The sequence below is a fragment of the Pristiophorus japonicus genome, unplaced genomic scaffold (genome assembly GCF_044704955.1).
Source record: "Pristiophorus japonicus isolate sPriJap1 unplaced genomic scaffold, sPriJap1.hap1 HAP1_SCAFFOLD_30, whole genome shotgun sequence".
In the NCBI taxonomy this organism is placed as follows: domain Eukaryota; kingdom Metazoa; phylum Chordata; class Chondrichthyes; family Pristiophoridae; genus Pristiophorus; species Pristiophorus japonicus.
Window position 1 is genome coordinate 4,620,233 of NW_027252779.1, and position 72,089 is coordinate 4,692,321.

Here is a 72,089-nt window from a genome sequence, read left to right on the forward strand (position 1 = left end):
GTTCAGAGAGATAGTGGTGTGAGAGAGAGAGAGACTGAGAGAAACAGTGTCAGAGGCACAGACAGTCATACAGTGACAGAGAGAGAGGGACAGAGAGATAATGGTGTGAGTGAGAGAGAGACTGAGAGAAGCAGTGTCAGAGACATAGACATAGATACAGTGACAGAGAGATAACGGGGGACAGAGAGAAAATGGTGTGAGTGAGAGAGAGACTGAGAGAAACTGAGACAGAGACACAGACAGACATACAATGACAGAGAGATAGCGGGGGACAGAGAGAAAATGGTGTGAGTGAGAGAGAGACTGAGAGAAACTGAGACAGAGACACAGACAGATATACAGACAGAGAGAGAGAGAGTGAAAGAGAGATAGTGGTGTGTTTGACAGAGAGACTGATAGAAACAGTGTCAGAGGCACAGACATCGATACAGTAACAGAGAGATAGCGGGGAACAGAGAGATAGTCATGTGAGTGAGAGAGAGAGAGACTGAGAGAAACAGTGAGAGAGGCACAGACATAGATACAGTGACAGAGAGATAGCGGGGGACAGAGAGAAAATGGTGTGAGAGAGAGAGAGACTGAAAGAAACAGTGACAGAGACACAGACAGACATACAGTGAGACTGAGATAGCGGAGGAGAGAGCGATAGTGGTGTGAGTGAGAGAGACAGAGAGAAACTTTGACAGAGACACAGACAGACATACAGAGAGAGTGAGGGATTGGGACAGGAAGATAGTGGTGTGAGTGAGAGAGAGACTGAGAGAAACAGTGACAGAGACACAGACAGACATACAATGATATAGAGAGAGTGAGTGGGACAAAGAGCGAGAGAGAGAGAGACTGAGAGAAACAGTGACAGAGACACAGACAGACCTACACTGACAGAGAGAGAGGGGGGTGACAGAGAGATTGTGGCGAGTGAGAGAGCGATTGATAGAAACAGAGACAGAGACACAGACAGACAGACAGTGAGAGAAAGAGAGAGGGAGAGATTAATAGTGGTGTGAGTGAGAGAGAGACTGAGTGAAACAGAGACAGAAACACAGACAGACATTCGGAGACTGAGAGAGAGAGGTAGAGAATAATAGTGGTGTGTGTGAGAGAGTGACTGAGAGAAACAGAGACAGAGACACAGGCAGACATACAGTGAGAGAAAGAGAGAGGGAGAGATTAATAGTGGTGTGAGTGAGAGAGAGAATGAGAGAAACTGAGACAGAGACACAGACAGACATACAATGACAGAGAGAGTGAGGGACAGAGAGATAGTGGTGTGAGTGAGAGTAAGACTGAGAGAAACAGAACAGAGTCACAGACAGACATACAGTGACAGAGAGAGTGAGAGGGAGAGGGACTCAAAGATAGTGGTGCGAGTGAGAGAGAGACTGAGAGAAACAGTGACAGAGACACAGACAGACATACGGTGATAGAGAGAGAGAGGGACAGAGAGATAGTGGTGTGTGTGAGAGGGAGACTGAGAGAAACATTGACAGAGACACAGACAGACATACAGTGACATTTAGAGTGCAGGGGTCAGAGAGATAGTGATGTGGTTGAGAGAGAGACTGAGTGAAACAGTGAAAGAGTAACAGACAGACATACAGTGACAGAGAGAGAGGGAGGGAGAGAGCGACAGAGATATAGTGGTGCGAGTGAGAGAGAGACTGAGAGAAACAGAGACAGAGACATAGAGAGACATACAATGACATAGAGAGAGAGGGACAGAGAGATCGTGGTGTGTGTGAGAGAGAGACTGATAGAAACAGTGACAGAGACACAGATAGACATACAGTGACAGAGAGAGGGGGACAGAGAGATAGTGGTGTGAGTGAGAGAGAGACTGAGAGAAACAGTGTTAGAGACATAGACATAGATACAGTAACAGAGATGTAGCGGTGGACAGAGAGATAGTCATGTGAGTGAGAGAGAGAGACTGAATGAAACAGTAACAGAGACACAGATAGGCATACAGTGACAGAGAGAGAGGGATAGGGACAAAGAGATTGTGGTGTGAGTTAGAGAGAGAATGAGAGAAACATTGACAGAGACACAGACAGACATACAGTGACAGAGAGAGAGAGGGACATAGAGATAGTGGCGAGTGATAGAGAGACTGAAAGACACAGAAGCAGAGACACAGACAGACATGCATTGACAGAGAGAGAGTGGGGTGACAGAGAGATAGTGGCGAGTGAGAAAGAGATTGAGAGAGACAGAGACAGAGACACATAGAGACATACAGTGACAGAGAGAGAGAGGGAGAGAGTAATAATGGTTTGAGTGAGAGAGAGAATGATAGAAACAGAGACAGAGACACAGACAGACATACAATGACAGAGAGAGAGAGGGACAGAGAGATAGTGGTGTGAGTGAGAGTGAGATTGAGAGAAACAGAACAGAGTCACAGACAGATATACAGTGACAGAGAGAGAGAGAGGGAGAGGGACTCAAAGATAGTGGTGCGAGTGAGAGAGAGACTGAGCGAAACAGAGACAGAGACACAGACAGACATACAGTGACAGAGAGAGAGAGGGACAGAGAGATAGTGGTGTGTGTGAGAGAGAGACTGAGAAAAACAGTGAAAGAGAAACAGACAGACATACAGTGACAGAGAGAGAGAGAGAGAGAGAGGGAGAGCGACAGAAATATAGTGGTGCCAGTGAGAGAGAGACTGAGAGAAACAGAGACAGAGACACAGAGAGACATACAGTGACAGAGAGAGAGAGGGACAGAAAGATAGTGTTGAGTGTGAGAAACAGACTGATAGAAACAGTGACAGAGACACAGACAGATATAAAGTGACAGAGAGAGAGGTACAGAGAGATAGTGGTGTGAGTGAGAGAGAGACTGAGAGAAACAGTGTCAGAGACACAGACATAGATACTGGGACAGCGAGATAGCGGGGGAGAGAGCGATAGTGGTGTGAGTGAGAGAGAGACTGAGAGAAACAGCGACAGAGACACAGACAGACTTACAGTGACAGAGAGATAGTGCGGGACAGAGGGATAGTGGTGTGAGTGAGAGAGAGACTGAGAAAAACAGAGACAGAGACACAGACAGACATACATGACAGAGGGAGAGTGGGACAGAGTAATAGTGGTGTGATTGAGAGAGAGACTGAGAGAAACAGAGACAGAGACACAGACAGAAATACAGTGAAAGGGAGAGAAGGGGAGAGGGACAGAGAGATTTTTGTGTGATTGAGAGAGAGACGGAGAGAAACAGTGACTGAGACACAGACTGACATACAGTGACAGAGATAGAGAGCGAAAGAGAGATAGTGTTATGAGTGAGAGAGAGACAGCGAGAAACAGTGACAGAGATACAGACAGACATACAGGTACAGAGAGAGAGAGGGACAGAGAGATAGTGGTGTGTTTGTGAGAGAGACTGAGAAAAACAGTGAAAGAGAAACGGACAGACATACAGTGACAGAGAGAGAGAGAGAGAGAGGGAGAGCGACAGAAATATAGTGGTGCGAGTGAGAGAGAGACTGAGAGAAACAGAGACAGAGACACAGAGAGACATACAGTGACAGAGAGAGAGGGACAGAAAGATAGTGTTGAGTGTGAGAAACAGACTGATAGAAACAGTGTCAGAGACACAGACAGATATACAGTGACAGAGAGAGAGGGACAGAGAGATAGTCATGTAATTGAGAGAGAGAGACTGAGAGAAACAGTGACAGAGGCACAGATAGGCATACAGTGAAAGAGAGAGAGAGGGACAGAGAGATAGTGGTGTGAGTGATAGAGAGACTGAGAGAAAAAGAGACAGAGACACAGACAGATATACAGTAACAGAGAGAGAGAGAGAGAGAGGGACAGAGAGAAAGTGGTGTGAGTGAGAGAGAGAGTGAGAGAAACAGTGACAGAGACACAGACAGACATACAGTGACAGTGAGATAGAGGGGGTGAGAGCGATAGTGGTGTGAGTGAGAGAGAGACTGAGAGAAACAGTGACAGAGACACAGACTTACATACAGTGAAAGAGAGAGAGAGCGACAGAGAGATAGTGTTGTGAGTGCGGGAGTGACTAAGAGAAACAGAGACAGAGACACAGACAGACTTACAATAACAGCGAGATAGTGAGGGACAGATGGATAGTGGTGTGAGTGAGAGAGAGAATTAGAGAAACTGAGACAGAGACACAGACAGAGATACCGTGACAGAGATAGAGAGAGAAAGAGAGAGCGAGAGGGACAGAGTAATAGCGCTATGAGTGAGAGTGAGACTGAGAGAAACAGCGACAGAGACACAGACAGACATACATGACGGAGGGAGATTGGGACAGAGTAGTAATGGTGTGATTGAAAGAGAGACTGAGAGAAACAGAGACAGAGACACAGACAGAAATGCAGTGAAAGAGAGAGAAGGGGAGAGGGACAGAGAGACGTTTGTCTGATTGAGAAAGAGACTGAGAGAAACAGTGACAGAGACACAGACTGACATACAGTGACAGAGAGAGAGAGAGAGGGAGAGCGACAGAGATATAGTGGTGCGAGTGAGAGAGAGACTGAGAGAAACAGTGACAGAGACACAGACTGACAAACAGTGACAGAGAGAGAGAGAGAGGGAGAGCGACAGAGATATAGTGGTGCGAGTGAGAGAGAGACTGAGAGAAACAGTGACAGAGACACAGACAGACATACAGTGACAGAGAGAGAGGGACATAGAGATAGTGGTGTGAGTGAGAGAGAGACTGAGAGAAACAGTGACAGAGACACAGAGAGACATAGAGTGACAGAGAGACAGAGGGACAGAGAGATAGTGGTGTGATGAGAGAGAGACTGAGAGAAAGAGTGTCAGAGACACAGACAGAGATACATTGACAGAGAGATAGCGGGGGACAGAGAGATAGTCATGTGAGTGAGAGAGAGAGACTGAGAGAAACAGTGACAGAGACACAGATATGCATACAGTGACAGAGGGAGAGGGACAGGGACAAAGAGATTGTGGTGTGAGTGAGAGGGAGACTGCGAGAAACAGAACAGAGACACAGACATACATACAGTGACAGAGAGAGAGGGGCAGAGAGATAGTGGTGTGTGTGTGACGGAGACTTAGAGAATCATTGACAGAGACACAGACAGATATACAGTGACATTTAGAGAGCACGGATCAGAGAGATAGTGGTGTGGTTGAGAGAGAGACTGAGAGAAACAGTGAAAGAGAAACAGACAGACATACAGTGACAGAGAGAGAGAGGGAGGGAGGTAGAGCGACAGAGATATAGTGGTGCGAGTGAGAGAGAGACAGAGAGGTAGAGAGAAACAGAGACAGAGACACAAAGAGACATACACTGACAGAGAGAGAGAGGGACAGAGAGATAGTGTTGTGTGTGAGAGAGAGACTGATAGAAACTGTGACAGAGACACAGGCAGACATAAAGTGACAGAGAGAGAGGGACAGAGAGATGGTGTGAGTGAGAGAGAGACTGAGAGAAACAGTGTCAGAGACACAGACATAGATACAGTGACAGAGAGAGAGAGGGACAGAGAGATAGTGGTGTGAGTGAGAGAGAGACTGAGAGAAACATTGACAGAGACACAGACAGACATACAGTGACAGAGAGAGAGAGGGACATAGAGATAGTGGCGAGTGAGAGAGAGACTGAGAGGAACAAAACAGAGACACAGACAGAGATACATTGACAGAGAGAGAGGGGGGTGACAGAGAGAAAGTGGCGTGAGTGAGAGAGAGAAATTGTGACAGAGACACAGACAGACATACAGTGACAGTGAGATAGTGGGGGAGAGAGCGATAGTGGTGTGAGTGAGAGAGAGACTGAGAGAAACAGTGACAGAGACACAGAGAGACATACAGTGATAGAGAGAGAGAGGGACATAGAGATAGTGGCGAGTGATAGAGAGACTGAAAGAAACAGAAGCAGAGACACAGACAGACATACATTGACAGAGAGAGAGTGGGGTGACAGAGAGATAGTGGCGAGTGAGAAAGAGATTGAGAGAGACAGAGACAGAGACACATAGAGACATACAGTGACAGAGAGAGAGAGGGAGAGATTAATAGTGGTGTGAGTGAGAGAGATGGTGCGAGAAACAGAGACAGAGACACAGACATACATTCAGTGACAAAGAGAGAGAGAGGGAGAGAGTAATAGTGGTTTGAGTGAGAGAGAGAATGAGAGAAACAGAGACAGAGAAACAGACAGACATACAATGACAGAGAGAGAGAGGGACAGAGAGATAGTGGTGTGAGTGAGAGTGAGACTGAGAGAAACAGAACAGAATCACAGACAGATATACAGTGACAGAGAGAGAGAGGGAGAGAGGGAGAGCGACAGAAATATTGTGGTGCGAGTGAGAGAGAGATTGAGAGAAACAGAGACAGAGACACAGAGAGACATACAGTGACAGAGAGAGAGAGGGACAGAAAGTTAGTGTTAAGTGTGAGAAACAGACTGATAGAAACAGTGACAGAGACACAGACAGATATACAGTGACAGAGAGGGAGGGACAGAGAGATAGTGGTGTGAGTGAGAGAGAGACTGAGAGAAACAGTGTCAGAGACACAGACATAGATACTGTGACAGCGAGATAGCGGGGGACAGAGAGATAGTCATGTGAGTGAGAGAGAGAGACTGAGAGAAACAGTGACAGAGACACAGATAGGCATACAGTGACAGAGAGAGAGGGAGAGGGACAAAGGAGAGTGTGGTGTCAGTGAGAGAGAGACTGAGAGAAACAATGACAGAGACACAGACAGTCATACCGTGACAGAGAGAGAGAGGGACAGAGAGATAGTGGTGTGAGTGAGAGAGAGACTGAGAGAAACGGAGACAGCGACACAGACAGTCAAACTATGACAGAGATAGCGAGGGACAGAGAGATAGTGGTGTGAGTGAGAGAGAGACTGAGAGAAAGAGAGACAGAGACACAGACAGATATACAGTAACAGAGAGAGAGAGAGAGAGGGACAGAGAGAAAGTGGTGTGAGTGAGAGAGAGACTGAGAGAAACAGTGACAGAGACACAGACTGACATACAGTGACAGAGAGAGAGGGACATAGAAATAGTGGTGTGAGTGAGAGAGAGACTGAGAGATACAGTGACAGAGACACAGAGAGACATACAGTGACAGAGAGAGAGAGGGACAGAGAGATAGTGGTGTGTGTGAGAGAGTGACCTACAGAAAATGTGACAGAGACACAGACAGACATACCGTGACAAAGAGAGAGGGACAGAGAGATAGTGGTGTGAGTGAGAGAGAGACTGAGAGAAACAGTGTCAGAGACACAGACATAGATACATTGACAGAGAGATAGCGGGGGACAGAGAGATAGTCATGTGAGTGAGAGAGAGAGACTGAGAGAAACAGTGACAGAGACACAGACAGACATACAGTGACAGTGAGATAGCGGGGGAGAGAGCGATAGTGGTGTGAGTGAGAGAGAGACTAAGAGAAACAGTGACAGAGACACAGACTGACATACAGTGACAGAGAGAGAGAGCGACAGAGAGATAGTGTTGTGAGTACGGGAGTGACTGAGAGAAACAGAGACAGAGACACAGACAGACATACAGTGACTGAGAGAGAGAGGGAGAGGGACAGAGAGATAGAGGTGTGAGTGAGAGAGAGAATTAGAGAAACAGAGGCAGAGACACAGAGAGACTTACAGTAACAGCGAGATAGTGAGGGACAGAGGGATAGTGGTGAGAGTGAGAGAGAGACTGAGAGAAACAGTGAAAGAGACACAGACAGACATACAGTGACAGAGAGAGAGAGGGACAGAGAGATAGTGGTGTGTGTGAGAGGGAGTCTGAGAGAAACATTGACAGAGACACATCCAGACAGACAGTGACATTTAGAGAGCAGGGGTCAGAGAGATAATGGTGTGGTTGAGAGAGAGACTGAGAGAAACAGTGAAAGAGACAAAGACAGACATACAGTGACAGAGAGAGAGGGAGAGGGAGAGCGACAGAGATATAGTGGTGCGAGTGAGAGAGAGACAGAGAGAAACAGAGACAGAGACACAAAGAAACATACACTGACAGAGAGAGAGAGGGACAAAGAGATAGTGGTGTGAGTGAGAGAGAGACTGAGAGAAACAGAGACAGAGACACAGACAGACATACAGTGACAGAGAGATAGTAGTGTGAGTGTGAGAGAGAATGAGAGAAACATTGCCAGAGACACAGACAGACATACAGTGACAAAGAGAGAGAGGGACATAGAGATAGTGGCGAGTGAGAGAGAGACTGAGAGGAACAAAAACAGAGACACAGACAGAGATACATTGACAGAGAGAGAGGGGGGTGACAGAGAGAAAGTGGTGTGAGTGAGAGAGAGAAACTCTGACAGAGACACAGACAGACATACAGTGACAGTGAGATACCGGGGGAGAGAGCGATAGTGGTGTGAGTGAAAGAGAGACTGAGAGAAACAGACAGAGACACAGACAGACATACATTGACAGAGAGAGAGAGTGGGGTGACAGAGAGATAGTAGCGAGTGAGAAAGTGATTGAGAGAGACAGAGACAGAGACACATAGAGAGATACAGTGACAGAGAGAGAGAGGGAGAGATTAATAGTGGTGTGAGTGAGAGAGATAGTGCGAGAAACAGAGACAGAGACACAGACATACATTCAGTGACAAAGAGAGAGAGAGGGAGAGAGTAATAGTGGTTTGAGTGAGAGAGAGAATGAGAGAAACAGAGACAGAGAAACAGACAGACATACAATGACAGAGAGAGAGAGGGACAGAGAGATAGTGGTGTGAGTGAGAGAGAGACTGAGAGAAACAGAACAGAGTCACAGACAGATATACAGTGACAGAGAGAGAGAGAGAGAGGGAGAGCGACAGAAATATAGTGGTGCGAGTGAGAGAGAGACTGAGAGAAACAGAGACATAGACACAGAGAGACATACAGTGACAGAGAGAGAGAGAGGGACAGAAAGATAGTGTTGAGTGTGAGAAACAGACTGATAGAAACAGTGACAGAGACACAGACAGATATACAGTGACAGAGAGAGAGGGACAGAGAGATAGTGGTGTGAGTGAGAGAGAGACTGAGAGAAACAGTGTCAGAGACACAGACATAGATACTGTGACAGCGAGATAGCGGGGGACAGAGAGATCGTCATGTGAGTGAGAGAGAGAGACTGAGAGAAACAGTTACAGAGACACAGATAGGCATACAGTGACAGAGAGAGAGGGAGAGGGACAAAGGAGAGTGTGGTGTGAGTGAGAGAGAGACTGAGAGAAACAATGACAGAGACACAGATAGTCATACAGTGACAGACAGAGAGAGGGACAGAGAGATAGTGGTGTGAGTGAGAGAGAGACTGAGAGAAATGGAGACAGCGACACAGAGAGTCAAACTATGACAGAGATAGCGAGGGACAGAGAGATAGTGGTGTGAGTGTGAGAGAGACTGAGAGAAAGAGAGACAGAGACACAGACAGATATACAGTAACAGAGAGAGAGAGAGAGAGGGACAGAGAGAAAGTGGTGTGAGTGAGAGAGAGACTGAGAGAAACAGTGACAGAGACACAGACAGACATACAGTGACAGTGAGATAGCGGGGGAGAGAGCGATAGTGGTGTGAGTGAGAGAGAGACTGAAAGAAACATTGACAGAGACACATACTGACATACAGTGACAGAGAGAGTGCGACAGAGCGATAGTGTTGTGAGTGCGGGAGTGACTGAGAGAAACAGAGACAGAGATACAGACAGACATACAATGACTGGGAGAGAGAGGGAGAGGGAAAGAGAGATAGAGTTGTGAGTGAGAGAGAGAATTAGAGAAACAGAGACAGAGACACAGAGAGACTTACAGTAACAGCGAGATAGTGAGGGCCAGAGGGATAGTGGTGAGATTGAGAGAGAGACTGAGAAAAACAGTGAAAGAGACACAGACAGACATACAGTGACAGAGAGAGAGAGAGACAGAGAGATAGTGGTGTGTGTGAGAGGGAGTCTGAGAGAAACATTGACAGAGACACATACAGACATACAGTGACATTTAGAGAGCAGGGGTCAGAGAGATAGTGGTGTGGTTGAGAGAGAGACTGAGAGAAACAGTGAAAGAGACATAGACAGACATACAGTGACAGAGAGAGAGAGAGAGGGAGAGCGACAGAGATAATGGTGCGAGTGAGAGAGAGACTGAGAGAAACAGTGACAGAGACACAGACAGACATACAGTGACAGAGAGAGAGGGACATAGAGATAGTGGTGTGAGTGAGAGAGAGACTGAGAGAAACAGTGACAGAGACACAGAGAGACATACAGTGACAGAGAGAGAGAGGGACAGAGAGATAGTGGTGTGTGTGAGAGAGTGACCTACAGAAAATGTGACAGAGACACAGACAGACATACCGTGACAAAGAGAGAGGGACAGAGAGATAGTGGTGTGAGTGAGAGAGAGACTGAGAGAAACAGTGTCAGACACACAGACACAGATACATTGACAGAGAGATAGCGGGGGACAGAGAGATAGTTAAGTGAGTGAGAGAGAGACTGAGAGAAACAGTGACAGAGACACAGAGAGACATACAATGACAGAGAGAGAGAGGGACAGAGAGATAGTGGTGTGAGTGAGAGAGAGACTGAGAAAAACAGAACAGAGACACAGACAGACATACAGTGACAGAGAGAGAGGGACAGGGAGATAGTGGTGTTTGTGTGAGGGAGACTTAGAGAAACATTGACAGAGACACAGACAGACATACAGTGACATTTAGAGAGCATGGGTCAGAGAGATAGTGGTGTGGTTGAGAGAGAGACTGAGAGAAACAGTGAAAGAGAAACAGACAGACATACAGTGACAGAGAGAGAGAGAGAGAGGGAGAGCGACAGAGATATAGTGGTGCGAGTGAGAGAGAGAGAGAGAGAGAAACAGAGACAGAGACACAGAGAGCCATACAGTGACAGAGAGAGAGAGGGACAGAGAGATAGTGTTCTGTGTGAGAGAGAGACTGATAGAAACTGTGACAGAGACACAGACAAACTTACAATGACAGAGCGAGAGGGACAGAGAGATGGTGTGAGTGAGAGAGAGACTGAGAGAAACAGTGTCAGAGACACAGACATAGATACAGTGACAGAGAGAGAGAGGGACAGAGAGATAGTGGTGTGAGTGAGAGAGAGACTGAGAGAAACAGAGACAGCAACACAGACAGACATACAGTGACAGAGATAGCGGGGGACAGAGAGATAGTGGTGTGAGTCAGAGAGAGACTGAGTGAAACAGTGACAGAAACACAGACAGATATACAGTGACAGTGAGATAGCGGGGGAGAGAGCGATAGTGGTGTGAGTGAGAGAGAGACTGAGAGAAACAGAGATAGAGACACAGACAGACTTACAGTGACAGCGAGATAGTGCGGGACAGAGGGATAGTGGTGTGAGTGAGAGAGAGGCTGAGAGAAACAGAGACAGAGACGCAGACAGAGATATAGTGACAGAGATAGAGAGAGAGAGAGAGAGAGAGAGAGAGGGAGAGAGTAATAGTGCTATGAGTGAGAGAGAGACTGAGAGAAACATAGACTGAGACACAGACAGACATACATGACAGAGGGAGAGTGGGACAGAGTAATAGTGGTGTGATTGAGAGAGAGACTGATAGAAACAGAGACAGAGACACAGACAGAAATGCAGTGAAAGGGAGAGAAGGGGAGAGGGATAGAGAGATTTTTGTGTGATTGAGAGAGAGACGGAGAGAAACAGTGACCGAGACACAGACTGACATACAGTGACAGAGATAGAGAGCGACATAGATATAGTGTTGTGAGTGAGAGAGCGACTGCGAGTAACAGTGACAAGGGCACAGACAGACAGACAGTGACAGAGAGAGAGGGACAGTGCGATAGTGGTGTGAGTGAGAGAGTGACATAGAGAAACAGAGACAGAGACACCGACAGACATACAGTGACTGGGAGAGAGTGGGAGAGGGATAGATAATAAGGATGTGAGTGGGAGAGAGAGACTGAGATAAACAGTGACAGAGACACAGACAGAAATACAGTGACAGATTGAGAGAGAGGGAGAGGGACAGAGGTATAGAGGTGTGAGTGAGAGAGAGATTGAGAGAAACAGAGACAGTGACACAGACAGACATACAGTGAAAGAGAGAGGGAGGGAGAGGGACAGAGAGATAGTGGTGTGAGCGAGAGAGAGACTGTGAGAAACAGAGAGAGAGAGAAACAGACTGATATACAGTGACAGGGAGAGAGAGAGAGAGGGACAGAGAGAGAGATAGTGGTGTGAGTGAGAGAGAGACTGAGAGAAACAGTGACAGAAACGCAGACATACATACAGAGGGAGAGAGGGAGAGGGACAGAGAGTTTGTGGTGTGAGTGAGAGAGAGACTGAGAGAAACAGTGACAGAGAGACCGACAGACATACAATGACAGAGTGAGAGAGGGACAGAGAGATAGTGGTTTGACTGAGAGAGAGATTGAGAGAAACAGTGACAGAGTCACAGACAGACATACAGTGACAGAGAGAGAGGGACAGAGAGATGGTGTGAGTGAGAGAGAGACTTAGAGAAACAGTGTCAGAGACAGAGACATAGATACAATGACAGAGAGAGAGAGGGACAGAGAGATAGTGGTGTGAGTGAGAGATAGACTGAGAGAAAAAGAGACAGCAACACAGACAGACATACAATGACAGAGATAGCGGGGGACAGAGAGATAGTGGTGTGAGTGAGAGAGAGACTGAGAGAAAGAGAGACAGAGACACAGAGAGATATACAGTAACAGAGAGAGAGGGAGAGGGACAGAGAGAAAGTGGTGTGAGTGAGAGAGAGACTGAGTGAAACAGTGGCAGAGACACAGACAGATATACAGTTACAGTGAGATAGCGGGGGAGAGAGCGATAGTGGTGTGAGTGAGAGAGAGACTGAGATAAACAGAGACAGAGACACAGACAGACTTACAGTGACAGCGAGATAGTGCGGGACAGAGGGATAGTGGTGTGAGTGAGAGAGAGACTGAGAGAAACAGAGACAGAGACACAGAATGAGATATAGTGACAGAGATAGAGAGAGAGAGAGAGAGAGAGAGAGAGGGACAGAGTAATAGTGCTATGAGTGAGAGAGAGACTGAGAGAAACAGAGACAGAGACAGAGACAGACATACATGACAGAGGGAGAGTGGGACAGAGTAATAGTGGTGTGATTGAGAGAGAGACTGAGAGAAACAGTGACAGAGACACAGACAGAAAAACAGTGAAAGGGAGAGAAGGGGAGAGGGACAGAGAGATTTTTGTGTGATTGAGAGAGAGACGGTGAGAAACAGTGACAGAGACACAGACTGACATACACTGACAGAGATAGAGAGCGATAGAGAGATAGTGGTGTGTGTGTAAGAGAGACTGAGAAAAACAGTGAAAGAGAAATGGACAGACATACAGTGACAGAGAGAGAGAGAGAGAGAGGGAGAGCGACAGAAATATAGTGGTGCGAGTGAGCGAGAGACTGAGAGAAACAGAGACAGAGACAGAGAGAGACATACTGTGACAGAGATAGAGAGAGAGAGAGAGAGAGAGCGAGAGGGACAGAGTAATAGTGCTATGAGTGAGAGTGAGACTGAGAGAAACAGAGACAGAGACACAGACAGACATACATGACGGAGGGAGATTGGGACAGAGTAATAGTGGTGTGATTGAAAGAGAGACTGAGAGAAACAGAGACAGAGACACAGACAGAAATACAGTAAAAGAGAGAGATGGGAAGAGAGACAGAGAGATGTTTGTGTGATTGAGAGAGAGACTGAGAGAAACAGTGACAGAGACACAGACTGACATACAGTGACAGAGAGTTGGAGAGAGGGAGATCGACAGAGATATAGTGGTGCGAGTGAGAGAGAGACTGAGAGAAACAGTGACAGAGACACAGACAGACATACAGTGACAGAGAGAGAGGGACATAGAGATAGTGGTGTGAGTGAGAGAGAGACTGAGAGAAACAGTGACAGAGACACAGAGAGACATACAGTGACAGAGAGAGAGAGGGACAGAGAGATAGCGGTGTGAATGAGAGAGAGACTGAGAGAAAGAGTGTCAGAGTAACAGACAGAGATACATTGACAGAGAGATAGCGGGGGACAGAGAGATAGTCATGTGAGTGAGAGAGAGAGACTGAGAGAAACAGTGACCGAGACACAGATAGGCATACAGTGACAGAGGGAGAGGGACAGGGACAAAGAGATTGTGGTGTGAGTGAGAGAGAGAATGAGAGAAACAATGACAGAGACACAGACAGACATACAATGAGAGAGAGAGAGAGGGACAGAGAGATAGTGGTGTGAGTGAGAGAGAGACTGCGAGAAACAGAACAGAGACACAGACATACATACAGTGACAGAGAGAGAGGGACAGAGAGATAGTGGTGTGTGTGTGATGGAGACTTAGAGAAACATTGACAGAGAAACAGACAGACATACAGTGACATTTAGAGAGCGGGGTCAGAGAGATAGTGGTGTGGTTGAGAGAGAGACTGAGAGAAACAGTGAAAGAGACACAGACAGACATACAGTGACAGAGAGAGAGAGAGAGAGGGAGGGAGAGCGACAGAGATATAGTGGTGCGAGTGAGAGAGAGACAGAGAGAAACAGAGACAGAGACACAAAGAGACATACAGACAGAGAGAGAGTGGGACAGAGAGATAGTGTTGTGTGTGAGAGAGAGACTGATAGAAACTGTGACAGAGACAGAGACAGAAATACAGTGACAGAGAGAGAGGGACAGAGAGATGGTGTGAGTGAGAGAGAGACTGAGAGAAACATTGTCAGAGACACAGACATAGATACAGTAACAGAGAGAGAGGGAGAGGGACAGAGAGAAAGTGGTGTGAGTGAGAGAGAGACTGAGTGAAACAGTGACAGAGACACAGACAGATATACAGTGACAGTGACATAGCGGGGGAGAGAGCGATAGTGGTGTGAGTGAGAGAGAGACTGAGATAAACAGAGACAGAGACACAGACAGCCTTACAGGGACAGCGAGATAGTGCGGGACAGAGGGATAGTGGTGTGAGTGAGAGAGAGACTGAGAGAAACAGAGACAGAGACACAGACAGAGATATAGTGACAGAGAAAGAGAAAGAGAGAGAGAGAGAGGGACAGAGTAACAGTGCTATGAGTGAGAGAGAGACTGAGAGAAACAGAGACAGAGACACAGACAGACATACATGACAGAGGGAGAGTGGGACAGAGTAATAGTGGTGTGATTGAGAGAGAGACTGAGAGAAACAGAGACAGAAACACAGACAGAAATACAGTGAAAGGGAGAGAAGGGGAGAGGGACAGAGAAATGTTTGTGTGATTGAGAGAGAGACGGAGAGAAACAGTGACAGAGACACAGACTGACATACAGTGACAGAGATAGAGAGCGACAGAGAGATAGTGTTGTGAGTGAGAGAGAGACTGCGAGAAACAGTGACAGAGACACAGACAGACAGAAAGTGACAGAGAGAGAGGGACAGAGCGATAGTGGTGTGAGTGAGAGAGTGACTGAGAGAAACAGAGACAGAGACACCGACAGACATACAGTGACTGGGAGAGAGTGGGAGAGGGACAGAGAGATAATGATGTGAGTGGGAGAGAGAGACTGAGAGCAACAGTGACAGAGACACATACAGAAATACAGTGAGAGAGAGAGAGAGAGGGAGAGGGACAGAGATATCGAGGTGTGAGTGAGAGAGAGACTGAGAGAAACAGAGACAGAGACACAGACAGACTTACATTGACAGCGCGATAGTGGGGGAAAGAGGGATAGTGGTGTGAGTGAGAGAGAGACTGAGAGAAACAGAGACAGTGACACAGACAGACATGCAGTGAAAGAGAGAGGGAGGGAGAGGGACAGAGAGATAGTGGTGTGAGCGAGAGAGACTGAGAGAAACAGAGAGAGAGGCACAGACTGATATACAGTGACAGGGAGAGAGAGAGAGAGGGGCAGAGAGAGAGGTAGTGGTGTGAGTGAGAGAGAGACTGAGAGAAATAGTGACAGAGAGTCCGACAGACATACAATGACAGAGTGAGAGAGGGACAGAGAGATAGTGGTTTGACTGAGAGAGAGACTGAGAGAAACAGTGACAGTCACAGACAGACATACAGTGACAGAGAGAAAGGGACAAAGAGATGGTGTGAGTGAGAGAGAGACTGAGAGAAACAGAACAGAGTCACAGACAGACATACAGTGAGAGAGAGATAACGGGACAGAGAGATAATGGTGTGAGTGAGAGAGAGACTGAGAGAAACAGAGACAGAGACACACGGAGACATACAGTGACAGAGTGAGAGAGGGACAGAGATATCGTGGTGTGAGTGAGAGAGTGACTGAGGAAACAGAGTCAGAGACACAGACAGACATACAGTGACAGAGGGAGAGTGGGACAGAGTAATAGTGGTGTGATTGAGAGAGAGACTGAGAGAAACAGAGACAGAGACACAGACAGAAATACAGTGAAAGAGAGAGAAGGGGAGAGGGACAGAGAGATTTTGGTGTGATTGAGAGAGAGACTGAGAGAAACAGTGACAGAGACACAGACTGACATACAGTGACTGAGATAGAGAGCGACAGAGAGATAGTGTTGTCAGTGAGAGAGAGACTGAGAGAAACAGTGACAGACACACAGACAGACATACAGTGACTGGGAGAGAGAGGGAGAGAGACAGAGAGATAGTGATGTGAGTGCGAGAGAGAGACAGAGAGAAACAGTGACAGAGACGCAGACAGACATACAGTGACAGAGAGATGAGGGAGAGGGACAGAAATATCGATGTGTGAGTGAGAGAGAGAGTGAGAGAAACAGAGAGAGTCACACAGTCTGATATACAGTTACAGGGAGAGAGAGAGAGAGAGGGACAGAGAGAGAGATAGTGGTGTGAGTGAGAGAGAGAGACTGAGAGAAACAGTGACAGAAACATAGACAGATATACAGAGAGAGAGAGGGAGAGGGACAGAGAGTTTGTGGTGTGAATGAGAGTGAGACTGAGAGAAACAGTGACAGAGAGACAGACAGACATACAATGACAGAGTGAGAGAGGGACAGAGAGATAATGGTGTGAGTGAGAGAGAGACTGAGAGAAAAAGCGACAGAGACACAGACAGAGATATAGTGACAGAGATAGAGAGAGAGAGAGAGAGGGACAGAGTAATAGTGCTATGAGTGAGGGATAGACTGAGAGAAACAGATACAGAGACACAGACAGACATATATGACAGAGGGAGAGTGGGACAGAGTAATAGTGGTGTGATTGAGAGAGACACTGAGAGAAACAGAGACAGAGACACAGACAGAAATACAGTGAAAGGGAGAGAAGGGGAGAGGGACAGAGAGATTTTTGTGTGATTGAGAGAGAGACGGAGAGAAACAGTGACAGAGACACAGACTGACATACAGTGACAGAGATAGAGAGCGACAGAGAGATAGTGTTGTGAGTGAGAGAGAGACTGCGAGAAACAGTGACAGAGACACAGACAGACAGACAGTGACAGAGAGAGAGGGACAGAGCGATAGTGATGTGTGTGAGAGAGTGACTGAGAGAAACAGAGACAGAGACAGCGACAGACATACAGTGACTGGGAGAGAGTGGGAGAGGGACAGAGAGATAATGATGTGAGTGGGAGAGAGAGACTGAGAGAAACAGTGACAGATACACAGACATAAATACAGTGACAGATTGAGAGAGAGGGAGAGGGACAGAGATATAGAGGTGTGAGTGAGAGAGAGACTGAGAGAAACAGAGACAGAGACACAGACAGACTTACATTGACAGCGAGATTGTGGGGGACAGAGGGATAGTGGTGTGAGTGAGAGAGAGAGACTGAGAGAAACAGAGACAGTGACACAGACAGACATACAGTGAAAGAGAGAGGGAGGGAGAGGGACAGAGAGATAGTGGTGTGAGCGAGAGAGAGACTGAGAGAAACAGAGAGAGAGACACAGACTGATATACAGTGACAGGGAGAGACAGAGAGAGGGACAGAGAGAGAGATAGTGGTGTGAGTGGGAGAGAGACTGAGAGAAATAGTGACAGAAATGCAGACAGACATACAGAGGGAGAGAGGGAGAGGGACAGAGAGTTTGTGGTGTGAGTGAGAGAGAGACTGAGATAAACAGTGACAGAGAGACCGACAGACATACAATGACAGAGTGAGAGAGGGACAGAGAGATATTGGTTTGACTGAGAGAGAGACTGAGTGAAACAGTGACAGAGTCACAGACAGACATACAGTGACAGAGAGAGAGGGACAGAGAGATGATGTGAGTGAGAGAGAGACTGAGAGAAACAGTGTCAGAGACACAGACATAGATACAGTGACAGAGAGAAAGATGGACAGAGCGATAGTGGTGTGAGTGAGAGAGTGACTGAGAGAAACAGAGACAGAGACACCGACAGACATACAGTGACTGGGAGAGAGTGGGAGAGGGACAGAGAAATAATGATGTGAATGGGAGAGAGAGACTAAGAGAAACAGTGACAGACACAGACAGAAATACAGTGACAGATTGAGAGAGAGGGAGAGGGACAGAGATATAGAGGTGTGAGTGAGAGAGAGATTGAGAGAAACAGAGACAGTGACACAGACAGACATACAGTGAAAGAGAGAGGGAGGGAGAGGGACAGAGAGATAGTGGTGTGAGCGAGAGAGAGACTGAGAGAAACAGAGAGAGAGACACAGACTGATATACAGTGACAGGGAGAGACAGAGAGAGGGACAGAGAGAGAAATAGTGGTGTGAGTGAGAGAGAGACTGAGAGAAACAGTGACAGAAACACAGACAGACATACAGAGAGGAGAGAGGGAGAGGGACAGAGAGTTTGTGGTGTGAGTGAGAGAGAGAGACTGAGATAAACAGTGACAGAGAGACCGACAGACATACAGTGACTGGGAGAGAGTGGGAGAGGGACAGAGAAATAATGATGTGAATGGGAGAGAGAGACTGAGAGAAACAGTGACAGACACAGACAGAAATACAGTGACAGATTGAGAGAGAGGGAGAGGGACAGAGATATAGAGGTGTGAGTGAGAGAGAGATTGAGAGAAACAGAGACAGTGACACAGACAGACATACAGTGAAAGAGAGAGGGAGGGAGAGGGACAGAGAGATAGTGGTGTGAGCGAGAGAGAGACTGAGAGAAACAGAGAGAGAGACACAGACTGATATACAGTGACAGGGAGAGACAGAGAGAGGGACAGAGAGAGAGATAGTGGTGTGAGTGAGAGAGAGACTGAGAGAAACAGTGACAGAAACGCAGACAGACATACAGAGGGAGAGAGGGAGAGGGACAGAGAGTTTGTGGTGTGAGTGAGAGAGAGACTGAGATAAACAGTGACAGAGAGACCGACAGACATACAATGACAGAGTGAGAGAGGGACAGAGAGATAGTGGTTTGACTGAGAGAGAGATTGAGAGAAACAGTGACAGAGTCTCAGACAGACATACAGTGACAGAGAGAGAGGGATAGAGAGACGTGTGAGTGAGAGAGAGACTGAGAGAAACAGTGTCAGAGACAGAGACATAGATACAGTGACAGAGAGAGAGAGGGAGAGAGAGATAGTCGTGTGAGTGAGAGAGAGACTGAGAGAAACAGAGACAGCAACACAGACAGACATACAATGACAGAGATAGCGGGGGACAGAGAGATAGTGGTGTGAGTGAGAGAGAGACTGAGAGAAACAGAGACAGAGACACAGACAGATATACAGTAACAGAGAGAGAGGGAGAGGGACAGAGAGAAAGTGGTGTGAGTGAGAGAGAGACTGAGTGAAACAGTGACAGAGACACAGACAGATATACAGTGACAGTGAGATAGCGGGGGAGAGAGCGATAGTGTTATGAGTGAGAGAGAGACAGCGAGAAACAGTGACAGAGATACAGACAGACATACAGTTACAGAGAGAGAGAGGGACAGAGAGATAGTGGTGTGTGTGTGAGAGAGACTGAGAAAAGCAATGAAAGAGAAACAGACAGACTTACAGTGACAGAGAGAGAGAGAGAGAGAGAGAGAGAGAGCGACAGAAATATAGTGGTGCGAGTGAGAGAGAGACTGAGAGAAACAGAGACAGAGACACAGAGAGACATACAGTGACAGAGAGAGAGAGGGACAGAAAGATAGTGTTGAGTGTGAGAAACAGACTGATAGAAAAAGGGACAGAGACACAGACAGATATAAAGTGACAGAGAGAGAGGGACAGAGAGATAGTGGTGTGAGTGAGAGAGAGACTGAGAGAAACAGTGTCAGAGACACAGACATAGATACTGTGACAGCGAGATAGCGGGGGGCAGAGAGATAGTCATGTGAGTGAGAGAGAGAGACTGAGAGAAACAGTGACAGAGACACAGATAGGCATACAGTGACAGAGAGAGAGGGAGAGGGACAAAGGAGATTGTGGTGTGAGTCAGAGAGAGACTGAGAGAAACAATGACAGAGACACAGACAGTCATACAGTGACAGAGAGAGAGAGGGACAGAGAGATAGTGGTGTGATTGAGAGAGAGACTGAGAGAAAAAGAGACAGAGACACAGACAGATATACAGTAACAGAGAGAGAGAGAGAGGGACAGAGAGAAAGTGGTGTGAGTGAGAGAGAGACTGAGAGAAACAGTGACAGAGACACAGACAGACATACAGTGACAGTGAGATAGCGGGGGAGAGAGCGATAGTGGTGTGAGTGAGAGAGAGACTGAGAGAAACAGTGACAGAGACCCAGACTGACATACAGTGACAGAGAGAGAGAGAGAGGGAGAGCGACAGAGATATAGTGGTGCGAGTGAGAGAGAGACTGAGAGAAACAGTGACAGAGACACAGACTGACATACAGTGACAGAAAGAGAGAGCGGACAGAGAGATAGTGTTGTGAGTGCGGGAGTGACTGAGAGAAAGAAACAGAGACACAGACAGACATACAGTGACTGGGAGAGAGAGGGAGAGGGACAGAGAGATAGAGGTGTGAGTGTGAGAGAGAATTAGAGAAACAGAGACAGAGACGCAGACAGACTGACAGTAACAGCGAGATAGTGAGGGACAGAGGGATAGTGGTGTGAGTGAGAGAGAGACTGAGAGAAACAGAGACTGAGACACAGACAGAGATACAGTGACAGAGATAGAGAGAGAAAGAGAGAGCGAGAGGGACAGAGTAATAGTGCTATGAGTGAGAGTGAGACTGAGAGAAACAGAGGCAGAGACGCAGAAAGAAATACAGAGAAAGAGAGAGAAGGGGAGAGGGACAGAGAGATGTTTGTGTGATTGAGAGAGAGACTGAGAGAAACAGTGACAGAGACACAGAGTGACATACAGTGACAGAGAGAGAGAGAGAGGGAGAGCGACAGAGATATAGTGGTGCGTGTGAGAGAGAGACTGAGAGAAACAGTGACAGAGACACAGACAGACATACAGTGACAGAGAGAGAGGGACATAGAGATAGTGGTGTGAGTGAGAGAGAGACTGAGAGAAACAGTGACAGAGACACAGACAGACAGACAGTGACAGAGAGAAAGGGACATAGAGATAGTGGTGTGAGTGAGAGTGAGACTGAGAGAAACAGTGACAGAGACACAGAGAGACATACAGTGACAGAGAGAGAGAGGGACAGAGAGATAGTGGTGTGAATGAGAGAGAGACTGAGAGAAAGAGTGTCAGAGACACAGACATAGATACATTGACTGAGAGATAGCGGGGGACAGAGAGATAGTCATGTGAGTGAGAGAGAGAGACTGAGAGAAACAGAGACAGAGACACAGATAGGCATACAGTGACAGAGGGAGAGGCAAAGGGACAAAGAGATTGTGGTGTGAGTGAGAGAGAAAATGAGGGAAACAATGACAGAGGCACAGACAGACATACAATGACAGAGAGAGAGAGGGACAGAGAGATAGTGGTGTGACTGAGAGAGAGACTGAGAGAAACAGTGACAGAGACACAGACAGACATACAGTGACAGAGAGAGAGGGACATAGAGATAGTGGTGTGAGTGAGAGAGAGACTGAGAGAAACAGTGACAGAGTCACAGACAGACAGACAGTGACAGAGAGAAAGGGACATAGAGATTGTGCTGTGAGTAAGAGTGAGACTGAGAGAAACAGTGACAGAGACACAGAGAGACATGCAGTGACAGAGAGAGAGAGGGACAGAGAGATATGGTGTGAATGAGAGAGAGACTGAGAGAAAGAGTGTCAGAGACACAGACATAGATACATTGACTGAGAGATAGCGGGGGACAGAGAGATAGTCATGTGAGTGAGAGAGAGAGACTGAGAGAAACAGTGCCAGAGACACAGATAGGCATACAGTGACAGAGGGAGAGGGAGAGGGACAAAGAGATTGTGGTGTGAGTGAGAGAGAGAATGAGAGAAACAATAACAGAGACACAGACAGACATACAATGACAGAGAGAGAGAGGGACAGAGAGATAGTGGTGTGAGTGAGAGAGAGACTGAGAGAAACAGAACAGAGACACAGACATACATACAGTGACAGAGAGAGAGGGACAGAGAGATAGTGGTGTGTGTGTGACGGAGACTTAGAGAAACATTGACAGAGACACAGACAGACATACAGTGACATTTAGAGAGCAGGGGTCAGAGAGATAGTGGTGTGGTTGAGAGAGAGACTGAGAGAAACAGTGAAAGAGAAACAGACAGACATACAGTGACAGAGAGAGAGAGAGAGGGAGGAAGAGCGACAGAGATATAGTGTTGCGAGTGAGAGAGAGACAGAGAGAAACAGAGACAGAGACACAAAGAGACATACAGTGACAGAGCGAGAGAGGGACAGAGAGATAGTGTTGTGTGTGAGAGAGAGACTGATAGAAACTGTGACAGAGACACAGACATAGATACAGTGACAGAGAGAGAGAGGGACAGAGAGATAGTGGTGTGAGTGAGAGAGAGACTGAGAAAAACAGAGACAGCAAAACAGACAGACATACAATGACAGAGATAGCGGGGGACAGAGAGATAGTGGTGTGAGTGAGAGAGAGACTGAGAGAAACAGAGACAGAGACACAGACAGATATACAGTAACAGAGAGAGAGGGAGAGGGACAGAGAGAAAGTGGTGTGAGTGAAAGAGAGACTGAGTGAAACAGTGACAAAGACACAGACAGATATACAGTGACAGTGAGATAGCGGGGGAGAGAGCGATAGTGATGTGAGTGAGAGAGAGACTGAGAGAAACAGTGACGGAGACACAGACAGAAATACAGTGACAGATTGAGAGAGAGGGAGAGGGACAGAGATATAGAGGTGTGAGTGAGAGAGAGACTGAGAGAAATAGAGACAGAGACACAGAGAGACTTACATTGACAGCGAGATAGTGTGGGACAGACGGATAGTGGTGTGAGTGAGAGAGAGACAGAGAGAAACAGAGACAGTGACACAGACAGACATACAGTGAAAGAGAGAGGGAGGGAGAGGGACAGAGAGATAGTGGTGTGAGCGAGAGGGAGACTGAGAGAAACAGAGAGAGAGACACAGACTGATATACAGTGACAGGGAGAGAGAGAGAGAGAGGGACAGAGAGAAAGATAGTGGTGTGAGTGAGAGAGAGACTGAGAGAAACAGAGACAGAGACACACGGAGACATACAGTGACAGAGAGAGAGAGGGACAGAAATATAGTGGTGTGAGTGAGAGAGAGACTGAGAGAAACAGAACAGAGTCACAGACAGACATACAGTGAGAGAGAGATAACAGGACAGAGAGATAATGGTGTGAGTGAGAGATAGACTGAGAGAAACAGAGACAGAGACACACGGAGACATACAATGACAGGGATAGAGAGAGAGAGAGGGACAGAGAGAGAGATAGTGGTGTGAGTGAGAGAGAGACTGAGAGAAAGAGTGTCAGAGACACAGACATAGATACATTGACTGAGAGATAGCGGGGGACAGAGAGATAGTCATGTGAGTGAGAGAGAGAGACTGAGAGAAACAGAGACAGAGACACAGATAGGCATACAGTGACAGAGGGAGAGGCAAAGGGACAAAGAGATTGTGGTGTGAGTGAGAGAGAAAATGAGGGAAACAATGACAGAGGCACAGACAGACATACAATGACAGAGAGAGAGAGGGACAGAGAGATAGTGGTGTGACTGAGAGAGAGACTGAGAGAAACAGTGACAGAGACACAGACAGACATACAGTGACAGAGAGAGAGGGACATAGAGATAGTGGTGTGAGTGAGAGAGAGACTGAGAGAAACAGTGACAGAGTCACAGACAGACAGACAGTGACAGAGAGAAAGGGACATAGAGATTGTGCTGTGAGTAAGAGTGAGACTGAGAGAAACAGTGACAGAGACACAGAGAGACATGCAGTGACAGAGAGAGAGAGGGACAGAGAGATATGGTGTGAATGAGAGAGAGACTGAGAGAAAGAGTGTCAGAGACACAGACATAGATACATTGACTGAGAGATAGCGGGGGACAGAGAGATAGTCATGTGAGTGAGAGAGAGAGACTGAGAGAAACAGTGCCAGAGACACAGATAGGCATACAGTGACAGAGGGAGAGGGAGAGGGACAAAGAGATTGTGGTGTGAGTGAGAGAGAGAATGAGAGAAACAATAACAGAGACACAGACAGACATACAATGACAGAGAGAGAGAGGGACAGAGAGATAGTGGTGTGAGTGAGAGAGAGACTGAGAGAAACAGAACAGAGACACAGACATACATACAGTGACAGAGAGAGAGGGACAGAGAGATAGTGGTGTGTGTGTGACGGAGACTTAGAGAAACATTGACAGAGACACAGACAGACATACAGTGACATTTAGAGAGCAGGGGTCAGAGAGATAGTGGTGTGGTTGAGAGAGAGACTGAGAGAAACAGTGAAAGAGAAACAGACAGACATACAGTGACAGAGAGAGAGAGAGAGGGAGGAAGAGCGACAGAGATATAGTGTTGCGAGTGAGAGAGAGACAGAGAGAAACAGAGACAGAGACACAAAGAGACATACAGTGACAGAGCGAGAGAGGGACAGAGAGATAGTGTTGTGTGTGAGAGAGAGACTGATAGAAACTGTGACAGAGACACAGACATAGATACAGTGACAGAGAGAGAGAGGGACAGAGAGATAGTGGTGTGAGTGAGAGAGAGACTGAGAAAAACAGAGACAGCAAAACAGACAGACATACAATGACAGAGATAGCGGGGGACAGAGAGATAGTGGTGTGAGTGAGAGAGAGACTGAGAGAAACAGAGACAGAGACACAGACAGATATACAGTAACAGAGAGAGAGGGAGAGGGACAGAGAGAAAGTGGTGTGAGTGAAAGAGAGACTGAGTGAAACAGTGACAAAGACACAGACAGATATACAGTGACAGTGAGATAGCGGGGGAGAGAGCGATAGTGATGTGAGTGAGAGAGAGACTGAGAGAAACAGTGACGGAGACACAGACAGAAATACAGTGACAGATTGAGAGAGAGGGAGAGGGACAGAGATATAGAGGTGTGAGTGAGAGAGAGACTGAGAGAAATAGAGACAGAGACACAGAGAGACTTACATTGACAGCGAGATAGTGTGGGACAGACGGATAGTGGTGTGAGTGAGAGAGAGACAGAGAGAAACAGAGACAGTGACACAGACAGACATACAGTGAAAGAGAGAGGGAGGGAGAGGGACAGAGAGATAGTGGTGTGAGCGAGAGGGAGACTGAGAGAAACAGAGAGAGAGACACAGACTGATATACAGTGACAGGGAGAGAGAGAGAGAGAGGGACAGAGAGAAAGATAGTGGTGTGAGTGAGAGAGAGACTGAGAGAAACAGAGACAGAGACACACGGAGACATACAGTGACAGAGAGAGAGAGGGACAGAAATATAGTGGTGTGAGTGAGAGAGAGACTGAGAGAAACAGAACAGAGTCACAGACAGACATACAGTGAGAGAGAGATAACAGGACAGAGAGATAATGGTGTGAGTGAGAGATAGACTGAGAGAAACAGAGACAGAGACACACGGAGACATACAATGACAGGGATAGAGAGAGAGAGAGGGACAGAGAGAGAGATAGTGGTGTGAGTGAGAGAGAGACTGAGAGAAACAGTGACAGAAACATAGACAGACATACAGAGAGAGAGAGGGAGAGGTACAGAGAGTTTGTGGTGTGAGTCAGAGTGAAAATGAGAGAAGCAGTGACAGAGAGACAGACAGAAATACAATGACAGAGTGAGAGAGGGACAGAGAGATAGTGGTGTGAGTGAGAGAGAGACTGAGAGAAACAGATCAGAGTCACAGACTGACATACAGTGAGAGAGAGATAACGGTACAGAGAGATAGTGGTGTGAGTGAGAGTGAGACTGAGAAAAACAGAGACAGAGACATACGGAGACATACAGTGACAGAGAGAGGGACAGAGATATAGTGGTGTGAGTGAGAGACAGACTGAGATAAACAGTGGCAGAGACACAGACAGACATACAGATAGATAGAGGGAGAGGGACAGAGTGATCATGGTGTGATTGAGAGAGAAACTGAGAGTAACAGAGACAGTGACACAGACAGACATACAGAGACAGAGAGGAAGAGATGGACAGAGAGATTGTGGTGTGAGAGAGAGAGACTGAGAGAAACAGAGACAGAGACACAGATAGGCATACAGTGACAGAGGGAGAGGCAAAGGGACAAAGAGATTGTGGTGTGAGTGAGAGAGAAAATGAGGGAAACAATGACAGAGGCACAGACAGACATACAATGACAGAGAGAGAGAGGGACAGAGAGATAGTGGTGTGACTGAGAGAGAGACTGAGAGAAACAGTGACAGAGACACAGACAGACATACAGTGACAGAGAGAGAGGGACATAGAGATAGTGGTGTGAGTGAGAGAGAGACTGAGAGAAACAGTGACAGAGTCACAGACAGACAGACAGTGACAGAGAGAAAGGGACATAGAGATTGTGCTGTGAGTAAGAGTGAGACTGAGAGAAACAGTGACAGAGACACAGAGAGACATGCAGTGACAGAGAGAGAGAGGGACAGAGAGATAGTGGTGTGAATGAGAGAGAGACTGAGAGAAAGAGTGTCAGAGACACAGACATAGATACATTGACTGAGAGATAGCGGGGGACAGAGAGATAGTCATGTGAGTGAGAGAGAGAGACTGAGAGAAACAGTGCCAGAGACACAGATAGGCATACAGTGACAGAGGGAGAGGGAGAGGGACAAAGAGATTGTGGTGTGAGTGAGAGAGAGAATGAGAGAAACAATAACAGAGACACAGACAGACATACAATGACAGAGAGAGAGAGGGACAGAGAGATAGTGGTGTGAGTGAGAGAGAGACTGAGAGAAACAGAACAGAGACACAGACATACATACAGTGACAGAGAGAGAGGGACAGAGAGATAGTGGTGTGTGTGTGACGGAGACTTAGAGAAACATTGACAGAGACACAGACAGACATACAGTGACATTTAGAGAGCAGGGGTCAGAGAGATAGTGGTGTGGTTGAGAGAGAGACTGAGAGAAACAGTGAAAGAGAAACAGACAGACATACAGTGACAGAGAGAGAGAGAGAGGGAGGAAGAGCGACAGAGATATAGTGTTGCGAGTGAGAGAGAGACAGAGAGAAACAGAGACAGAGACACAAAGAGACATACAGTGACAGAGCGAGAGAGGGACAGAGAGATAGTGTTGTGTGTGAGAGAGAGACTGATAGAAACTGTGACAGAGACACAGACATAGATACAGTGACAGAGAGAGAGAGGGACAGAGAGATAGTGGTGTGAGTGAGAGAGAGACTGAGAAAAACAGAGACAGCAAAACAGACAGACATACAATGACAGAGATAGCGGGGGACAGAGAGATAGTGGTGTGAGTGAGAGAGAGACTGAGAGAAACAGAGACAGAGACACAGACAGATATACAGTAACAGAGAGAGAGGGAGAGGGACAGAGAGAAAGTGGTGTGAGTGAAAGAGAGACTGAGTGAAACAGTGACAAAGACACAGACAGATATACAGTGACAGTGAGATAGCGGGGGAGAGAGCGATAGTGATGTGAGTGAGAGAGAGACTGAGAGAAACAGTGACGGAGACACAGACAGAAATACAGTGACAGATTGAGAGAGAGGGAGAGGGACAGAGATATAGAGGTGTGAGTGAGAGAGAGACTGAGAGAAATAGAGACAGAGACACAGAGAGACTTACATTGACAGCGAGATAGTTTGGGACAGACGGATAGTGGTGTGAGTGAGAGAGAGACAGAGAGAAACAGAGACAGTGACACAGACAGACATACAGTGAAAGAGAGAGGGAGGGAGAGGGACAGAGAGATAGTGGTGTGAGCGAGAGGGAGACTGAGAGAAACAGAGAGAGAGACACAGACTGATATACAGTGACAGGGAGAGAGAGAGAGAGAGAGGGACAGAGAGAAAGATAGTGGTGTGAGTGAGAGAGAGACTGAGAGAAACAGAGACAGAGACACACGGAGACATACAGTGACAGAGAGAGAGAGGGACAGAAATATAGTGGTGTGAGTGAGAGAGAGACTGAGAGAAACAGAACAGAGTCACAGACAGACATACAGTGAGAGAGAGATAACAGGACAGAGAGATAATGGTGTGAGTGAGAGATAGACTGAGAGAAACAGAGACAGAGACACACGGAGACATACAATGACAGGGATAGAGAGAGAGAGAGGGACAGAGAGAGAGATAGTGGTGTGAGTGAGAGAGAGACTGATAGAAACAGTGACAGAAACATAGACAGACATACAGAGAGAGAGAGGGAGAGGGACAGAGAGTTTGTGGTGTGAGTCAGAGTGAAAATGAGAGAAGCAGTGACAGAGAGACAGACATAAATACAATGACAGAGTGAGAGAGGGACAGAGAGATAGTGGTGTGAGTGAGAGAGAGACTGAGAGAAACAGATCAGAGTCACAGACTGACATACAGTGAGAGAGAGATAACGGTACAGAGAGATAGTGGTGTGAGTGAGAGAGAGACTGAGAAAAACAGAGACAGAGACATACGGAGACATACAGTGACAGAGAGAGAGAGGGACAGAGATATAGTGGTGTGAGTGAGAGACAGACTGAGATAAACAGTGGCAGAGACACAGACAGACATACAGAGAGATAGAGGGAGAGGGACAGAGTGATCATGGTGTGATTGAGAGAGAAACTGAGAGTAACAGAGACAGTGACACAGACAGACATACAGAGACAGAGAGGAAGAGAGGGACAGAGAGATTGTGGTGTGAGAGAGAGAGACTGAGAGAAACAGAGACAGAGACACAGACAGACATACAGTGACAGGGAGAGAGAGGGAGAGAGAGGGAGAGAGAGTGAGAGGGACAGAGAGATAGTGATTTAATTGAGAGAGAGAATGAGAGAAACAGTGACAGAGAGACAGACAGACATACAGTGACAGAAAAAGAGAGAGGGACAGAATAATAGTGGTGTGAGTGAGAGAGAGACTGAGATAAACAGAGACAGAGAAAAACACAGACGTACAGTGAGAGAGAGATAGCGGGGGACAGAGAGATGGTGGTGTGAGTGAGAGATAGATTGAGTGAAACAGTTTTAGAGACACAGACAGACATACAGTGACAGAGAGATAGCGGGGGACAGAGAGATAGTGGTGTGAGTGAGAGAGAGAGACTGAGAGAAACATAGACAGAGACACAGACTGACGTACATTGACTGAGAGAGAGGGGGTGACGGAGTGATAGTGGCGAGTGAGAGAGAGACTGAGAGAAACAGAGACAGAGACACAGACAGACATACAGTGACAGAGAGAGAGAGGGAGAGGAACAGAGAGATAGTGGTGTGAGTGAGAGAGAGACTGAGAGAAACAGAGACAGAGACACAGACAGACATACAGTGACAGAGAGAGAGAGGGAGAGAGACAGAGCGATAGTGGTGTGAGTGAGAGAGAGAATGAGAGAAAGAGAAACTGTGATACAGACAGACATACAGTAACAGAGAGAGAGCGGTGGTCAGAGAGTTAGTGGTGTGAGTGAGAGCGAGACTGAGAGAAACAGAGACAGAGACAGAGACATACATACAGTGACAGAGAGAGAGAGGGACAGAGAGATATTGGTGTGAGTGAGAGAGAGAATGAGAGAAACAGTGGCAGAGTCACAGACAGACATACAGAGAGAGAAGGAGAGGGACAGAGAGATAGTGGTGTGAGAGAGAGCGAAACTGAGAGAAAAAGAGACAGAGACACAGACAGACATACAGTGACAGGGAGAAAGCGAGAGAGAGAGAGAGAGAGAGAGCGACAGAGAGATAGTGGTGTGAGTGAGAGAGAGAATGAGAGATATAACGATAGAGACACAGACAGACGTACAGTGATAGAGAGAGAGAGGGACAGAGTAATAGTGGTGTGAGTGAGAGAGAGACTGAGAGAAACAGTGACAGAGACACAGTCAGACATACGGTGACAGAGAGAGAGGGGGAGAGGGACAGATGGAGCGAGGGAGACTGCGAGACAGTGTCATACTGAAATGAAGTGTGGGAGATAGACTGCAAAAGAGGGGAAGAGAGGGATGAGAGAGTGGAGAGACTGAGGTTTGTCTCGTCCATTCCCGGGGACTGTACAGTGGTCACATTTTGGACCTACAACAATACCTTATATTTATATGGTGACTTTAACGTGGCGAAACGTCCCAAGGTGATCCATAGGTGTATTATGAGATAAAACAAACTTGACACTGAACCACACAATTAGGAAGTAGTGCAAGTGAGCAAGAGGAAGCTTATAAGTAACATCTTTGAGAGGAAAAAGAGGTCGGGAGGTGGAGAGGATTAGGGACAAATTCGAGAATTGGAGCCCAAGCAACAGGAGTCATGGCCACCAATGGTGGTGTGATTATAATCAGGGATGGCCAAGAGGGCAGAATTAGCGGGTTGCAGACATCTCTAGGGTTGTGGGGTGGAAGAGGTTACATAGATAAAGAGGTGCTTCGGGAAGTGGAGGGATTTTAAAACAATGATGAGGATTTTGAAATCGAGGCATTGTTTAACAGGGAGTTAATGTAGTTCAGCGAGCACAGGGGAGATGGGTGACAGGAATTTGGTCCAAGTTAGGTCATGGGTAGCAGAGTGTCGGATCACCTCCAATATACGTCGAGTAGAATGTGGGAGGCCGACCAGGAGTGTGTTGTTTCAGTCATGTCTAGAGGTGATGGAGGAATGGACGAGGGTTTCAGCAACGGATGAGCTGAAGCAAGGAGAGGATTCGGGCGATGATACGGAGCTGGAAATAGGTGGTCTTGGTTATGCAGTGGCTATGTGGTGGAAAGCTACTTTCAGGGTCAAATGTAACAGCAAGGTTGCGAACAGCCTGGTTCAGTCTTGGACAGTAGATGGGGAAAGGGATGGAGTCAGTATCTAGGGAACAGAGTTTGTGGCGGGGACTGAAACAATGGCTTTTGTCTTCCCAATATTCAATTGGAGAAAATTTCTGCTCATTCGGAACAACACAGGTGGAGGTGCAGCTCATGGTGTGTGGCTGCTGGGAGGAGGCTAAAGAAGACAATCCTTAGGCTCACAGAGTCATCAGCTCAGGTCCAATTACGTTTTGCGAGGTTTTGTTACCCTTTTTGAAAGTGTTTCTCTGGGTTATTCCAATCATGTTACGAGATACGGGATAGGGTTTGTGGACCAGCTTGTATCTCAGAGTCTGTGAGAGAGGGAGGGAACGGCAGCAGACAAAGAGAAAACAACTTCTCCAAAACTGATCCCAACTCCTCGCCAAGTCTCAGGGAAGATAAACTCACCGCCTTCTTAGGAAGTTTCACCACTTTATTCACCTTCTTATTTAAGCTCTGTTTGAAATCCGTTTATTTTATTATTCTTGTTGAGTGTTTAACGACAGCATTGAAGTGGGACAGAGAAACTTGGAGCAGTTTATTCTCACAATGCTACAACCAGACTTGAAACAGTTTTAAGATTTTTAATGAAACTTTCACAAAACATTAATGTTCAAAACACGTTTCCTCCGAAGTTTCGAAAATGATTTCGGAAGAAACAGTCAAAAATCATTTTTCGCCGCCTCTAAACAAGTCCTAACCTGGCCTTAAAACCCAAACGCTTCTAAAGAGGCAGCGAATTGCTTAACACGTTTAAAATTGATGGTCTTCAATATTTGATGTTGAGCGATTGAATAAAATCAGCAGCTTTACACAAACTCACTCCCCTTGTTGTTGAGGAGGGGAGGGCAGGCGAGGATGTCTAGGAGTTACACGTTACTTTTTATTGGCATTAAAAAGTATCAATAAGCCGTTTAGGAAGAGAAGCAAATAAGCGTTAAAAACACAAACCTTTTTATTTTATATAACATAAAAACAGAAATTGCAGGAAATACTCAGCAGGTCAGGCAATAACTGTGGAGAGAGAAACAGAGTTAATGTTTCAGGTCTGTCAACTTTCACCAGAACTGTAAAATGATCGAGATGTAACAGATTTAAACCAGGTGCAGAGGCAGAGAAAGTTGGGAGGGAGGAAATAACAAAAGGAAAGCTCTGTGTTATGGTGGAAGACAGCAGTGGTTAAAATCTGTTAAATCTCTAACTTCTCCCAGTTCTGATCGAAAGCTCACAGAACCAAATGGTTGCATTAGTTTCTCTCTCCACAGAAGCTGCCTGACCTCCTGAGTAGTTCCAGCATTTTCTGTTTCAGTTTCAGATTCCAGCATCCGCTGTTTATTGCTGTTGTGAACTATTTTATTTTGTCTGACGTTCTACAGTTCGAACAAGTCTCAGGAAAAATGTAAATATAGATTTCCTCGTCAATGTTTTATGGAATGTTAATAGAAACAAGAGTTATGTAATGATGTATAAAGTAGCAGGAATCGAGTTTAGAAAAAAACACTAGTTTTTTTTGACAACGATACAGAAAATATTTTGATTAAACTGAGAATGTAAAATTTAGATTTGGTATATATGTTTGAAATAGGAGAATAAAAATTGAGAGTACAATGAAATTTGTTTCCCACTATATAATTGGGAATTACCTAAACGAATTCAACACTTTTGGTAATAAGAGCAGGGATTAATATCGTGTCGAATGTTTGAAAGAAAAACATTAGAAGCAACATTTGTATTTTAACATCTTTAATTCACTATATTAGTAAACATTTCCAAGTCAGACTGGTTGTCCTGTCCAGGAAGAAAGATGAATGTTTATTTCAGTTAATCATAGCTCTCCCTGCATTTGGTTTTTAATTCGGTGATGCACAGTGTGTATGTGTTTTTCTGCACTTGTGAATAAGTGTCTCATTTCTGACATGGTACATGGCATGGTGCTCGTACATGAAGGCCACCTTTATTAATGGAAGTGGTTGCTCTTGGAAATTGCGGCCATTTTGTCCAATTCGTTTTTATACCTTGAATTAAAGAATTACGGCAATTTAATGTGCTGGTTGTCTGTTTGTATTATGATTAATATTCTAATTACTTATGTGGACATACAGGATATCAGCGCCCAAGGGAAGTCAGTGTACCTGCTGTTTGTGCTGCTATTGCTATGGTCACATGAGAGATGCGGCTAATAAATTGCCAACTTTAAAATTAATACAAATTGCACAAATATATATGCCTCTTTCAGCTCACCTTGGGCGTTTGGATTGTCTGTCGATGCATAACCGTGTAACTGAGTGATGGTTTTGTAGTGTTCATGCATTATTATGCAGTTCTTTTATATCCCACTCATTTTTGATCAGTTATCATTATTTAATTGATTTTTTATATGAGGAACTAAAAACTTTTAATTAATTCTATCGTAAACAACATGCATAAGAATCCTGTAAATATCAATCTGTTTTCAATATGGGTCAGTGTGAGATGGAGCATTTTGGTCAGAGAGATAAGGACTCAAGCTGTCCTTGGAAACTAAGGGTACGAATGGGGTAGAAGTGCAAAGGGATCTCTGGGTACAGATACAAAAGTCACTAAATGTAGCAATGGAGATAATAAGGCCATACAAGTTCAAATGGAGCACTGGAGATCATTTATAGAGGGTTATAATTAAACAGCAGAGAAGTTACATAAACCCTGTATCTAACCTTGTCCTATTATCTAATGACCTGAGACGGTTGGCTGCCAAAATGTTGTAACACGACATATGATTTCAAATGGTTGCTGCTGTTGTTGTTGTTGTAAAAGTTGTTGGAAATAATGCTGTTGTAAACTTTGCCCAGAGGTGAAAAGGTCGCGCCAAAAGGAGTTTCTGGTCCGCTCAGTACAAACAATTAGAGGCAACATTGGTGGGGAGATTCTGAGGGTATTGGGTGGGGTGGGGAGGGTCTGAAGATAGTGGATGGGGTGGGGAGGGTCTGAGGATATTGGGTGGGGTGGGGAGAGTCTGAGGGTATTGGGTGGGGTGGGGAGGCTCTGAGAGCAGTGGATGGGGTGGGGAGGGTCTGAAGATATTGGGTGGGAATTGGAGGGTCTGAGGATATTGGGTGGGGTGATGAGGGTCTGAGGATATTGGGTGAAGTGGCGAGGGTCTGAGGTTATTGGATGGGGTGGGGAGGGTCTGAAGATATTGGATGGGGAGGGGAGGGTCTGAGGATATTAGGAGGGTGTTGGGAGGGTCTGAGGATATTGGGAGGGGTGTGGAGGGTCTGAGGATATTGCGTGGGGAGGGAAGGGTCTGAGGATATTGGTTGGGGTGAGAAGGGTCTGAGGATAATGTGTGGCGTGGGTAGGGTCTGAGGATATTGGTTGGGGTGTGGAGGGTCTGAAGATATGGGTGGGGTGAGGAGGGTTTGAGGATATTGGGTGGTGTGGGGAGGTTCTGAGGATATTGGGTGGGGTGAGGAGGGTCTGAGGATATTCGATGGGGAGGGGCGGGTCTGAGGATATTGGTTGGGGTGGGGCAGGTCTGAAGATGTTGGGTGGGGTGGGGAGGGTCTGAGGATATTGGGTGGGGTGTGGAGTGTCTGAGGATATTGGGTGGGGTGAGTAGGGTCTGAGTATATTGGGTGGGGTGCGGAGGGTCTGAGGATATTGGGTGGGGTGGGGAGGGACTGAGGATATTGGGTGGGGTGGGGAGGGACTGAGGATATTGGGTGAATTGGGGAGGAGCTGAGGATATTGGGTGGGTGGGGAGGGTCTGAGGATATTGGGTGGGGTGGGAAGGGTCTGAGGATATTGGGTGGGGTGGGGAGGGTCTGAGGATATTGGGTGGGGTGGGGAGGGACTGAGGATATTGGGTGAATTGGGGAGGAGCTGAGGATATTGGGTCGGTGGGGAGGGTCTGAGGATATTGGGTGGGGTGGAGGGTGTCTGAGGATATTGGGTGGGGAGTGTCTGAGGATATTGGGTGGGGTGGGGAGAGTCTGAGGATATTGGGTGGTGTGGGGAAGTTCTGAGGATATTGGGTGCATTTTTAGATATGGATTGACACAAAGTGTGACCGATGTTCAGAGGGCAGCGGTGCTTTTGTTTGTAATTAATAATATCTTCACCAACTTAAATGAAAAGCGGCGGTACCCAGTGACATAACGTGAGGAATACGAGCAGGAGTGGGCTATTTGTCTCTTCGAGCCTGCTACGCTATTTAACCTTTGGAATTACTGATGAAATTCCCACGCCGTACAAAGCAGTGGGCGGCTGCCGTTATTAATTAATGTTGTTTTTATTGAATAAACAGCTGTTCCCCATCCTATATTGAAGAGATATTTCTCTAAAGGAGATTGACAATAGACATTAGAATCCATGCAGACTGTGCAATTGTGGCAAGTGAACTTTAATGTAGATGAATGCGAGGTGATACACTTTGTTGGGAATCCGTATGTATATATGTATAGATATATCCGATTTATGATGATGTGTTCGACAAACTACCACTTAACTGTTGTGGATAAAATTCTAACCCATGGGATTAAATGGTCAGGGCAGCAGGGACATGACAATGGCTCAGAAACAGGTAACAGAGAGCATTGATGACTGGTTGTTGTTCAGACTGGACGGAGCTTTACTGCTCCCTCCAATCTTTTTAGGAGGACTACCCTTTTTGATATATATTCATGAAACCTAGTTATGGGTGTCTATGGTAACATTTATAGTTTGCCGATGATACAAGATGACGAAGTGCAATACACAATGACGACAATAATGATAGTTTTCAGGAGGGTTATAGACTGACTGGGGAACATGAGAGGGTTCAGGCTGTTATCGGTAAAAAGGACTATGATTTAACATTTTCCAACTAACTCTGATTCCTGAATATCAAGTTATCTCCTCACTGAGTTAAATGCTATATAAAAACATAGAAACATAGAAAATATGTGCAGGAGTAGGCCATTCGTCCCTTCGAGCCTGCACCACCATTCAATAAGATCGTGGCTCATCTTTCCCTCAGTACCCCTTTCCTGCTTTCTCTCCATACTCTTTGATCCCTTTAGCCTAAGGGCCATATATCACTCCCTCTTGAATGTATCCAATGAACTGGCATCAACAACTCTCTGCAGCAAGGAATTCCACAGGTTAACAACTCTCTGAATGAAGAAGTTTCTCTTCATCTCAGTCCCAAATGGTCTACCCCTTATCCTAAGTCCATGTCCCCTGGTTCTGAACTTCCCCAACATCGGGAACATTCTAACCGCATCTAACCTGTCCACTCCCGCCAGACTCTTATATGTTTCTGTAAGACCCCCTCTCAACCTTGTAAACTCCAGTGAATACAGGCCCAGTTGATCCAGTCTCTCCTCATATATCAGTCCAGCCATCGCAGGAATCAGTCAAGTGAACCTTCGCTGCACTCCCTCAGTAGCAAGAACGTCCTTCCTGAGATTAGGAGACCAAATCTGAACATAATATTGCAGGTGAGGCCTCACTAAGTCCCTGTGCAACTGCAGTAAGACCTCCCTGCTCATCTACTCAAATCCCCTAGCGAGAAGGCCAACATTTGCCTTGTTCACCGCCTGCTGTATCTGCATACCCACTTTCAGTGACTGATGAACCATGACACCCAGGTCCACCTGCATCTCTGCTTTTCCTAATCTGCCGCCATTCAGATAATATTCTGCCTTCGTGTTTTTGCCCCAAAATGGATAACCTCACAATTATCCACATTGTATTTCATCTGAAATGCATTTGCCCACTCACCAAAACTGTCCAAATCACCCTGCAGCCTATTAGCGTGCTCCTCACAGCTCACACCGCCACCCAGTTTAGTGTCACCCGCAAACTTGGAGATATTACACTCAACTCCTTCATCTAAATCGTTAATGTTTATTGTAAAGAGCTGGGGTTCCAGCACTGAGCCCTGCGGCACTGCACTAGTCACTGCCTGTCATTCTGAAAATGACCCGTTTATCTCGACTCTCAGCTTCCTGTCTAACAAACAGTTCTCTATCCACGATGGTACATTTCACCCAATATCATGAGCTTTAAATTTGCACACCAATCTCTTGTGCGGGACCTTGTCAAAAGCCTTTTGAAAGTCCAAATACACCACATTATCTGGTTCTCCTTTGTCCACTCTGCTAGTTACATTATTTGGCAATCAATAACTAGTGGGGTGCCACAGGGATCAGTGCTCGGACCACAACTATTTGCAATCTATACCAACGAATTGGAAGAAGGGACTGAATGTAACGTAGCCAAGTTCACTGACGACACAAAGATGGAAGGAAAAGCAATGTGTGAAGAGGACACATAAAATCTGCAAAAGGACATAGATAGGCTAAGTGAGTGGACAAGAAATTGGCAGATGGAGTATAATGTTGGAAAGAGTGAGGTCATGCACTTTGGCAGAAAAAAAATGAAAGAGAAAGTTAATATTTAATGCAGAAAGTTTGCAAAGTGACTTAGTACAGCGGGAACTTAGGGTACTTGTGGATGAAAAACAAAAGGATACTATGCAGGTAAAGATATTTATCATGAAGGCCAATTGTATATTGGATTTTATTGCAAAGGGGATGGGGTGTAAAATCAGGTCAGTCTTGCTACAGTTGGACAACGTATTGGTGAGGCCACACCTAGAATACTGTGTTCAGTTTTGGTTTTTGTATTTAGGAAAGGCTATACTTCCTTTGGAGGCAGTTCAGAGAAGGTTCAATCGGTTGATCCCCGGGATGGGATATTAGATTAATAAGGAAAGGTTGAGTAGGTTGGACCACTATTCATTGGAGTTCAGAATAATGAGAGGTGGTCTTATCGAAAAGTATAAGATTATGAGGTGGCTTGACAGGGTGGATGCAGAGAGGATGTTTCCACTGATGCAGGAGACTAGAACTAGGGGGCATGATCTTATAATAAGAGGACGCCCATTCAAAACAGAGATGAGGAGGAATTTATTCTCTCAGAGGATTGTAAATCTATGGAATTTGCTGCCTCTGAGAGCTGTGGAGTCTGGGACATTGAATACACTTAAGACAGAGGTAGACAATTTCCTGAGCGAGAAGGAGATAAGGGATTATGGGGAATGGACGGGGATGTGGAGCTGAGTCCAGGATCAGATCAGACATTATCTTATTGCATGGTGGAGCATGCTCGAGGGGCCGAATTGCCTAGTCCTGTTCTTATGTACTCATGTTCTTATGTTAATGAAAGATTGACTAGAATGGTTCACGGAATATGGTCCTTCAGTTACGTGGGGAGTCGGGAGATGCTGGGGTTGTTCTCCTTAGAAGTGAGATGGTTAATGGAGATTGACCAGAATTGCTCCATGGATGGGGGTTTCAGTTATTTGGAGAGATTGTTGAAACTGGGTATGTTGTCCTCAGAGCAGAGAAGGTTAATAAGAGATTCAATAGACGTCTTCAAAGTCCTAAATAGATTAAATAAAGTAATAAAGAAGCAAATGTTTCCAAGGACAGGAGGACCGGTAACAGAGGACACAGATTTAATGTGATTGCCAAAAGAACCAGAAGCGACTGAAGGAAGATTTTGTTTAAACAGCGAGATGTTGTGATCTGTAATGAACTGTCTGAAAGGGAGGTGGAAGCAGATTCAATAGTAACTTTCAAAAGGTAATTTTTCAAAATTATTGAAGTAAAAAAATACAGGGGACAGAGCAGAGGAGTGGGATTAATTGGAAATGTGCACCAAAGAGACAGGGCCGGCACGATTTGCCGAATGGACTCTCTCTGCGCTGTACAATTCTATGATTCTACAATCACCTACACCTTAGGAAATAAGAAACTGAATGGGCCAGAAGAGCAAAGTGAACTTCTGGTTCAGGTGAACAAATCATTAAAAACTGTATCGCAGGTCAGCAAAGGGATTCAAATGAAACATTGAATGAGGGTTTATTTCTAAGCCAATTTCAATCAAAAGCAGCAAAACTGGCAAAGGTGAGAAGTAATGTTCCACAAGCATCGGTGCTGGGACCACTCCTGTTCAACATTTACATAACCATTCAGAATCGGGAATCGAGAGTGACATTTCAAACTTTGTGGATATTTCCACTATGGGCGTGTATCGTTAACACTGAGGAGCTATGCGGCAAAAACATTCAATACAATAATAACCTTGCAAACTGGGCGTGTAATTGGCAAAGGAACATCTGTTGTGTATCTGTAAAGCATGCATTCCCATGTTCCACCACCAGCGGGCGCATCCACTGAAGTACGAAGGGATCCCAGCATCCGTTGGGAGCACTGTATACAAGCCGGACCCTAAGGCCTGTTCCTCACTCAGGAGTGTCTTAATAAAGACTGAGGTCACTGTTACTTTAACCTCCCTATGTGCAGATTCATCTGTGTTAGGAACACAATACATCAATACAGAGGAGTGTGAGTTGGTGCGCTTTAATAGGAAGGATATGAAAGTAACATTCTCCTTGTAAAATAATTATCTAAACAGGAATGAGGAACAGAGGGATGGGACAGTACAGTTACACCAATCACTAAATGTAGTGATGGAGATTCATCAATCCATAAAAAACAAAGAACAGACTTGTGTTCGTGTCAAGAGGGATAGAATTGTAAAACATTGAAGTTATGTAAACTTGTTTGGATCCTTGGTGTAAATATTATAAAATGACATCGAGGCTCTGGAGAAGGTGCAAAGTGTATTTCCTGGAATGATACCAGAACTGAGAGCGTGTATTATCAGGAAATGTTCAACAGGCCGTGGTTCTTTAGTTTAGCAAAGAGAAGATTGAGGGATGGTCAGAATGTGCATTTCAGGATATGAAAAGGTTTGATAGGGTAGAGGGAGAAAAGATGTTTCCACTTGCAATTAATCTTGATCAAATATTTAGTCGTAAGGGGAATCTTAAAGGAGGAGGAGAGTTGCAGAGTAATAGAGGTTTAGGGAGAGAATCACAGAGCTTGGGACCCAGGTAGCTGAAGGAGGAGGAGAGTTAGAGTTGGAGAGGTTTAGGGAGGGAATGCTGGGCTTGGGACTCAGGTATCTGAAGGAGGAGGAGAGTTAGAGGTGGAGAGGTTTAGGGAAAGAATTCCAGAGTTTGGGACCCAGGTAGCTGAAGGAGGAGGAGAGTTAGAGGTGGAGAGGTTTAGGGAGGGTATCCCAGAGCTTGGGACCCAGATAGCTGAAGGAGGAGGAGAGTTAGAGAGGTGGAGAGGTTTAGGGAAAGAATTCAAGAGCTTGGGAACGAGGTAGCTGAGGGAGAAGGACAGTTAGAGTTGGAGAAGTTTAGGGAGGGAATCTCAGAGCTTGGGACCCAGGTAACTGAAGGAGGAGGAGAGTTAGAGAGTAGGAGAGGTTTAGGGAAAGAATTCCAGAGCTTGGGACCCAGGTAGCTGAAGGAGGAGGAGAGTTAGAGGTGGAGAGGTTTAGGGAGAGAATCCCAGAGCTTGGGACCCAGGTAGCTGAAAGCATGCCTACCATTGGTGAAGCAGTTTAAATCGGGGTATGCAAACTGCCAGATTTAGAGCAGCGCGCAGATCTCAGGAGGACTAAGTACTGGTGCAGGTTACAGAGGCCTTGAAGTGGTTTGAAAACAAGAATGAACATTTTATAATTGAGGCGCTTTCGGACAGGGAGCCAATGTAGGTCAGCGAACACAGGTGTGATGGGGTATTGCGATAAGGTGCAAGTTAGGACACAGGCAGCAGAGTTTTGGATGAGCTGAAGTACATGGATGGTGGGAGATTGGAATCCCTCAGGAGAACATTGGAGGAGTTATATCTAGAGCTAGTAAAGGCACAGTTGAAGATTTGAGCAGCAAATGAACTGAGGCAGGCGATGTAATAGAGGCACAAAGCTGCCGTCCTGGTGATGGAGTGGATATGGTGTCAGAAGACAATTTCTCGCTCACATAAGACACCAAGGTTGATAACGGCTGGATTCAGCCTTAGACTGGTGACAGGGAGAGGGATGGATTCGTTGGCTCGAGCAATGGAGATGGTAATGGGGGCCACCAGTACGGTCTCACAAATATTTGGTTGGACGGCACCAGAACTGAAAGATAACAGTTATCAGGAACGATTGAACAGGTTGTGCTTGGTTCCTGTAGAAGACAGAGAACATAGAGGAGTCCTGATCGAAGTCTTGAAAATTATAATTGTTTTGGACCGGTTCGATTGGGAGAGAAAAGTTTATACTCGTGGAAGCATCCAAATCAATGGAGCCATAAATGCCAGATAATCACTAATAACACCAATAGGGAAATAAAGAACACTTTCTTTACTCAGAGAGTGGTTAGAATGTGGAATTCCCTACGACAGGAAGTGGTTGAGATATATAGCTCAGATGATGTCTAAGGGAAACTAGTCGAGTAAATGAGAGGAAATGAAATAAAAGATATGCTGAGAGGCTGAGACGAAGTATTTGCAATGGGAGGAATAAGGTCTGGAACATAAACACCAGCACAGACCAGTAGGCCCGAAGTGTATTTTTCTGTGGTGTATTTTCTGTGGTGTATCCTCTGAACTACAGCTCCACTCTGCCGACCTACCTATTGACGAGCCTCTCACTCTGGAAGCTGCAATGAATTCCCTCACTAAATAGCTGTAGTGACCCTTTACAGAAGAACTCGGACAGAATGCAACAAGCTCGTTGTGCTGCCCAGAAAGACAAGGTGGGAAATGGCAATCAGAAAATGTGCCGTGTCCTGAACAGGTCGCTGGGTGTAATATCAAATCACCAGCCATTCCTGGTGTAATTCAGTGGATAGAAGTCTGGGGCTAAATATTATATACCTGGACTGGAAACACTGGGACCCGCCTCTGGGCTGTGCTCAGTTGTTCTGTTTATTAATTAATTGTATAATTGAGGTAAGTGGATATTTCACCGCACTCTTCAACTGCTCTCTGAACTTGGACTGGGTCACCCCATAAATAAATGTGTTTGTGCAGCAACTTAAATTCTGCAGCATATGTCCGACTTGTTCAAAGGTAGATAAAGAATCATTGTAATGAGTGGGATTTATTCCTGCAATGCTATAATATAAGAATTGTGTAACATACACCAGCCACAGCAGTATGAAGCTGCCGGATAAGGTGAAGAGTAAAATCACAGACTTCCTCCTGCTCTCCATCTCTGGGTCACTGCCATTCTCCCCCTTGCTCTCACCCCTCAGTCTCTTCCGGACTCGACTGGCCACTAAAATGTGTCTGACTGTCAGAGCATTGAGCAACAAAATTACAGCGAATGGGAGCAGTGGGGTTAAAACCGTATCCAACCAATCAAAGCCCACCCATCCGGGCTCAGTAAAAGCGGCTGGGATTGTGACACAGTCCCATGGAACATTGTCGATTATATATACAGGTTCTAATGCAAAGTAGAAGGGAATGTTTTTAGAAGAGAGCAGAATGCAGCTTGTTGCCAGAACCACAGCCGCAGTTCTCCCGGTGCAATATTTGGTTTTCAGCCTCTGCCAACAAATGGCCAGAAATCGGTCAAAGGTGAAAGTGACGGTGAACCAGACAGAACAATCTGTGGTTACACAGGACACGAGATATATAACGCTACACACAGGGGTGATATCCAGGAAAGATCCCCGGAAATAATACCAACTGATCCGCCACAGTATGACCTCAGTGATGACCACCAGTAGATCCCCCGCTGCCATGGCCACCAGGTAGCGATTGGTGCAGATGGACAGCCCGCACTTTCCCCGGGACAGGACCACAATCGCCAATAATACACTATAATAAACAGAAGGGAAAAGAGACGGTCATTTATTGGTCACACATTGTGGGTGACTGAGCCCAGACAGTGAGGTCTGTCATTTAGCCCAAAACAGCCGGGTGCACATCGGCTCAGGGGTTAACATGTGAAGTACTTCATCCCAACGCAACCAACCTCCAACCCGCTGCTTCCGAGTTTAGCAGAGACGGGGCAGTGGGAGGGAAGCCGAGCCATCCCAGCGGGCGGGTGGGCAATATTAATAGAAACATAGAAACATGGAAAACAGGTGCTGGAGTAGGCCATTCGGCCCTTCGAGCCTGCAACACCATTCAATAAGATTATGGCTGATCATTCCCTCAGTACCCCTTTCCTGCTTTCTCTCCATACCCCTTGATATCTTTAGCCATAAGGGCCATATCTAACTCCCTCTTAAATATATCCAATTAACTGAAATCAACAACTCTCTGCGGCAGGGAATTCCACAGGTTAACAATTCTCTGAGTGAAGAAGTTTCTCATCATCTTGGTCCTAAATGGCTTACCCCTTATCCTTCGAGTGTGTCCCCTGGTTCTGGACTTCCCCAACATCGAGAACAGTGTGAAACTATGTCCCCTAGTTCTAGATTCCCCCACAAGGGGCAACACCCTCTCTGCATCTACCCTGTCGAGCCCCCTCAGAATCTTATACCTTTCAATAAGATCACGGCTGATTCCTCTAAACTCCAACCATTATAGGCCCAGCCTGCGCAACATTTCCTCATGAGACAAGACCTTCATCTCAGGAACCAGCCTGGTGAACCTTCTCGGAACAGGGCATGGTCACTGCAGGAAGATAATCAACAAGAGGGGGTCGGGGACTGGGGAACCACCCCACTACTGTAGCCCATCAGCCCGAGTTATTGACTCAACTGGTCACTGTCTCCATGACTCTGCCTCGTCCCTCCTCTCCCACTCACTCCACACTATGTTACAGGACCACAGAGGGCGGGTATCCTAAGCTCAGAAAAAGGAAGACATGTTGTAAGCACTGGTGTGGGAGCTGGCATCATCGGAACAGATACAACGCAGGCAGCGACACTCGGAGAATGTAGTAGAGTCCTTCCAGCAAGCTGGGTGAGAGGTCATATAATCAAAGTAGCTGGAGGAGTCGGCCGGATTATGGTAGATATTTGTAGAGAGACTGTCCTCGAAAATGGACTTCGAAATGTCGAGGAAGGGAAGGGTAATGTCAGACGGAGCATGTGAAGGACAGAGAGGGGCGTAAATTAGAAGCAAGGTTGACTACATAATTATAATTATAATAATAATAATTATTAATAACATTAATAATAACGAATATTATGCATAATAATAACATTAACTTTTATTTATATCACGCCTTTAATGTAGTTAAACCTCCCAAGATGCTTCAGAACAGTGTTAATAGGACAACACAGATACCTATGACACCGAGATAAAAAAGAAGAAATTAAGGCATGTGACCAAAAGCTTGGTAAAACAGGTTGATTTTCAGGATATATTTAAAATGGAAAGATAGTTAGAGAAGCGGAGAGGATTAGGGAGGGACTTCCAGAGTTTAGTGCCCAAACAGCTGAAGGTAAGGCCACCGATGGGTGAGCAGTATAATGAGGGATGTTCGAGAGGGCAGCATTTGAAGAGCGGAGATATCTTGAGGGGTTATGAGGCAAAATAATATTACAGACGTAGGGAGGAGCAAGGCCATGGAGAGATTTGTAAACAAGGATGAGAATTTTCAAAAAGCGTGGCGATCTTTAATCAGGAGCCAATATAGGTCAGAAAGCACAGGTCTGAGGTGATGGGTGATCATGACTTCGTGCGAGTTAGGACATTTTCCAGTTCATGGCTAGAAAAGTAAATTTCTTGAACACAGTCATCAATGTACCTGAACAATATGTGAAGGAGGGGACCGGAGAATAATTGGAACAACGAAGGTTCCCTGTATCACAAGAAAAAGCAGCACCGATCGGGACCATCCGAATTCCCAAACCGGCACCAGTGGAGTGTGGGGAGAGAACATTGCTCAGAACAGAGGTCCAGCACTTGTACTTTCAGCAGGGGCAGTGCACTCGGGTCAGGATCAGGTTCAGCAACATGCAAGGGTTTATTCCCAGCCCAAAGCCCGTGAGGGCGAAAGGACTTCCAGTGCGAATGGCGAGTGAATTAAATTGTAAATGGGGCACTCAGAATGTATCAGCGGTGATAGGCGCAGGGAAACTCGTCATCCGCTGAGAGTTTCAGGGAAGCTTGGGTTTACTGGGCTATACACTGTGCAATGTGGATCATTTTCCATACCTCAGGAGCCTACTGTCAACAAAGGCAGACGTTGATGGCAAAGTCCAACGCTGCCTTCGGACCGCTGAGGAAGGAAGTATTTGGAGACCAGGATCTCAAACCCAGGACCAAGCTCATGGTCTACAGGGCAGTAGTGATACCCGACCTCCTATATGTTTCAGAGACATGGAATATGTACAGCAGGCACCTCAAAACACTGGAGAAGTACCAAAGCAGTCTCTGCAATTTGCTGCAAATTCGTTGGCCGGAGTGGTGCAACAACGTCAGTGTTCTCGGTCAGTCCAACATCCCCAGCATCGAAGCATTGACCACAGTCCGGCCACAGCTTTGGCATGGCTGACATGAGATTCAAAAATCAAACGCTCTTCTCGGTGATTCGTTATTGCAAGCGAACCACAGGTGAGCAGAGGACATGCATTATGACACACTCAAAACCTGCTTTAACAAATGCAACAACCCCACCTACACCTGGCAATCCCTGGCCCAACCAGCCCAAAGTGGAGGCAAAGCATCCGCATGGTGCAGAGCACCTCGAGTCTTATTGCCCAGAGTAAGCTGAAGCCAAGAGTAGATAGCGGAAGGAGTGTGCGGCAACAGAGGCACCCCACACTCCCATTCGTTCAACCAGCATCTGCCCCACCTGTGACAGAGAATGTAGGTCATGCATTGGACTCTTCAGCACTCTGGGAACTAATTGTTAATGTGGAATCTGGTCATCCCCGAGTCCGAGGGTATGCCTCAGAAGCGGAAGTGGAATAAATAGTGACCTACACTGAGTATATCCTACAGTGACAGAAAGTTCCAATAATACACGGTCACTGGAGTATGGTGTTCCACACCGGTTAGTGACCACATTCAGTATATCCTACAGTGAAACACACTCCCGGTCATTCATGGTCACTGGGGTACGGTGTTCCACACCGGTTAGTGACACACACTCAGTACATCTTACCGTGACACACACTCCCAGTAATACATGGTCACTGGGGTACGGTGTTCCACACCGGTTAGTGACCCATACTCAGTACATCCTACAGTGACACACACTCCCAGCAATACATGGTCACTGGGGTACAGTGTTCCACACCGTTTCGTGACCCACACTCAGTATATCCTACAGTGACACACACTTCCAGCAATACATGGCCACTGGGGTACGGTGTTCCACACCGTTTAGTGACCCACACTCAGTATATCCTACAGTGAGACACATTCCCAGCAATACAGGGTCACTGGGGTACAGTGTTCCACACCGTTTAGTGACCCACACTCAGTATATCCTACAGTGACACACACTCCCAGCAATACAGGATCACTGGGGTGCGGTGTTCCACACCGTTTAGTGACCCACACTCAGTACATCCTACAGTGACACACACTCCCAGCAATACAGGGTCACTGGGGTGCGGTGTTCCACACCGTTTAGTGACCCTCACTCAGTATATCCTACAGTGAGACACATTCCCACGAATACATGGTCACTGAGTTATGGTGTTCCACACTGGTTAGCGACCCACACTGAGCATATTCTACAGCTTTTACCGATATATTAAACGGAAAAGAGCGACTAAAGTAAATGTTGGTCCCTTCGAAGATGGGAATGGGCATTTAATAATGGGAAATGTGGAAATGTCTGAGACCTTAAACAATTATTTTGCTTCGGTCTTCACAGTGGAAGACACAAAAACCATGCCAAAAAATGCTGGTCACAGGAATGTGGGATGGGAGGACCTCGAGACAATCACTATCACTAGGGAGGTAGTGCTGGACAGGCTAATTGGACTCAAGGTAGACAAGTTCCCATGGTCCTGATGAAATGCATCCCAGGGTATTAAAAGAGATGGTGGAATTTATAGCAGATGCATTCGTTATAATCAACCAAAATTCTCTGGATTCTGGGGAGGTGCCAGCAGATTGGAAAAGAGCTAATGTAACGCCAGTGATTAGAAAAGGGAGTAGACAAAAGGCAGGTAACTATTGGCCAGTTAGTTTAACATCTGTAGCGGGGAAATCGCTTGAAGCTATCATTGAGGAAGAAATATAGGGACATCTAGATAGGAATAGTGCAATCAAATAGGCGCAACATGGATTCATGAATGGGAAATCATGTTTAATGAATTTACTGGAATTCTTTGAGGATATAACGAGCATGGTGGAAAGAGGTGTACCGATGGATGTGGTGTGTATGATTTCCAAAATGCATTCGATAAGGTGCCGCACAAAAGATAAAGGTCCGCGGAGTCAGAGGAAATGTATTCGCATGAATCGAGGAATGGCTGGATAACAGAAAGCAGAGAGTCTGGATGAATGGGTCCTTTTCGGGCTGGAAATCGATGGTTAGCGGTGTGCCACAGGGATCGGTGCTGGGACCACAACTGTTTACAATATGCATAGATGATCTGGAAGAGGGGATAGAGTGTAGTGTAACAAAATTTGCAGATGATATAAAGATTAGTGGGAAAGCGGGTTGTGCAGAGGACACAGAGAGGCTGCAACGAGATTTAGATAGATTAAGCGAATGGGCTAAGGTTTGGCAGATGGAAAACAATGTCGGATAGTGTGATGTCATCCACCTTTGAAAAAAAAACAGTAAAAGGGAATAATATTTGAATGGGGAGAAATTACAACATGCTGCGGTGCAGTGGGAGCTGGGGGTCCTTGTGCATGAATCCCAAAAAGTTAGTTTACAGGTGCAGCAGATAATCAGGAAGGCGAATGGAATGTTGGCCTTCATTGCGAGACGGATGGAGGACAAAAGCAGGGAGGTCCTGCTGCAACTGTATAGGGTATTGGTAAGGCCGCACCTGGAGTACTGCGTGCAGTTTTAGTCACCTTACTGAAGGAAGGATATACTAGCTTTGGATGGGGTACTCACTAGGCTGATTCCGAAGATGAGGGGGTTAACTTATGATGATAGATTGAGTAAACTGTATCTTTACACGTTGGATTTCAGAAGGATGAGGGGTGACCTTATGGAAACATTTAAAATAATGAAAGTGATAGACAAGATAGAGGCTGAGAGGTTGTTTCCACTTGGCGGGGAGACTAGAACTAGGGGGCACATACTCAAAATACGGGGGAGCCAATTTAAAACCGAGTTGAGAGAGATTTCTTCTCCCAGAGGGGTGTAAATCTGTGGAATTCTCTGCCCAAGGAAACAGTTGAGGCTAGCTCATTGAATATAGTCAAATTAAAGATAGATAGATTTTTAAGCAATAAGGGAAATAGGGGTTACGGGGAGAGGGTGGGTAAGTGGAGCTGATTCCACGGCCAGATCAGCCATGATTTTGTTGAATGGCGGAGCAGGCTCGAGGTGCTAGATTGTCAACTCCTGTTCCTGATTCTTAATGTTCTTATGTATTTATGACACACACTCCCAGCAACACATGGTCAGTGGGGTACGGTTTCCACACAGGTTAGTGCCCCACACTCAGTATATCCTACAGTGACAGACACTCCCAGTAATACATTGTCACTGGGGGACGGTATTTCAAACTGGTTCGTGACCCACACTCAGAATATCCTACAGTGACACACAATCCCAGTAATACATGGTCATTGGGGTATGGTGTTCCACACCGGTTAGTGACTAACACTCAGTATATCCTACAGTGACACACACTCCCAGTAATACATGTCCAGTGGGATACAGTGTTCCACACCGGCTAGTGGCCCACACTCAGTATATTCTACAGTGACACACACTCCCAGTAATACATCGTCACTCGGTTACGGTGTTCCACACCAGTTAGTGACTCACACTCAGTAAATCCGACAGTGACACACTCTCTCAGTAATACATGGTCACTTGGTACAATGTGCCACACTGGTTATTGAACACCACTGAGTACATCCTGCAGTGACAGGCACGCCCAGTAATACATGGTCACTGGGGTACAATATTCCACACCGGTTAGTGACTCACACTCAGTATAACCTACAGTGACACACACTCCCAGTAAAACATGGTCACTGGGGTACAGTGTTCCACACCGGTTAGTGACTCACACACAGTATAACCTACAGTGACACACACTCCCAGTAATACATGGTCACTGGGGTACAATATTCCACACCGGTTAGTGACCCACACACAGTATAACCTACAGTGACACACACTCCCAGTAATACATGGTCACTGGGGTAAGGTATTCCACACTGGTTAGTGACTCACACTCAGTATATCCTAAAGTGACAACACTCGCAGTAATACATGATCACTGGTGTAGAGTGTTCCACACCGGTTAGTGACCCACATTTAGTACAACCTACAGTGACAGACACTCCCAGTAAGACATGATCATTGGGGTACCGTTTTCCACATTGCTTAATGACCCACACTGAGTCTATCCAATTGTGACACACACTCCCAGTAATACATAGTAACTGGCGTACAATGTTCCACACCGGTTAGTGACTCACACTCAGTATATCCTAAAGTGACAACACTCGCAGTAATACATGATCATTGGGGTACGGTTTTCCACACCGGTTAGTGACCCACACTGAGTATATACAAAAGTGACACACACTCCCACCAATACATAGTCACTGGTGTACACTGTTCCACACCGGTTAATGACCACACTGAGTATCTCCTACAGTGACAGACACTCGCATAATACATGGTCACTGGGGTACGGTGTTCCACACTGGTTAGTGACCCACACTCACTATATCCTACAGTGCCACACACTCCCAGTAAGACATGGTAACTGGCATACAATGTTCCACACCGGTTAGTGACTCACACTCAGTATATCCAACTGTGACACACACTCCCAGTAATATATGTTCACTGGAGTACAGTGTTCCACTCCGGTTAGTGACCCACACTCAGTATATCCTAAAGAGACACACACTCTCAGCAATACATGGTCACTGGTGTACAGTGTTCCACACTCATTAATGATCCACCCCTGACTATCTCCTACAGTGACAGACACTCGCATTAATACATGATCACTGGGGTACGGTTTTCCACACCGGTTACTGACCCACACTGAGTATAACCTACAGTGACACACGCTCCCAGTAATGCAAAGTCAATGGGGTACAGTGTTGCACACCAGTTAGTGACCCACACTCAGTATATCCTAAAGTGACAGACACTCGCAGTAATACATGATTATTGGGGTACGGTTTTCCACACCGGTTAGTGACCCATACTGAGTATATCCAAAAGTGAGAAACACTCCCACCAATACATGGTCACTGGTGTTCAGTGTTCCACACCGGTTAATGATCCACACTTAGTATCTCCGACAGTGACAGACACTCCCATAATACATGGTCACTGCGGTACGGTGTTCCACACCGGTGAGTGACCCACACTCATTATATCCTACAGTGACACACACACCCAGTAATACATGGTCTCTGGGTTATGGTGTTCCACCCCGGTTATTGATCCACACTGTGTATATCCTACAGTGACACACACTCCCAGTAATACATGGTCACTGGTGGACGGGGTTCTACACTGGTTAGTGACCCACATTCAGTGTATCCTACAGAGACACACACTCCCAGTAATTCATCGTGACTGGAGAACTGTGTTCCACACCGGTTAGTGACCGACAGTCAGTATATCCTACAGTGGCATACACTCTCAGTAATACATGGTCACTGGGGTACAGTGTTCCACACCGGTTAGTGAACGACACTGAGTACACCCTACAGTGACAGACACTCCCAGTAATACATGGTCACTGGGGTATTGTGTTCCGCACCGGTTAGTGACCTACACTCAGTATGTCCGACAGTGACAGACACTCCCAGTAATACATGATCACTGGAGCACGGTGTTCAACACCGGTTAATGACCCACATTCAGCATATCCTGCAGTGACACACACTCCCCGAAATATATGGTCACTGGTACATGGTGTTCCACACTGGTTCGTGACCCACACTCAATATATCCTACAGTGACACACACACTCAGAGTAGTACCTGGTCACTGGGGTGCAGAGTTCCACACCGGTTAGTGACCCACACTGAGGACATCCTACAGTGACGGACACTCCCAGTAATACATGGTCACTTGGGTATGGTGTTCAACACCGTTAAGTGACCCACACTGAGTATATCCCACAGTGATACACACTCCCATTCATACGTGGTCACTGGGGTACAGTGTTACACACTGGTTAGTGACCCACACTCAGTATATCCTACAATGACAGACACTCCCAGTAATACATGGTCTCTGCGGTACGGTTTTGCTCACCGGTTAGTGAACCACACTCAGTATATCCTACAGTGACACACACTCCCCGTAATACATGTTCACTGGGGTACAGTGTTCCACGCCGGTTTGTGACCCACAATCAGTACATCCAACAGTGACACACACTTACAGTAATACATGGTCACTGGTGTACGATGTTCTACACTGGTTAGTGACCCAGATTCAGTATATCCATCAGTGACACACACTCCCAGAAATTCATGTTAAATGGAGAACTGTGTTCCACACCGGTTAGTGACCTGCATTCAGTATATCCTACAGTGAAACACACTCGCATTAATGCATGGTCACTGGGGTATGGTGTTCCACAACGGGTAGTGACCCAAACTCAGTATATCCTAGAGTGAAAGACACTCCCTGTAATACATGGTCACTGGGGTACAGTGTTCCATACAGGTTAGTGGGAGAAAGGTCAGAGAGAGTCCCATTGACTCAGATACACACTGGTACAGGGGTTCTGGGGAGAAAGGTCAGAGAGAGTCCCATTGACTCAGATACACACTGGTCCTGGGGGATAGATGGGGAGAAAGGTCAGAGAGAGTCCCATTGACTCAGATACACACTGGTCCTGGGGATAGACTGGGGAGCAAGGTCAGAGAGAGTTCCATTGACTCAGAAAAACACTGGTCCTGGGGATAGACTGGGGAGAAAGGTCAGAGAGAGTCCCATTGACTCAGATACACACAGGTCCTGGGGATAGACTGGTGAGAAAGGTCAGAGAGAGTCCCATTGACTCAGATACACACTGGTCCTGGGGATAGAGTGGGGAGTAAGGTCAGAGAGAGTCCCATTGACTCAGATAAACACTGGTCCTGGGGATAGACTGGGGAGAAACGTCAGAGAGTTCCATTGACTCAGATACGCACTGGTCCTGGGTATAGACTGGGGAGAAAGGTCAGAGAGAGTCCCATTGACTCAGATACACACTGGTCCTGGAGATAGATTGGGGAGAAAGGTCAGACAGAGTCCCATTGACTCAGATACACACTGGTCCTGTGGGTCTGGGGAGAAAGGTCAGGGAGAGTTCCATTGACTCAGATACACACTGGTCCTGGGGATAGACTTGGGAGAAAGATCAGAGAGTGTCCCATTGACTCAGGTACACACTGGTCCTGGGGGACTGGGGAGAAAGGTCAGGGAATCCCATTGACTCAGATACACACTGGTTCTGGGGATAGACTGGGGAGAAAGGTCAGAGAGAGTCCCATTGACTCAGATACACACTGTTCCTGGGGATAGAATGGGGAGAAAGGTCAGAGAGGCCCATTGACTCAGATACACACTGGTCCTGGGGGACTGGGGAGAAAGGTCAGAGAGAGTCCCATTTACTCAGATAGACACTGGTCCTGGGGATAGATTGTGGAGAAAGGTCAGAGAGAGTCTCATTGACTCAGATAAACACTGGTCCTGGGGATAGACTGGGGAGAAAGGTCAGAGAGAGTCCCATTGACTTAGATACACACTGGTCCTGGGGGTCTGGGTAGAAAGGTCAGAGAGAGTCCCATTGACTCAGATACACACTGGTACACGGGGTCTGGGGAGAAAGGTCAGAGAGAGTCCCATTGATTCAGATACACACTGGTCCTGGTGGATAGACTGGGGAGAAAGGTCAGAGAGAGTCCCATTGACTCAGATACACACTGGTCCTGGGGATAGACTGGGGAGCAAGCTCAGAGAGAGTCCCATTGACTCAGAAAAACACTGGTCCTGGGGTAAGACTGGGGAGAAAGGCCAGAGATAGTCCCATTGACTCAGATACACACTGGTCCTGGGGATAGACTGGGGAGAAAGGTCAGAGAGAGTCTCATTGACTCAGATAAACACTGGTCCTGGGGATAGACTGGGGAGAAACGTCAGAGAGAGGACCATTGACTCAGATACACACTGGTCCTGGGGATAGACTGGGGAGAAAGGACAGCGAGAGTCCCATTGACTCAGATACACACTGGTCCTGGGGGATAGAGTGGGGAGAAAGGTCAGAGAGAGACCCATTCACTCAGATAAACACTGGTCCTGGGGATAGACTGGGGAGAAACGTCAGAGAGTCCCATTGACTCAGATACGCACTCGTCCTGGGGATAGACTGGGGAGAAAGGTCAGAGAGAGTCCCATTGACTCAGATACACACTGGTCCTGGGGATAGAATGGGGAGAAAGGTCAGAGAGTCCCATTGACTCAGATGCACATTGGTCCTGGGGATAGACTGGGGAGAAAGGTCAGAGAGTCCCATTGACTCAGATACACACTGGTCCTGGGGATAGAATGGGGAGAAAGGTCAGAGAGTCCCATTGACTCAGATGCACATTGGTCCTGGGGATAGACTGGGGAGAAAGTTCAGAGAGATTCCAATTGACTCAGATACACACTGCTCCTGGGGGATAGTCTGGGGAGAAAGGTCAGAGAGAGTCCCATTGACTCAGATAAAAACTGGTCCTGGGTATAAACTGGGGAGAAATTTCAGAGAGTCCCATTCACTCAGATACACACTGGTCCTGGGGGTCTGGGGATAAAGGTCAGAGAGAGTCCCATTGACTCAGATGGACACTGATCCTGGGGATAGACTGTGGAGAAAGGTCAGAGGGAGTACCATTGACTCAGATACACACTGGTCCTGGGGGTCTGGGGAGAAAGTTCAGAGAGAGTCCCATTGACTCAGATAAACACTGGTCCTGGGGATAGATTGGGGAGCATGGTCAGAGAGAGTCCCATTGACTCAGATACACACTGGTATAGGGGGTCTGGGGAGAAAGGTCAGAGAGCGTCCCATTGACTCAGATACACACTGGTCCTGGGGGTCTGGGGAGAAAGGTCAGAGAGAGTCCCATTGACTCAGATGCACACTGGTCCTGGGGATAGACTGGGGAGAAAGGTCAGGGAGAGTTCCATTGACTCAGATACACACTGGTCCTGGGGATAGACTTGGCAGAAATATCAGAGAGTGTCCCATTGACTCAGATACACACTGGTCCTGGGGGACTGGGGAGAAAGGTCAGAGAGCGTCCCATTGACTCAGATACACACTTGTCCTGGGGTTAGACTGGGGAGAAAGGTCAGAGAGAGTCCCATTGACTCAGATACACACTGGTCCTGGGGATAGACTTGGGAGAATGGTCAGAGAGAGTCCCATTGACTCACATACACACTGGTCCTGGGGTACTGGGGAGAAAGGTCAGGGAGAGTTCCATTGACTCAGATACACACTGGTCCTGGGGATAGACTTGGGAGAAAGATGAGAGAGTGTCCCATTGACTCACATACACACTGGTCCTGAGGGACTGGGGAGAAAGGTCAGGGAGTCCCATTGACTCAGATACACACAGGTCCTGGGGGTCTGGGGAGAAAGATCAGAGAGAGTCCCATTGACTCATATACACACTGGTCCTAGGAGATAGACTGGGGAGAAAGATCAGAGAGAGTCCCATTGACTCAGATACACACTGGTCCTGGGGATAGACTGTGGAGAAAGGCCAGAGAGAGTCCCATTGACTCAGATACACACTGGTCCTGGGGGATAGACTGGGGAGAAAGGTCAGAGAGAGTCCCATTGACTCAGATACACACTGGTCCTGGTGATAGACTGGGGAGAAAGGTCAGAGAGAGTCCCATTGACTCAGATACACACTTGTCCTGGGGATAGACTGTGGAGAAAGGTCAGAGAGAGTCGCATTGACTCAGATAAACACTGGTCCTGGGGATAGACTGGGGAGAATTGTCGGAGTGTCCCATTGGCTCAGATACACATTGCTCCTGGGGATAGACTGCGGAGAAAGGTCAGAGAGAGTCCCATTGACTCAGATAAACACTGGTCCTCGGGATAGACTGGGGAGAATTGTCGGAGTGTCCCATTGACTCAGATACACACTGGTCCTGGGGATAGACTGGGGAGAAAGCTCAGAGGGTTCCATTGACTCAGGGACACACTGGTCCTGTGGATAGACTGGGGAGAAAGATCAGAGAGAGTCCCACTTACTCAGATGCACATTGGTCCTGGAAATAGACTGGGGAGATAGGACAGAGAGAGTCCCATTGAATCAGATAAAAACTGGTCCTGGGGATAGACTCGGGAGAAAGGTCAGAGAGAGTCCAATTGACTCAGATTCACACTGGTCCTGGGGGATAGATTGGGGAGAAAGGTCAGAGAGAGCCCCATTGACTCAGATAAAAACTGGTCCTGGGGATAGACTGGGGAGAAAGGTCAGAGAGTCCCATTGACTCAGATAAACACTGGTCCTGGGGGTCTGGGGAGAAAGGTCAGAGAGAGTCCCATTGACTCAGATAAAAACTGGTCCTGGGTATAAACTGGGGAGAAATGTCAGAGAGTCCCATTCACTCAGATACACACTGGTCCTGGGGGTCTGGGGATAAAGGTCAGAGAGAGTCCCATTGACTCAGATGGACACTGATCCTGGGGATAGACTGTGGAGAAAGGTCAGAGGGAGTACCATTGACTCAGATACACACTGGTCCTGGGGGTCTGGGGAGAAAGTTCAGAGAGAGTCCCATTGACTCAGATAAACACTGGTCCTGGGGATAGATTGGGGAGCATGGTCAGAGAGAGTCCCATTGACTCAGATACACACTGGTATAGGGGGTCTGGGGAGAAAGGTCAGAGAGCGTCCCATTGACTCAGATACACACTGGTCCTGGGGGTCTGGGGAGAAAGGTCAGAGAGAGTCCCATTGACTCAGATGCACACTGGTCCTGGGGATAGACTGGGGAGAAAGGAGAGGGAGAGTTCCATTGACTCAGATACACACTGGTCCTGGGGATAGACTTGGCAGAAATATCAGAGAGTGTCCCATTGACTCAGATACACACTGGTCCTGGGGGACTGGGGAGAAAGGTCAGAGAGCGTCCCATTGACTCAGATACACACTTGTCCTGGGGTTAGACTGGGGAGAAAGGTCAGAGAGAGTCCCATTGACTCAGATACACACTGGTCCTGGGGATAGACTGGGGAGAATGGTCAGAGAGAGTCCCATTGACTCACATACACACTGGTCCTGGGGTACTGGGGAGAAAGGTCAGGGAGAGTTCCATTGACTCAGATACACACTGGTCCTGGGGATAGACTTGGGAGAAAGATGAGAGAGTGTCCCATTGACTCACATACACACTGGTCCTGAGGGACTGGGGAGAAAGGTCAGGGAGTCCCATTGACTCAGATACACACAGGTCCTGGGGGTCTGGGGAGAAAGATCAGAGAGAGTCCCATTGACTCATATACACACTGGTCCTAGGAGATAGACTGGGGAGAAAGATCAGAGAGAGTCCCATTGACTCAGATACACACTGGTCCTGGGGATAGACTGTGGAGAAAGGCCAGAGAGAGTCCCATTGACTCAGATACACACTGGTCCTGGGGGATAGACTGGGGAGAAAGGTCAGAGAGAGTCCCATTGACTCAGATACACACTGGTCCTGGTGATAGACTGGGGAGAAAGGTCAGAGAGAGTCCCATTGACTCAGATACACACTTGTCCTGGGGATAGACTGCGGAGAATGGTCAGAGAGAGTCGCATTGACTCAGATAAACACTGGTCCTGGGGATAGACTGGGGAGAATTGTCGGAGTGTCCCATTGGCTCAGATACACACTGGTCCTGGGGATAGACTGCGGAGAAAGGTCAGAGAGAGTCCCATTGACTCAGATAAACACTGGTCCTCGGGATAGACTGGGGAGAATTGTCGGATGTCCCATTGACTCAGATACACACTGGTCCTGGGGATAGACTGGGGAGAAAGCTCAGAGGGTTCCATTGACTCAGGGACACACTGGTCCTGTGGATAGACTGGGGAGAAAGATCAGAGAGAGTCCCACTTACTCAGATGCACATTGGTCCTGGAAATAGACTGGGGAGATAGGACAGAGAGAGTCCCATTGAATCAGATAAAAACTGGTCCTGGGGATAGACTCGGGAGAAAGGTCAGAGAGAGTCCAATTGACTCAGATTCACACTGGTCCTGGGGGATAGACTGGGGAGAAAGGTCAGAGAGAGCCCCATTGACTCAGATAAAAACTGGTCCTGGGGATAGACTGGGGAGAAAGGTCAGAGAGTCCCATTGACTCAGATAAACACTGGTCCTGGGGGTCTGGGGAGAAAGGTCAGAGAGAGTCCCATTGACTCAGATAAAAACTGGTCCTGGGTATAAACTGGGGAGAAATGTCAGAGAGTCCCATTCACTCAGATACACACTGGTCCTGGGGGTCTGGGGATAAAGGTCAGAGAGAGTCCCATTGACTCAGATGGACACTGATCCTGGGGATAGACTGTGGAGAAAGGTCAGAGGGAGTACCATTGACTCAGATACACACTGGTCCTGGGGGTCTGGGGAGAAAGTTCAGAGAGAGTCCCATTGACTCAGATAAACACTGGTCCTGGGGATAGATTGGGGAGCATGGTCAGAGAGAGTCCCATTGACTCAGATACACACTGGTATAGGGGGTCTGGGGAGAAAGGTCAGAGAGCGTCCCATTGACTCAGATACACACTGGTCCTGGGGGTCTGGGGAGAAAGGTCAGAGAGAGTCCCATTGACTCAGATGCACACTGGTCCTGGGGATAGACTGGGGAGAAAGGTCAGGGAGAGTTCCATTGACTCAGATACACACTGGTCCTGGGGATAGACTTGGCAGAAATATCAGAGAGTGTCCCATTGACTCAGATACACACTGGTCCTGGGGGACTGGGGAGAAAGGTCAGAGAGCGTCCCATTGACTCAGATACACACTTGTCCTGGGGTTAGACTGGGGAGAAAGGTCAGAGAGAGTCCCATTGACTCAGATACACACTGGTCCTGGGGATAGACTGGGGAGAATGGTCAGAGAGAGTCCCATTGACTCACATACACACTGGTCCTGGGGTACTGGGGAGAAAGGTCAGGGAGAGTTCCATTGACTCAGATACACACTGGTCCTGGGGATAGACTTGGGAGAAAGATGAGAGAGTGTCCCATTGACTCACATACACACTGGTCCTGAGGGACTGGGGAGAAAGGTCAGGGAGTCCCATTGACTCAGATACACACAGGTCCTGGGGGTCTGGGGAGAAAGATCAGAGAGAGTCCCATTGACTCATATACACACTGGTCCTAGGAGATAGACTGGGGAGAAAGATCAGAGAGAGTCCCATTGACTCAGATACACACTGGTCCTGGGGATAGACTGTGGAGAAAGGCCAGAGAGAGTCCCATTGACTCAGATACACACTGGTCCTGGGGGATAGACTGGGGAGAAAGGTCAGAGAGAGTCCCATTGACTCAGATACACACTGGTCCTGGTGATAGACTGGGGAGAAAGGTCAGAGAGAGTCCCATTGACTCAGATACACACTTGTCCTGGGGATAGACTGCGGAGAAAGGTCAGAGAGAGTCGCATTGACTCAGATAAACACTGGTCCTGGGGATAGACTGGGGAGAATTGTCGGAGTGTCCCATTGGCTCAGATACACACTGGTCCTGGGGATAGACTGCGGAGAAAGGTCAGAGAGAGTCCCATTGACTCAGATAAACACTGGTCCTCGGGATAGACTGGGGAGAATTGTCGGAGTGTCCCATTGACTCAGATACACACTGGTCCTGGGGATAGACTGGGGAGAAAGCTCAGAGGGTTCCATTGACTCAGGGACACACTGGTCCTGTGGATAGACTGGGGAGAAAGATCAGAGAGAGTCCCACTTACTCAGATGCACATTGGTACTGGAAATAGACTGGGGAGATAGGACAGAGAGAGTCCCATTGAATCAGATAAAAACTGGTCCTGGGGATAGACTCGGGAGAAAGGTCAGAGAGAGTCCAATTGACTCAGATTCACACTGGTCCTGGGGGATAGACTGGGGAGAAAGGTCAGAGAGAGCCCCATTGACTCAGATAAAAACTGGTCCTGGGGATAGACTGGGGAGAAAGGTCAGAGAGTCCCATTGACTCAGATGCACACTGGTCCTGGGGATAGACTGGGGAGAAAGATCAGAGAGAGTCCCATTGACTCAGATACAAACTGGTCCTGGGGATAGACTTGGGAGAAAGGTCAGAGAGAGTCCCATTGACTCAGATACACACTGGTCCTGGGGATAGACTGTGGAGAAAGGTCAGAGAGTCCCATTGACTCAGATACACACTGGTCCTGGGGGACTGTGCAGAAAGGTCTGCGAGAGTCCCATTCACTCAGATGGACACTGGTCCTGGGGATTGACTGTGGAGAAAGGTCAGAGAGTATCCCATTGACTCAGATAAACACTGGTCCTGGGGATAGACTGGAGAGAAAGGTCAGTGAGAGTCCCATTGACTCAGATACACACTGGTCCTGGGGGTCTGGGGAGGAAGGTCAGAGAGAGTCCCATTGACTCAGATACACACTGGTCCAAGGGGATAGACTGGGGAGAAAGGTCAGAGAGTCCCATTGACTCAGATACACACTGGTCCTGGGGGACTGGGGAGAAAGGTCAGAGAGAATCCCATTGAATCAGATAAACACTGGTCCTGGGGGACTGGGGAGAAAGTTCAGAGAGTGTCCCATTGACTCAGATACACACTGGTCCTGGGGGACTGGGGAGAAAGGTCAGAGAGCGTCCCATTGACTCAGAATCACACATGTCCTGGGGATAGACTGGGGAGAAAGGTCAGAGAATCCCATTGACTCAGATAAACACTGGTCCTGGGGGTAGACTGGGGAGAAAGGTCAGAGAGTCCCATTGACTCACATACACACTGGTCCTGGGGATAGACTGGGGAGAAATGTCAGAGAGAGTCCCAGTGACTCAGATACACACTGGTCCTGGGGATAGACTAGGGAGAAAGGTCAGAGAGAGTCCCATTGACTCAGATAAACACTGGTCCTGGGGATTGTCTGGGGAGAATTGTCGGAGTGTCCCATTGATTCAGATACACACTGGTCCTGGGGATAGACTGGGGAGAAAGTTCAGAGGGTTCCATTGACTCAGGTACACACTGGTCCTGTGGATAGACTGGGGAGTAAGATCAGAGAGAGTCCCATTGACTCAGATGCACATTGGTCCTGGGAATAGACTGGGGAGAAAGGTCAGAGAGAGTCCCATTGACTCAGATAAAAACTGGTCCTGGGGATAGACTCGGGAGAAAGGTCAGAGAGAGTCCAATTGACTCAGATACACACTGGTCCTGGGGGATAGACTGGGGAGAAAGGTCAGAGAGAGCCCCATTGACTCAGATAAAAACTGGTCCTGGGGATAGACTGGGGAGAAAGGTCAGAGAGTCCCATTGACTCAGTTACACACTGGTCCTGGGGGTCTGGGGAGAAAGGTCAGAGAGAGTCCCATTGACTCAGATACACACTCGTCCTGGGGATAGACTGGGGAGAAAGGTCAGAGAGAGTCCCATTGAATCAGATACACACTGGTCCTGGGGATAGGCTGGGGAGAAAGGTCAGAGAGAGTCCCATTGACTCAGATACACACTTGTCCTGGCGATAGACTGGGGAGAAAGGTCAGAGAGTCCCATTGACTCAGATACAAACTGGTCCTGGGGATAGACTGGGGAGAAAGGTCAGAGAGAGTCCCATTGACTCAGATGGACACTGGTCCTGGGGATTGACTGTGGAGAAAGGTCAGAGAGTATCCCATTGACTCAGATACACACTGGTCCTGGGGATAGACTGGGGAGAAAGGTCAGAGAGAGTCCCATTGACTCAGATAAACACTGGTCCTGGGGGTCTGGGGAGAAAGGTCAGAGAGAGTCCCATTGACTCAGATACACACTGGTCCTGGGGATAGACTGGGGAGAAAGGTCAGAGAGAGTCCCATTGACTCCGATACACACTGGTCCTGGGGATAGACTGGGGAGAAAGATCAGAGAGTCCCATTGACTCAGATACAAACTGGTCCTGGGGATAGACTGGGGAGAAAGGTCAGAGAGAGTCCCATTGACTCAGATACACACTGGTCCTGGGGATAGACTGTGGAGAAAGGTCAGAGAGTCCCATTGACTCAGATACATACTGGTCCTGGGGGACTGTGCAGAAAGGTCTGCGAGAGTCCCATTGACTCAGATGGACACTGGTCCTGGGGATTGACTGTGGAGAAAGGTCAGAGAGTATCCCATTGACTCAGATAAACACTGGTCCTGGGGATAGACTGGAGAGAAAGATCAGTGAGAGTCCCATTGACTCAGATACACACTGGTCCTGGGGGTCTGGGGAGGAAGGTCAGAGAGAGTCCCATTGACTCAGATACACACTGGTCCTGGGGGACTGGGGAGAAAGGTCAGAGAGAATCCCATTGACTCAGATAAACACTGGTCCTGGGGGACTGGGGAGAAAGTTCAGAGAGTGTCCCATTGACTCAGATACACACTGGTCCTGGGGGACTGGGGAGAAAGGTCAGAGAATCCCATTGACTCAGATAAACACTGGTCCTGGGGGTAGACTGGGGAGAAAGGTCAGAGAGTCCCATTGACTCACATACACACTGGTCCTGGGGATAAACTGGGGAGAAATGTCAGAGAGAGTCCCAGTGACTCAGATACACACTGGTCCTGGGGATAGACTAGGGAGAAAGGTCAGTGAGAGTCCCATTGACTCAGATAAACACTGGTCCTGGGGATAGTCTGGGGAGAAAGTTCAGAGGGTTCCATTGACTCAGGTACACACTGGTCCTGTGGATAGACTGGGGAATAAGATCAGAGAGAGTCCCATTGACTCAGATGCACATTGGTCCTGGGAATAGACTGGGGAGAATGGTCAGAGAGAGTCCCATTGACTCAGATAAAAACTGGTCCTGGGGATAGACTCGGGAGAAAGGTCAGAGAGAGTCCAATTGACTCAGATACACACTGGTCCTGAGGGATAGACTGGGGAGAAAGGTCAGAGAGAGCCCCATTGACTCAGATAAAAACTGTTCCTGGGGATAGACTGGGGAGAAAGGTCAGAGAGTCCCATTGACTCAGTTACACACTGGTCCTGGGGGTCTGGGGAGAAAGGTCAGAGAGAGTCCCATTGACTCAGATACACACTCGTCCTGGGGATAGACTGGGGAGAAAGGCCAGAGAGAGTCCCACTGACTCAGATACACACTGGTCCTGGGGATAGACAGGGGAGAAAGGTCAGAGAGAGTCCCATTGACTCAGATACACACTTGTCCTGGCGATAGACTGGGGAGAAAGGTCAGAGAGTCCCATTGACTCAGATACAAACTGGTCCTGGGGATAGACTGGGGAGAAAGGTCAGAGAGAGTCCCATTGACTCAGATACACACTGGTCCTGGGGATGGACTGTGGAGAAAGGTCAGAGAGTCCCATTGACTCAGATACACACTGGTCCTGTGGGACTGTGGAGAAAGGTCAGAGAGAGCCCCATTGACTCAGATGGACACTGGTCCTGGGGATTGACTGTGGAGAAAGGTCAGAGAGTATCCCATTGACTCAGATACAAACTGGTCCTGGGGATAGACTGGGGAGAAAGATCAGAGAGATTCCCATTGACTCAGATACACACTGGTCCTGTGGGACTGGGGAGAAAGGTCAGAGAGAATCCCATTGACTCAGATAAACACTGGTCCTGGGGGACTGGGGAGAAAGTTCAGAGAGAGTCCCATTGACTCAGATACACACTGGTCCTGGGGGACTGGGGAGAAAGGTCAGAGAGCGTCCCATTGATTCAGATTCACACATGTCCTGGGGATAGATTGGGGAGAAAGGTCAGAGAATCCCATTGACTCAGATAAACACTGATCCTGGGGATAGACTGGGTAGAAATGTCAGAGAGAGTCCCAGTGACTCAGATACACACTGGTCCTGGGGGACTGGGGAGAAAGGTCAGAGAGAGTCCCATTGACTCAGATACACACTGGTCCTGGGGATAGACTGGGGAGAAAGGTCAGAGAGTCCCATTGACTCAGATACACACTGGTCCTGGGGGGCTGGGGAGAAAGGTCAGGGAGAGTCCCATTGACTCAGATACACACTGGTCCTGGGGATAGACTGGGGAGAAAGGTCAGAGAGTCACATTGACTCAGATACACGCTGGTCCTGGGGGATAGACTGGGGAGAAAGATCAGAGAGCGTCCCATTGACTCAGATACACACTGGTTCAGGGGGTCTGGGGAGAAAGGTCAGAGAGAGTTCCATTGAGTCAGATACACGCTGGTCCTGGGGGATAGACTGGGGAGAAAGGTCAGAGAGAGTCCCATTGACTCAGATACACACTGGTCCTGGGGATAGTCTGGGGAGCAAGGTCAGAGAGAGTCCCATTGACTCAGAAAAACACTGGTCTGGGGATAGACTGGGGAGAAATGTCAGAGAGAGTTCCATTGACTCAGACACACACTGGTCCTGGGGATATATTGGGGGGAAAGGTCAGAGAGAGTCCCATTGACTCAGATAAACACTGGTCCTGGTGCTAGACTGGGGAGAAAGGTCAGAGAGAGTCCCATTGACTCAGATAAACATTGGTCCTGGAGATAGACTGGGGAGAAAGGTCAGAGAGAGTCCCATTGACTCAGATACACACTGGTCCTGGGGGTCTGGGGAGAAAGGTCAGAGAGAGTCCCATTGACTCAGATACACACTGGTCCTAGGGGAGAGACTGTGGAGAAAGATCAGAGAGAGTCCCATTGACTCAGATACACACTGGTCCTGGCGATAGACTGTGGAGAAAGGTCAGAGAGAGTCCAATTGACTCACATACACACTGGTCCTGGGGGATAGACTGGGGAGAAAGGTCAGAGATTGACCAATTGACTCAGATACACACTGGTCCTGGGGGATAGACTGGGGAGAAAGGTCAGAGAGAGTCCCATTGACTCAGATAAAAACTAGTCCTGGGGATAGACTGGGGAGAAATGTCAGAGAGAGTCCCATTGACTCAGATACACACTGGTCCTGGGGGTCTGGGGAGAATGGTCAGAGAGAGTCCCATTGACTCATATACACACTGGTCCTAGGGGATAGACTGGGGAGAAAGATCAGAGAGAGTCCCATTGACTCAGATGCACACTGGTCCTGGGGATAGACTGCGGAGAAAGGCCAGAGAGAGTCCCATTGACTCAGATGCACACTGGTCCTGGGGATAGACTGGGGAGAAAGGTCAGAGAGAGTCCCATTGACGCAGATACACATTGTCCTGGGTGATAGAGTGGGCAGAAATGTAAGAGAGAGTCCCATTGACTCAGATAAACATTGGTCCTGGGGATAGACTGGGGAGAAAGGTCAGAGAGTCCCATTGACTCAGATACACGCTGGTCCTGGGGGATAGATGGGGGAGAAAGTTCAGAGAGAGTCCCATTGACTCAGATACACACTGGTCCTGGGGATAGTCTGGGGAGCAAGGTCAGAGAGAGTCCCATTGACTCAGAAAAACACTGGTCTGGGGATAGACTGGGGAGAAATGTCAGAGAGAGTTCCTTTGACTCAGACACACACTGGTCCTGGGGATATATTGGGGAGAAAGGTCAGAGTGCCCCTTTGACTCAGATACACACTGGTCCTAGGGATAGACTGGGGAGAAAGGTCAGGGAGAGTCCCATTGACTCAGATACAGATTGGTCCTGGGGATAGACTGGGGAGAAAGATCACAGAGAGTCCCATTGACTCAGATAAACACTGGTCCTGGGGATAGACAGGGAGAAATGTCAGAGAGAGTCCCATTGACTCAGAAAAACACTGGTCTGGGGATAGACTGGGGAGAAATGTCAGAGAGAGTTCCATTGACTCAGACACACACTGGTCCTGGGGATATATTGGGGAGAAAGGTCAGAGTGCCCCTTTGACTCAGATACACACTGGTCCTAGGGATAGACTGGGGAGAAAGGTCAGGGAGAGTCCCATTGACTCAGATACAGATTGGTCCTGGGGATAGACTGGGGAGAAAGATCACAGAGAGTCCCATTGACTCAGATACACACTGGTCCTGGGGATAGACTGGGGAGAAAGGTCAAAGAGTCCCATTGACTCAGATACACACTGGTCCTGGGGACAGACTGGGGAGAAAGTTCAGAGAGAGTCCCATTGACTCTGATACACACTGGTCCTGGGGGACTGGGGAAAAAGATCAGAGAGAGTCCCATTGACTCAGATACACACTGGTCCAGGGGGACTGGGGAGAAAGGTCAGAGAGAGTCCCATTGACTCAGATACACACTGGTCCTGGGTAGAGACTGGGGAGAATGGTCAGAGAGTCCCGTTGACTCAGATAAACACTGGTCCTGGGGGTCTGGGGAGAAAGGTCAAAGAGTGTCCCATTGACTCAGAAAAACACTGGTCTGGGGATAGACTGGGGAGAAATGTCAGAGAGAGTTCCATTGACTCAGACACACACTGGTCCTGGGGATATATTGGGGAGAAAGGTCAGAGTGCCCCTTTGACTCAGATACACACTGGTCCTAGGGATAGACTGGGGAGAAAGGTCAGGGAGAGTCCCATTGACTCAGATACAGATTGGTCCTGGGGATAGACTGGGGAGAAAGATCACAGAGAGTCCCATTGACTCAGATACACACTGGTCCTGGGGATAGACTGGGGAGAAAGGTCAAAGAGTCCCATGACTCAGATACACACTGGTCCTGGGGACAGACTGGGGAGAAAGTTCAGAGAGAGTCCCATTGACTCAGATACACACTGGTCCTGGGGGACTGGGGAAAAAGATCAGAGAGAGTCCCATTGACTCAGATACACACTGGTCCAGGGGATCTGGGGAGAAAGGTCAGAGAGAGTCCCATTGACTCAGATACACACTGGTCCTGGGTAGAGACTGGGGAGAATGGTCAGAGAGTCCCGTTGACTCAGATAAACACTGGTCCTGGGGGTCTGGGGAGAAAGGTCAAAGAGAGTCCCATTGACTCAGATGCACACTGGTCCTGGGGATAGACTGGGGAGAAAGGTCAAGGAGAGTTCCATTGACTCAGATACACACTGGTCCTGGAGATAGACTTGGGAGAAAGATCAGAGAGTGTCCCATTGACTCAGATACACACTGGTCCTGGGGGACTGGGGAGAAAGGTCAGGGAGTCCCATTGACTCAGATACACATTCGTCCTGGGGATAGACTGGGTAGAAAGGTCAGAGAGAGTCCCATTGACTCAGATACACACTGGTCCTGGGGATAGACTGGGGAGAAAGGTCAGAGAGTCCCATTGACTCAGATACACACTGGTCCTGGGGGGCTGGGGAGAAAGGTCAGGGAGAGTCCCATTGACTCAGATACACACTGGTCCTGGGGATAGACTGGGGAGAAAGGTCAGAGAGTCCCATTGACTCAGATACACGCTGGTCCTGGGGGATAGACTGGGGAGAAAGTCCAGAGAGAGTCCCATTGACTCAGATACACACTGGTCCTGGGGATAGTCTGGGGAGCAAGGTCAGAGAGAGTCCCATTGACTCAGAAAAACACTGGTCTGGGGATAGACTGGGGAGAAATATCAGAGAGAGTTCCTTTGACTCAGACACACACTGGTCCTGGGGATATATTGGGGAGAAAGGTCAGAGTGCCCCTTTGACTCAGATACACACTGGTCCTAGGGATAGACTGGGGAGAAAGTTCAGGGAGAGTCCCATTGACTCAGATACAGATTGGTCCTGGGGATAGACTGGGGAGAAAGATCACAGAGAGTCCCATTGACTCAGATACACACTGGTCCTGGGGATAGACTGGGGAGAAAGGTCAAAGAGTCCCATTGACTCAGATACACACTGGTCCTGGGGACAGACTGGGGAGAAAGTTCAGAGAGAGTCCCATTGACTCAGATACACACTGGTCCTGGGGGACTGGGGAAAAAGATCAGAGAGAGTCCCATTGACTCAGACACACACTGGTCCTGGGGATATATTGGGGGGAAAGGTCAGAGAGAGTCCCATTGACTCAGATAAACACTGGTCCTGGGGCTAGACTGGGGAGAAAGGTCAGAGAGAGTCCCATTGACTCAGATAAACATTGGTCCTGGAGATAGACTGGGGAGAAAGGTCAGAGAGAGTCCCATTGACTCAGATACACACTGGTCCTGGGGGTCTGGGGAGAAAGGTCAGAGAGAGTCCCATTGACTCAGATACACACTGGTACTAGGGGATAGACTGTGGAGAAAGATCAGAGAGAGACCCATTGACTCAGATACACACTGGTCCTGGCGATAGACTGTGGAGAAAGGTGAGAGAGAGTCCAATTGACTCACATACACACTGGTCCTGGGGGATAGACTGGGGAGAAAGGTCAGAGATTGACCAATTGACTCAGATACACACTGGTCCTGGGGGATAGACTGGGGAGAAAGGTCAGAGAGAGTCCCATTGACTCAGATAAAAACTAGTCCTGGGGATAGACTGGGGAGAAATGTCAGAGAGTCCCATTGACTCAGATACACACTGGTCCTGGGGGTCTGGGGAGAATGGTCAGAGAGAGTCCCATTGACTCATATACACACTGGTCCTAGGGGATAGACTGGGGAGAAAGATCAGAGAGAGTCCCATTGACTCAGATGCACACTGGTCGTGGGGATAGACTGCGGAGAAAGGCCAGAGAGAGTCCCATTGACTCAGATGCACACTGGTCCTGGGGATAGACTGGGGAGAAAGGTCAGAGAAAGTCCCATTGACGAAGATACACACTGTCCTGGGTGATAGAGTGGGCAGAAATGTAAGAGAGAGTCCCATTGACTCAGATAAACATTGGTCCTGGGGATAGACTGGGGAGAAAGGTCAGAGAGTCCCATTGACTAAGATACACGCTGGTCCTGGGGGATAGACTGGGGAGAAAGTTCAGAGAGAGTCCCATTGACTCAGATACACACTGGTCCTGGGGATAGTCTGGGGAGCAAGGTCAGAGAGAGTCCCATTGACTCAGAAAAACACTGGTCTGGGGATAGACTGGGGAGAAATGTCAGAGAGAGGTCCATTGACTCAGACACACACTGGTCCTGGGGATATATTGGGGAGAAAGGTCAGAGTGCCCCTTTGACTCAGATACAAACTGGTCCTAGGGATAGACTGGGGAGAAAGGTCAGGGAGAGTCCCATTGACTCAGATACAGATTGGTCCTGGGGATAGACTGGGGAGAAAGATCACAGAGAGTCCCATTGACTCAGATACACGCTGGTCCTGGGGATAGACTGGGGAGAAAGGTCAAAGAGTCCCATTGACTCAGATACACACTGGTCCTGGGGACAGACTGGGGAGAAAGTTCAGAGAGAGTCCCATTGACTCAGATACACACTGGTCCTGGGGGACTGGGGAAAAAGATCAGAGAGAGTCCCATTGACTCAGATACACACTGGTCCAGGGGGACTGGGGAGAAAGGTCAGAGAGAGTCCCATTGACTCAGATACACACTGGTCCTGGGGGACTGGAGAGAAAGGTCAGAGAATCCCATTGACTCAGATAAACACTGGTCCTGGGGGTAGACTGGGGAGAAAGGTCAGAGAGTCCCATTGACTCACATACACACTGGTCCTGGGGATAAACTGGGGAGAAATGTCAGAGAGAGTCCCAGTGACTCAGATACACACTGGTCCTGGGGATAGACTAGGGAGAAAGGTCAGAGAGAGTCCCATTGACTCAGATAAACACTGGTCCTGGGGATAGTCTGGGGAGAATTGTCGGAGTGTCCCATTGACTCAGATACACACTGGTCCTGGGGATAGACTGGGGAGAAAGTTCAGAGGGTTCCATTGACTCAGGTACACACTGGTCCTGTGGATAGACTGGGGAATAAGATCAGAGAGAGTCCCATTGACTCAGATGCACATTGGTCCTGGGAATAGACTGGGGAGAATGGTCAGAGAGAGTCCCATTGACTCAGATAAAAACTGGTCCTGGGGATAGACTCGGGAGAAAGGTCAGAGAGAGTCCAATTGACTCAGATACACACTGGTCCTGAGGGATAGACTGGGGAGAAAGGTCAGAGAGAGCCCCATTGACTCAGATAAAAACTGTTCCTGGGGATAGACTGGGGAGAAAGGTCAGAGAGTCCCATTGACTCAGTTACACACTGGTCCTGGGGGTCTGGGGAGAAAGGTCAGAGAGAGTCCCATTGACTCAGATACACACTCGTCCTGGGGATAGACTGGGGAGAAAGGCCAGAGAGAGTCCCACTGACTCAGATACACACTGGTCCTGGGGATAGACAGGGGAGAAAGGTCAGAGAGAGTCCCATTGACTCAGATACACACTTGTCCTGGCGATAGACTGGGGAGAAAGGTCAGAGAGTCCCATTGACTCAGATACAAACTGGTCCTGGGGATAGACTGGGGAGAAAGGTCAGAGAGAGTCCCATTGACTCAGATACACACTGGTCCTGGGGATGGACTGTGGAGAAAGGTCAGAGAGTCCCATTGACTCAGATACACACTGGTCCTGTGGGACTGTGGAGAAAGGTCAGAGAGAGCCCCATTGACTCAGATGGACACTGGTCCTGGGGATTGACTGTGGAGAAAGGTCAGAGAGTATCCCATTGACTCAGATACAAACTGGTCCTGGGGATAGACTGGGGAGAAAGATCAGAGAGATTCCCATTGACTCAGATTCACACTGGTCCTGTGGGACTGGGGAGAAAGGTCAGAGAGAATCCCATTGACTCAGATAAACACTGGTCCTGGGGGACTGGGGAGAAAGTTCAGAGAGAGTCCCATTGACTCACATACACACTGGTCCTGGGGGACTGGGGAGAAAGGTCAGAGAGCGTCCCATTGATTCAGATTCACACATGTCCTGGGGATAGATTGGGGAGAAAGGTCAGAGAATCCCATTGACTCAGATAAACACTGATCCTGGGGATAGACTGGGTAGAAATGTCAGAGAGAGTCCCAGTGACTCAGATACACACTGGTCCTGGGGGACTGGGGAGAAAGGTCAGAGAGAGTCCCATTGACTCAGATACACACTGGTCCTGGGGATAGACTGGGGAGAAAGGTCAGAGAGTCCCATTGACTCAGATACACACTGGTCCTGGGGGGCTGGGGAGAAAGGTCAGGGAGAGTCCCATTGACTCAGATACACACTGGTCCTGGGGATAGACTGGGGAGAAAGGTCAGAGAGTCCCATTGACTCAGATACACGCTGGTCCTGGGGGATAGACTGGGGAGAAAGATCAGAGAGCGTCCCATTGACTCAGATACACACTGGTTCAGGGGGTCTGGGGAGAAAGGTCAGAGAGAGTTCCATTGACTCAGATACACACTTACCTGGGGTTAGACTGGGTGGAAAGGTCAGAGAGAATCACATTGACTCAGATACACACTGGTCCTGGGGATAGACTGGGAAGAAGGGTCAGAGAGTCCCATTGACTCAGAGTCACACTGGTCCTGGGGAATAGACTGGGGAGAAAGGTCAGGGATAGTCCCATTGACTCAGATACACATTGGTCCTGGGGATAGACTGGGGAGAAAGATCACAGAGAGTCCCATTGACTCAGATAAACACTGGTCCTGGGGATAGACTGGGAGAAATGTCAGAGAGAGTCCCATTGACTCAGAAACACACTGGTCCTGGGGATAGACTGGGGAGAAAGGTCAAAGAGTCCCATTGACTCAGATACACACTGGTCCTGGGGACAGACTGGGGAGAAAGATCAGAGAGAGTCCCATTGACTCAGATATACACTGGTCATGGGGGACTGGGGAGAAAGATCAGAGAGTATCCCATTGACTCAGATACACACTGGTCCTGGGGGACTGGAGAGAAAGGTCAGAGAGAGTCCCATTGACTCAGATACACACTTGTCCTGGGGTTAGACTGGGGAGAAAGGTCAGAGAGAGTCACATTTACTCAGATACACACTGGTCCTGGGGATCGACTTGGGAGAAAGATCAGAGAGAGTCCCATTGACTCAGATACACACTGGTCCTGGGGATAGACTTGGGAGAAAGATCAGAGATTGTCCCATTGACTCAGATACACACTGGTCCTGGGGGACTGGGGGGGAAAGTAAGGGAGTCCCATTGACTCAGATAAACACCGGTCCTGGGGATAGACTGAGGAGAAAGGTCAGAGAGAGTCCCAGTGACTCAGATACACACTGGTCCTGGGGATAGACTGGGGAGAAAGGTCAGAGAGTCCCATTGACTCAGCTACACACAGGTCCTGGGGGACTGGGGAGAAAGGTCAGAGAGAGTCCCATTGACTCAGATAGACACTGGTCCTGGGGATAGACTGTGGAGAAAGTTCAGAGAGAGTCCCATTGACTCAGATAAACACTGGTCCTGGGGATAGAATGGGGAGAAAGGTCAGAGAGAGTCCCATTGACTCAGATACACTCTAGTCCTGGGGGTCTGGGGAGAACGGTCAGAGAGAGTCCCATTGACTCAGATACACACTGGTCTGGGGGATAGACTGGGGAGAAAGATCAGAGAGAGTCCCATTGACTCAGATACACACTGGTCCTGGGGGACTGGTGAGAATGGTCAGAGATTCCCTTTGACTCAGATACACACTGGTCCTGGGGATAGACTGGGGTGAAAGATCAGAGAGAGTCCCATTGACTCAGATAAACACTGGTCATGGGGGTCTGGGCAGAAAGGTCAGAGAGCGTCCCATTGACTCAGATACACACTTGTCCTGGGGTTAGACTGGGTGGAAAGGTCAGACAGAGTCACATTGACTCAGA